Source organism: Ochlerotatus camptorhynchus, unplaced genomic scaffold, assembly GCF_037179485.1.
Source record: "Ochlerotatus camptorhynchus isolate MF236.1 unplaced genomic scaffold, CSIRO-AGI_Acam_v1.1 ptg000010l, whole genome shotgun sequence".
Classification (NCBI taxonomy): domain Eukaryota; kingdom Metazoa; phylum Arthropoda; class Insecta; order Diptera; family Culicidae; genus Ochlerotatus; species Ochlerotatus camptorhynchus.
In genome coordinates, this window is record NW_027040502.1 from 866,822 (window position 1) to 938,910 (window position 72,089).

Below are 72,089 nucleotides of genomic sequence, written 5' to 3' on the forward strand. Positions count from 1 at the left end.
TGGAAACTCAAATAGCTGCTAATCGCCAGGTGCAAAGAAATCTATTAACCTGCATGTGTAGCTAAACAGCAGAATGTTGTTCCGCGGAAATTCCCGAAATTCAAACCCACCTTAGCCGCAGTCCTGAGCCGCCCGTTTTCGCCAAACACACATTCCAAATTTCCGCTTGGCGTCGAGATAAATGTTCTGATAGCATGAAACTTTGCCACCACATTCGACCTACACACGTGTGCTACCTAGTTCTCCCAACCGACAAACAGGGCAGTTCACATATATCCATTACCATGCACACGCTACCTTGTACCCGAACGAAGCACCACGTACACCGGCAATACCACCACCACCACCGCCGATGAGGTCAAAAGGTGACGAACGCGCAATCTGCATGTTTCGGCAGTTAAAACAGGACTCAGCCGCCCACCCCTCACCGATTCCCAGTTTGCGTTCGTTTGATCGCGTTCGTGACCCAGAACACCTCCAAACGTGCTGAGAAAGCGAAAATTGTTGTTACACAATTAGGACGAGCATGTAGGATGTACGTTTCGTTTTCTTGTGGGGAAGGATTGTTTCTGCTGACTGATGGCTGATGGCTGACAGTGCCCAATGCTTGACATGTGAGGAGCTGTCCGCCTTGAAATTGCTTCAACATACACGCATCCCTCGCATGTGCGTGAGCGGGGCCAGAATGGAATAATGACGAGGTGACGATAGCAGAAAATTACGTACGACGATACCCGGATTGAGTTCAATCAATTTGAGGGAAATTCATAGCGAAACAACACTCGAGCTGGAAGGAAAACATGTGTTCATAAATTCCCTTCAATTTCTGTATTAGTAAGAAAGCAACTCACTTCTCTGCCATTGGCAAGTGGTTCTTCCGCTGTAAAATTCTTGTTTTATGTCGAAAAACATATTTTCCGGTTAACCAAAAAAGCTTTTCACCATTCCAGTGCATAAAGCGCTCTGTATGAATATCCAAAGTGGCATACACCTTTTACGAGGGCGCCCATGATTCACATATTACGACTTTCCGCCACCGAGCTACTCTGATGGAGATGGAAGGAAGTGGAACAACGGAAAATGACAAAGTTTTCGCCACCATGCCACCATGTTCCGAAATTAAAGTACATGGCAATAAAATTATTATTTTGATGCCGATCAATTTAATATATGTGCGTGTTGATTTCCACCGGCAGCCACTCGGCTTCCTCAGGTTTATTTTCTCCTTATGTCACGATACATATCCAACATACTCGCAACAGCAGCAGCAGTCGCATATAGTTACGTACGCACGCACGAACTCACGAACGACCGTAAATTTTCTCCTTCCCTTCAGGGACGTCAGACCTTCACTTGTGCCCTGAATTTATACGACGACGCCGACGACGACGCCGACGACCAAAACGACAAGAAGAAGTTGCGCGATAGAGGGCGACACGTGGATGTGGATATATGTATGTTTAATACGAGGACTCGCGTACCCAGAACAAATGAATAACAATCGACGTTGGTCGGTCGGTCGGTTGGATGAAGTGGGAGGTTCAGCCGGGGGATAGCCCCGAAAGGAGAGCGACCTTTTTATGTTGATTTTTGGTATTATGATTTTGTTTTATTTCATTTTTTTCATACATCAGAACGTTTTATCCGAGTAATTAAGCCACCGACGCGACGGTGAGTGGTTGGGATGGTGAACTGAATGATCGTTTGGTGGGGGGTTTGGATAAGAGAAGGGAAGTGGAATAGGGGAAACTGGAAAAGATAGGTGCTTTACACGGGAAACAGAGGGATTGATAGTGCTTTGAAGAGGCAATTGAAAGAAGGGTGGTATGCACCATGTTAGAAAGGAATTTGAGCTTGTCAAACACTTCTAATTTGATTTGATTTTTAGTGGAAGATTCTAATTGTCCAAGGCTATCCTGCAATCTCTGCCTTTTTCTCGAAATGTAATGTAGGGGAAATGGCTTTACTGTTGGCCTATGGATCTAAGATTGGGCCCATCTCTAAAAATCTGCTATTTATGAATTGTATCTAGATGAACGCGTTATTGAGATGGTACTAATGGATATTTTTGGTTGCTATTGAAAATTTAGTCAATTTCTGAATTTATGTATGGGCCTAAATTAGGGACACTTAGGCGGAAATTACATACATACATTTCCCCTATTATTTTTATAAAATCAAACATCTTCTTTTTTTCGTAGTGCTATCCCTAATAAACCAAAAACATAATCGAACGGTAGCCTGGATGGTAGAAATATCATACAAATGGTTAGGATGATACCCTGAACAATCCGTTAAGCCACCCAGAGTTATTTATTGAGGGATTTATATGCCAACCAATGCTTTAACTTGTATAATGTGTGGCAAGCTTAATAATACTCCATGCCAACGATTCTCACCGTTAGCCCAGCGTGAGATCAAGCATGCTTTACAACTTAGCTACTTATTTGTAATCATGTACTTTTCGTTTCCTTTTTAAGTTAATGTGAATCGATTACGATTTCTTTCAATTTTTCGTGTCTTTATTCCGGGAATCAAAAAAGTTTTTATGCAACACCAAAACTAAGTCCGACAGCAGTGGGATCTCTTCTCTGTTTGTCTTGATCAAGCTTAATAACCTCTGATTGTCCTCCACATGTCGCTGTATGAAGGGCCAAAAACGGATTGGGTAGATCGATAGGCAAAGTCGCCTATACGCATCTACGGAACAAGAGAATCTCCTTCCAGCAACTTGATCAGCCAATTGGTCAAAAAGACAAGCCCCCAAACAGGAAGATGCCCCAATGAGTGGGGAGAAGAGCCCGCTCTTTATCCACGAAATGTTATCAACAGGGAGTTGGCATTCCCACTCTCCCCGTCCAAATCGCTTCAATCGGGTGCCCTGTTGGACCGTCCCTTCCCTTTAATTTATGTATTTCAATGTAGATACGAGTTGATTGTAATGATTATTGTCAATAATACTTACATTTCGATGAAAATCGTGATACTTATCATTACAGAAACCAATTTTGAATCGTAGATCATGTCGTTCAACAATCTTCTCGTTCCGAGACGAGGCTCTGTGATAAAGCCATTTTCTTCATCATGTTTGCTCGTCACCCGGAATGCATGCAAATAAAAAAGAGATACAACCAAAATTAGTTTTTTTTTTTTGCAATAATCCTTGTTACACATTTGCTGTCTTATCCTTTTTTCTTCGAGTGTTTATAATTTCCTTTGCCTCGATCTTCTTCCTATGTCGATACACTATCTGAAATTTCGCTATCCTCATTATTATAAATTTCTTCCATTTTCTTTTTTAATTTTTCTTTGTCCTTAGATAGTTCTTCCCATTCTTCTATATCAAGTTCTTCATATCTATCAAAGTCCTGATTTAATGATTTTCTCCAAGTAAGGCTTGGTCAACCCTCTTTTTTCTTGTTGAATTTGAATCTATACGCTAATTGCAGTGGATGATTCATCTCTCTTCTTCTGATATGTCCAAAATAACTTATTCTGCCTACCCTTACTCGTCTATTTATTGTTTTTTCTGCTAAAATTTTTCTTGCATTAAATTAAAATATTACTTGGTTTTTTACAGTTTTAAAAGCAGTTCCATTAAGCATTAATTCGTTTGGCTGTACTGCTTTGTCATTTGGGTATCTGACTAAAATTTGACTTTTCTCCCTATTGATTTTAAGACCTACTTTGGATAGCTCCTCTTCTAGTACTTTAAGAATATTCTCTAACTCATTTATACTTCTGGCTATTATTAATATGTCATCGGCAAATGCTAAAATTATCGGCAGTTTTAAGCAATCTACATATATCAATTCTAATTCAGGAATATCTCTTGCAACGTTGTTAAGAACATCTTGTATTGAATAATTAAAAAGTTGAGGTGACAGGGGACATCCTTGTTTAATTCCCTTACCTCTTTGAACTCTTTAGAAAATTGGTTTTGCCATAAAACTCTAGTGAGTTCATTCTTAACACATAATAACACCCTGTCAACTAATCTAGATGAAACATTTAAATTAAGTAAAACTTCTCTTAAACTCTTCACATTTACTGTATCAAATGCCTTACTGATCTCCAACGCTAAAATAATTAGATTGTTTCCTGCATTCCAATATTCTTCCATGACTCGCCTAGCAATGAATATATGATCATCTGTTGATCAACTTCTTGTAAATGCTGCTTGATGGAACCCTGGATCTCCTGTGAATTTTTGAAGCTGGTTACCTATCCATTTAGCATATACTTTATAAGCCACATTACAAAGAGATATTCTACGAAAATGATCGCCTTCTGAAGTTCCTGCCTTTTTTGGAATGGGAATTTGCGTCGATTTGTTCCAGTCTTTGGGCATTATGTTTTCTACATATACCAACTTCATAATTTCGGGAATCAAAAAAGTTTTTATCGTGACAAAACTGACGTAGAAGAAATGGATGTAAATGTCGGCCTAAACCCCATAATTTGAGTCCGTACATAAATTCTTAAATCGACTAAATTTTCAATAGTGATCAAAAATATCCGTTAGTACCGTTCCAATCACGCGTTCATCTAGATAAAATTGGTAAATGGCAGATTTTTAGCGGTGGGCCCAATCTTAGATCCATAGGCCAACATCAGAGCCATTTCCCCATACGACGTACGAGCTAAATAATAATGAGTGAACAGTAATGGGAAGCAACAAAGACAACATTGTTTAAAAATTTTGTATGTAATAAACGTGATTGATAACATAGCTTGATCGAAACGGTGCAATGACATAATAAAATTTCCCTCATTTCCCCGTGTGTTGCAAACAAACTTACAATATCTTTTATTACTTTTCCTTTCACTGTTCCGATCAAGCCATGTTACCGAGAGAGTTTATTTTATTTTATTTGTCGTCAATCAGTGTTGACCGTTTTACAAGTTTTGTCTTAAGTACTTTTTCAAACAATTTTGTCTTTGTTATATTTTTTACAATATGTCTTGAGAACAAGTTTGAAAAATACTTCTAGCTGACGTTATGCAATTAATTGAAATATTGCTTTAATTTGGTTTTGGTAAAGTCAATGTTATCGCAGTGCTTATTATATGTGTCCATCATTTGGTTCAAGGTTCCAAATTAGGCATTATTCGTACGATGACGATTTGTAGTAAATATATGTCTATTTCGTAAATGCCTAGATGGTGTATATAAATTTCGAACTTTGGCCTTAATTATGGCCCAAAATCTTTCCACCAAACGAATCTCTGGTGAATTTGGGGGGTTAGCGGTTTTCGGCGTATCTGTACCAATCCAACGTCGATCGCGCGTAATGGCATGATGCCAGGTCCGGCCAAAATAATTTCTCGCCTCCGTGGGACCGCAGGAAGGGCAACAGACGCTTCTGGAGGCACTCGGTGCGGTAAATTTCGCTGTTGATGGTACCCATTATGATGTACGGTTTACTCAGTTTACCGCATAGGCATATGGCCTGCCAGAGCAAGTATTTTTTTGGCGAATTTGTCCACTTTCTTCTTCCTTATGTCTTCCGAAACATTAAACCGTGATTTGGCAACGTAAAACTCCAGCCCCGGTATCTGCTTTGCGTCTGCTTTGATGTAGGTTTCGTCATCCATAACCAAACACATCGGTTTCGTTAACCACTCTCGATACAGCTTCCTTGCGTGGGATTTGGCCGCGGTGTTTTGTTGATCACGCCGGTTCGGTGCCTTCCGGACCTTGAATGCACGAAACCCAGCTCGTTTCATGGTTTGCTGAACGAACCAGGCGACACTTTGCCTTCAGAGTCGCGTTGTGAATTGAAAGGTTCGTTTTACGCTTGAAATAATCCAACACCTTGCGGGCTTTCATAGGGTCAGCTGTCTTCAAATTTTCTTCGACTTACAGCCCGCCGCTCGGTTGTCTAGGACTTCTTAAACGATTTTACCACCCGAGACACAGTTGTATGGGTGATTCCCAGTTGTCTTCCGATCCATCTCATGGTCGCAGTCGGATTTTCCATGATGGCGCGCAAAATTCTTCGGCGATTTCTTCTTGTTTCGATGACATCTCAATAACCACTGAAATTTTGCACATGTAAACAATTCACTCCAAACTAGTTATACCTAGATATTCATCAATTTTTACCCACGGATAAAAAAGTTACACACGGATAAAAATTGTGCTTTTTTTTTCGAGTACAAGCCTTACATGTTCGAATTCTTTAAATTTAGTAGCCATAATGATTTCTGAATTCAATTGGGTCGAAATCGCTATTAATACTCCCCTCCCTATTTTTTCCAGACCATTGAAAATTGCGGTCGTCTCTATAGACGAGTGCACGGATGGATTTGAGTTCACTCGCTCGACAAAAAGTGACACAAGAGCGGGGCCCTGTTTACTAAGAATGAACACATGAATAATACTCGCGTAACATTTGAAACGGGCCTATCAACTTTTGTACACAAAACTTGTTAAGCCCTTTTCGCGCGAACCGTATACGCCCACGCAAACTAACAACACCATCGGTTAGGAGAAATTCTCCCCTTCCCGATAGTGCTCTTGGTTTACGTAAGCATACTTCGGAAAAAGACCTTGCAAGTTGTTTAGAAAAATTGATAATCCATTTTCAAATGTTATGCGAGCTTTATTCATGTGTTCATTTTTAGTAAACAGGGCCCCGCTGATGTGTCACTTTTTGTCGAGTGAGTGAACTCAAATCCATCCGTGCACTCGTCTATAAACGTTATAATTGTTATCAAAAAACTTCTTCACTTCTCACATTATCATCCCAACTTGTTTCATTAGCCATTAGGGGAAACGCTCCTATAGTTGCGGTACGTTAGAATCGTTAGGTTCCTATAGTTGTGCATGGAAACTCAATACACAACTATAGGAACCTAACGCTTCTAACGTACCGCAACTATAGGAGCGTTTACCCTATGACAGAGTAAGTAGAACTTGATATATTTTTGTTAATTTCATTCATTTTGCCAGCGCTTCTCATGTGATTTATATTTTGGCAATATACCAAAATTTCTGTGAAGAAATGCAGCCATCCCGTTATGCAAGTGCGCTGAAACGGTACGTGGGTATGCATCGCACGTCGGGTAGAGTTTTAAGATTTTCTCTCGTTGGAATTGCATTTTGGGTCGATAGCTAGGGGAAGTACAACTTGATCTGCAGTAATATTTGGTGTAAAAATTGCTCAAATTGGTAATTATTATAATTTTTAGTACAAATAATAATGATATTAACTGTCAAGCGGACAGCTTCCAAGTAAAAAAAAACAGTGTAACTTTAACGCATACACATACATACCGTTGTTGTTTATGTTTACTGCAGCTTTCATTTTTGCCTAGATTTTCGTTTTCGATAACTCTGATCGATTTCGACTTCGACTTTTCATGATAAAAACGGTACTGGACGTTCCCCCAGCAGCAAATTTTGCCAGTTGCAGGCTCATGGCAAATCGAGTGTAGTACGACCACGGAACCATCACTCTGGGACTCCGTTTACAGGGGAGGCGTAGTCAGTCGAATGACTTGCATCTGGTGTGAAATCCATTTTTTACTAAACGAATGTCAAATGTACACTTCAAACCAAAAATAGTCAAAAACAAAAAAAAACAACTGTTAGACTAAGTATAAGATTCGCAAATATCACACATATTAAAATATTTAATATTTGCACCATTGATATTGATGCTGTTACTTGGACCTGTCCTTCCCCTAGGTCGATAGTTAGCCTGCGGCGGCCTGGAAAACCGATCTTTCGCTGCCGCAAGAAGCTCTCGATCAGGTGGCAGTAGGTTGTTTCTATTCGGTTGTTGTTGTTGTTGTTGTTGTTGTTGTTGTTGTTGTTGTTGTTGTTGTTGTTGTTGTTGTTGTTGTTGTTGTTGTTGTTGTTGTTGTTGTTGTTGTTGTTGTTGTTGTTGTTGTTGTTGTTGTTGTTGTTGTTGTTGTTGTTGTTGTTGTTGTTGTTGTTGTTGTTGTTGTTGTTGTTGTTGTTGTTGTTGTTGTTGTTGTTGTTGTTGTTGTTGTTGTTGTTGTTGTTGTTGTTGTTGTTGTTGTTGTTGTTGTTGTTGTTGTTGTTGTTGTTGTTGTTGTTGTTGTTGTTGTTGTTGTTGTTGTTGTTGTTGTTGTTGTTGTTGTTGTTGTTGTTGTTGTTGTTGTTGTTGTTGTTGTTGTTGTTGTTGTTGTTGTTGTTGTTGTTGTTGTTGTTGTTGTTGTTGTTGTTGTTGTTGTTGTTGTTGTTGTTGTTGTTGTTGTTGTTGTTGTTGTTGTTGTTGTTGTTGTTGTTGTTGTTGTTGTTGTTGTTGTTGTTGTTGTTGTTGTTGTTGTTGTTGTTGTTGTTGTTGTTGTTGTTGTTGTTGTTGTTGTTGTTGTTGTTGTTGTTGTTGTTGTTGTTGTTGTTGTTGTTGTTGTTGTTGTTGTTGTTGTTGTTGTTGTTGTTGTTGTTGTTGTTGTTGTTGTTGTTGTTGTTGTTGTTGTTGTTGTTGTTGTTGTTGTTGTTGTTGTTGTTGTTGTTGTTGTTGTTGTTGTTGTTGTTGTTGTTGTTGTTGTTGTTGTTGTTGTTGTTGTTGTTGTTGTTGTTGTTGTTGTTGTTGTTGTTGTTGTTGTTGTTGTTGTTGTTGTTGTTGTTGTTGTTGTTGTTGTTGTTGTTGTTGTTGTTGTTGTTGTTGTTGTTGTTGTTGTTGTTGTTGTTGTTGTTGTTGTTGTTGTTGTTGTTGTTGTTGTTGTTGTTGTTGTTGTTGTTGTTGTTGTTGTTGTTGTTGTTGTTGTTGTTGTTGTTGTTGTTGTTGTTGTTGTTGTTGTTGTTGTTGTTGTTGTTGTTGTTGTTGTTGTTGTTGTTGTTGTTGTTGTTGTTGTTGTTGTTGTTGTTGTTGTTGTTGTTGTTGAGCAAGTGTTATTTCCTTCGCCTTCTAGCCTTTCCAGCTATTTTTGTTGTATCAAACGGCGTGATTTTCGGGCATCGTACTCGGTCCAGTCTACCTTCCACACCTTCCTGGTACCAAGTAGACGCCACCCTGAGTCATCGTTGTTGTTATTTAATTCCACCTCCAAGCTGGAGTGTCGGATAGCGAAGGCGAAGGTGCAGCGCTCCGTGTTGAGGCTATATTTGCTGACAGTGATTTCAGCTCGTCAAGAATATCGAGTTCCAGCACAGAGTTAGAGCTCATGGTACAACTTGCCGCAATGTCGAGCGACAGTAACTATAAAACAACATTCATTAAACCCTGGTTAAAGCTATTTTGTCATTAATGCATCCACCAAAACCTCATTAAAACTAGAATATGTCTAGTTGGCCCACCCTGGAGAAGACTCTTAAGGGTGTATTCTCGAAGCTCTTCAAGATTGATTTACTGCAAAAGGTTGTTTGACAAACGCATTGAGAACCATTTGAAAGCTATTAAGCAACGATAAAAACCCTTTCTGAGCCATTTCCCCTAGCCGCTTGCTTAATCCACTAGCAAAGCATCAATCAAGATAGAAAAGGATTTATGAATTCGATCTTATCAAAATAATTAAAATAGAAACTGATGGTATCTAATGGAATATCAAATTTATTACAAAAGTTCTTATTAAGAAGCCTAGTTTTAAGTGCCTTATTAAATGTTATGTGAAATTTACGTGAGCACTAGAAAAAATAAGTCCGCCTTCGTAAAATGTCGATTTTACTAATTATTTTACATTGAAAAAAAAAATTATTCTTCAGATCGAGCTAGGCCTTTTTTTTTAATGATTTTCGCATTTAAATGTTTGCTCATTGCTAAATTTACCAAAGGACATGTAGATTGAAAATCGAAGATTGTAAAACACAAGCAAACTAATTGTAACATGGCGGTGGCATAAAAGTTGATATTCATTGGTCATTTGTGAAAAAGTTGTTTTGCTTTCAAGAAATCCTTAACAAATTCATAAGGTTTTAAAATGGCTTTTAATAAACAATTGCTAATGACGTTTATGCTTGAATTACAGTTTACAATAACAGTTTTAAGGAGGGATTGAGAACTGTTTTAAATTTATTTTTAAAACAAGACGTTTTTGACTTTCTTGCCAGACTATAAAAGGTTTCTAAAACAGCAAAAAGCTGAATAACTAAGCAGGAATGTTTTACACCTTGAAATGTATTTAAACTAAATTTATTGTTCATTGCCGTTATAAAACCATCATTTATTTATTTATTTATTGCACACCGTCTTCGACTACGTCGTGCATACTTATTACTTAAAACTAAAACTTTTTTAATCTTAACCTCTTATTCTATTACTAAACACATTTTTCGACATAGTAAAATCAAACTCATTACAAACACCATTAAAGGAACGCAAACATGAATTAAAACAGAGATTGAATTAAAGTTAGTTCTGTATAATGGAATTGGCAATAATGGGGAGTTACGAAATCTACGAGGAGGAATGTTCCATGGAATCCAATCCAGGAGTTCGGGACAGTCTACATTGCCGGTGACTAGGTCGAAGATGAACAGTCGTTGCAATTTGATACGCCTTGCTGAGAGAGATTCCAAATCAATCAGCATGCATTGGTCTGGATAGCTAGGAAAAATTATTGGGAGCTGATGTTCAATCGTAAGAGTATGCGCAGTGTAAAATGGATACAACACTGGGGAAGCATATTCTAAGATACTACGAACCTTAGAGATGAACCAGCCCAAGGCTGAAAATCTCTCTAATAAAGCAAAAAAAAAAAAAAAAATACTACGAACCAGCGAGCAAAATAGTGTCTTGAGGCAATAAACGTCGGTGAAACCAGGAGCATGACGACGAATGAAACCAAGCACAGTGTATGCTTTGGCAGTTACGATGCTTATGCGTTCGCAAAACGATCGTAACGCCTAGATCGCAGATTGAGATTACACGTTCTAGGGAACCCGGTCCCATGCAGTATGGATGAAGAGTAACGCTATTGCTGCGGGTGAAGGATATCACTTTGCATTTTTTGCTGGTGATTTATATCTTCTTGTACTGCAACACAGTCATTAGGAGAAACAATTACACGAAATTTTTTTAGGTCATCAGCATAAGACAGTTTGGACGATGAGAGCAGCTCACACAAGTCATTCACATATTTAGATGATAAAAATAAGAGCACCGAGAACACTGCCTTGTGGTACGCCAGATGGAGTGTCGAAGGTCCTGGAGCGTACGGAATTTACCACCACGAAAGCATTGCGGTCAGACAGGTACGAGTTGAGCCATTCCGTGATCCAGGTGGGGAATCCAATATGAATCATTTTGCTAATGATGAGGTTGTGCGGAACTGTATCGAAAGCTTTCGCAAAATTGACGTAAACCGAATCCACTTGCTGTTTTGATGCTATATCACGTGATATTGCTAACACGTAACACGTTAGGTTTGATGTCGTTCAGCGGTGATTCATAAAACCGTGCTGGCTGTTGGAGATGATCGGGGCAGTAACTCTGCAGAGAGCTTTGTGGATCAGTTTTTCCAACATCTTACTGAGAGTGCAAAGTATGGGTATACCACGATAATTGGTGACAAATTTTTTTCCATACTTGTGGATCGGTACTCTGGATGCCGTTTTCCATGCATTTGGGAACGTTCTGTCTTGATGATGATGAAGGTCCCACCTCTTACCTCGACAAAGATTTGAGCTGGACGATTTATCTTTAAGATAATTAAATGTAAACATTTTAACCAGGTTAGCAAACAAAAACGAACTGGTTTCAGTTACAAATATATATTCCCTCTACTAGTTTACAGTTGCTTCACAGCGATATAAATGTGGAAAAGCTCAGGCGTCCACCTCTTAGTTCGCCTTTTTGTCCACCTTAAATATTCATAAGTATTGCAAGCAATCAAGAGCTAATAAACAATCAACAAAGCATCCTATTACACTAGCAACCCCGCAATCTGATGCTATCATAATTTTTAGCAATGTCAGGAATGCTCACGAATCCCCAACATTTGCCAGAAAACTTACTACTAACTCAAGGTATCTTCCAAAAAATTGCATTTTTTTTATCGAATGTAAAATTCAGTCCTCAATATCCGTAGTACGCGCGCAAGGCTCAAACCTTTGTAGAGTCTTGGAGCGATCGGTTGAAAATAGCAGCGATGGGCGACGGAAGCGTAGTGGCACAGTTTTTCAACAACACAGGAAGCATGCAGGCTGTCCGTTCCGGGTCCTTTCGTTGAATCGAGATTTTCGAGGGCTTTCTGAACTTCGTCTGGACAAAACTGGATGCATTGTAGCTTTATGTTATGTGACGGAATCTGCTTGAAGCTTGCTTGACGTTGAACGGGTCATGCTTTACTAAATACGATCTCAAAGAAATTAGCAAAGAAATTAGCTGTCTCCGAGCTTGAGCGAGAAGTAGTTCCTTCGAAGTTGACCGATCCAGGGATGCCATAGTCAGCTTTGCGTTTCTTAATGAAATCCCAAAAGCTCGAAGGATTTTCCTTGACGGTTGTCTGTTTCCTACACAAATAGTTTTCGTGTGTTGTAGAAAGGGTGGCTTTGTACTCCAACTCAAGCTCAACGAGTTTAGCTTTATCGGACTCATTTTTCGTTTGGAAAAACCTGTTGCGCAGCTTACGAAGCTTGTTACGAAGCGTACGTAACTGTGCAGTCCACCACGGTTTGTTGAAAGCAGAAATCGGTGCTTGTTTCTTTCGAGGTATATAGTGATTTATAACTTCAGAGAGAGATTCGTAGAAAGCTGATAACATCTGGTCTACTGAAGCATAACTTGAAAATTGTTCCCACTCAATATTCATAAAAATAGAATTCAACAAGTCAAAGTCGCATGCCAAATAGTCAAATTTGAAACATTTGTCCTGATCGTCAAGTACGGATGGTACAACACTGAAGATTATCAACAGTTAACAGCGATGCATAAATCAGAGTGGATGCCAAATGGTTACTGAATTGTTACTTGGGTAGCGTCCTTCGTAACAAACCGCTGAACTATGTATAATGTTATATGTCGCTTGATATGGTTACAATAGAAATCGAATTTGATGACATGAAACCATAAACTGGAACATCCGGAACCAGTTCTACGGTGGCCATATAGCTCTATGGTTGTGGTTTTGAGTGGCATTGGTCATATTTTGTCGAGTAGATGTGATTTGATGTATGGTAATGATACACACACTATTTGTCTATGTGGATCCATAATCCGGAACATCCGGAACCGATTGCATGGTCTAATAAAGAGTGATACGGTCAAAATTTGGTCAATATCAACTTGACGTATTTCTTTCAATTTTGCATTTAAAAAACCTGAACACCCCTCATTTTGAAGGTGTGTGTGTGTAGAATGTTGCTCCTATTTTGATTTTGGAATGCACTCTTCAGTTGTCAAAATGCCGTCCAAGCAAGAAGAGCAGCGTATCAAAATTTTGCTCGCGCATCGCGAAAATCCGAGCTACTCGCGCGCAAAGTTGGCAAAATCGCTAAAAGTTGCCAAATCAACCGTTACAAATGTAATTAAAGTGTTTGGGGAACGTTTTTCGACAGCCAGGAAGTCTGGATCGGGGGGAAATCGAAAACCGGAAGCCGCTGAGACGACAAAGAGAGTTGCCGGTAGTTTCAAGCGAAACCCTAACCTCTCTCTCCGAGATGCCGCAAATAAGCTGGGTGTATCGTCTACAACCGTGCATCGAGCCAAAAAACGAGCCGGACTATCGACTTACAAGAAGGTAGTGACTCCAAATCGCGATGATAAACAAAATACGACGGCCAAAGCGCGATCCCGGAGGCTGTACACGACGATGCTGACGAAGTTTGACTGCGTGGTAATGGACGACGAAACCTACGTCAAAGCCGACTACAAGCAGCATCCGGGACAGGAGTTTTATACGGCAAAAGGAAGGGGAAAGGTAGCAGATGTTTTCAAGCACATGGCATGGTTTGGCAAGCCATCTGTACCTGTGGCTTGAAAAGCAGCATTTTCATAGCTTCCGGGACTGTCAACCAAGAAATTTACGTGAAAGAGTGTTTGAATAAACGTCTGCTGCCTTTCCTGAAGAAACACGGTTGTTCCGTACTGTTTTGGCCGGATTTGGCATCTTGCCATTACGGTAAAAAGGCCATGGAGTGGTACGCCGCCAACAACGTGCAGGTGGTTCCCAAGGACAAGAACTCTCCCAACACGCCAGAGCTCCGCCCAATTGAGAAATACTGGGCTATTGTCAAGCGGAACCTAAAGAAGACCAAAAAAACTGCTAAGGGCGAGCAACAGTTCAAGGCAAACTGGCTTTCTGCGGCGAAGAAGGTGGACAAGGTGGCTGTACAAAATCTGATGGCAGGGGTCAAGCGTAAGGCCCGGCAATTCGGATTTGGAAAAGCGGAAGCCTAACTGAATATTTTTCCTGAATTTTATACTAATTGAACTTGAAAAAGAAATTTAATTTGATTTTTTAAATAAACGATTTCACCGATTTACACGCGTTTTCCCTTGACCAAATTTTGACCGTATCACCCTTTAGATACTTCTTATTTGTCAAAACATAAAAAAGGTTAATAGAGCAGTTATTGATAACACCAGACAATTGTACACATAAAAAAAATCTAAATTCATTCTAAACGATGGAATTTCCTGAGACATGCTGTTTAAATTAATCAAATAATTAGCGTAGGTTCATCGCTTTAAAAAGTTAGTTGAGCGTCAAGTTACCCAGAGTTGGTGAGCCTAGATCTGAATATAACATTTGATTTAGTTTCATAATCATCGAATGTGTGCGAAATTCAGCAAGGATTGCTCAACAAGAAACATCGTAGTATTTTCAATGGTATAGACTTCCCCACAGAATACCGTCCTTATCCGATATACGCTTACCGCATCCTTCCTCCCGTCGAAGGGATCCGATACACTCATGGCAACAGGCGCTGGTGAAGGTATATACATTGGCATGAATAAAAGCATAATTAAAGGAAAAATCCAAATCTCGTCCACGAAACCACAAACAAAAAATTTACGGTCTTGCTGATGCTAGTCCTCTTCCACGACCCAAACGATGGTACTGAGAAGGTGAGTGGGTGGATGTACCAACCTCCTTCGCATTCCGTGTGCAGAGTAATAACAACAACAATAATGTATGCCACTTTGCATGCCACCAGAATTGGATATACTAATTCAAGGAAAACTTAAGATATGGCTAAATACCTGTGTACGCTGCACAAAGACTACTAGTTGGAAATAGTTCCGAAAATAACTGGATGTCGTATTTAGTTGCTCGGTTTCTTGAAGGCAGTCCTGCTGTAAATGGGTTATTGTTTCAATATTTTCCCTTCCAGTAGATGTGTAATGTACGGAGCAATGTAGTTCTAATGAAGTATGTCATAAATATCCACCTCTCCTAGAAACGTGAGCAGTACTTTTGTCGGTCGTCGTCGTCGGTTGACGCATATGAATAAATCAATTTAATTACGCGACTCCCGGCTCTTTATGTGTGAGCGAGTGCAATCGATGAAACCCACAATGGCCCGTCTCGATTCGGATCGATAATCCAAGCCAGGGGAAAAACAAAGCGCAATAGAATCGCGTATGCAAAGCACACATCGTGTCTGGGACTAATCTACTTTCATGTGGCACCACCAACCGCAGCCAACACAGCAGCGCGGTATCGTATTGATAAGAAACAGGAGCTCAATTCAAATGATATAAATTGTATGCTCCCTCTCCTCAGCCATATATTTTTCCTTCGAAATTTGCATACGATTACGATTTTTTTGTTCTGTTTTGTTCTTACATCGTATGTGAATGACAGGGGGAATGAATGGTTCTTGGTTCAGTGTGTTAAAACCAGGGATGTACGATTGATTCTTCCAATGCTTTTATCGCTGTGTTATAACCAAATGACAGTTTGAAGATTCAACCCTGCTTCCCACAAATCTACATCTAACTCACATTTTCGTCTTAATTTACCCTCATACTTGCGTCACCCCATGGAATTCTTCTGGTGGCAAAAACAAAAAAAAACCTCCCTCTCCCACATTTGTTACCCCAACCCTGGTGCTCAACCTAAACTCCTCTAAGCCCACGTGTCCTTCGTTTTCCATTACACACAACAGAACACACGCTCTCACATCCCGCAATACCACCAGTCTCTAACGCGCTAACGAGCCACGATAAGCGCACACAGCCAGCCGCGCGAAATCGACACTCCACCGCCGTCGTCGTCGTCGTCGTCGTCGTTGGCGTCGTGTGAGTATGAAGACATAAAAAACATACACGCAACATTTCCTCATCAATTTTCGCGCGCGGAAAAGTTCAATCCGCGAGATCTGTGGAACTGCGGATCTGCGGTAGACAGAGGCAGAAATTATGGGTGGCAAAGTGGAAATTGAAGAACCGAGGAGACGTGTTCTCGTATAGGAAATATGCACACGTCTCCGCCGGAGGAGTTATTAACGAGTGTTTGGCTTTCTGAAATTTGTGGGAGATTTTTTTATTTTTAGTTTGTTCGATTCGACGCCTCTTTGCGACGACGGCTTTCATCGTCAATTTGAGAGCATGCATCTTATCAGGAATGTTGAGTGCGAAGCGATGGTAGACTCAACCGAAAAAAATGGAAGATTTTCGTGGATATGTACTACATATGTGTTAGAATTTTGCAATGTAGTTGGAAAAATGCTGCAAATTTGTTTTCATGAAATTAAGAATACAGGCACTTCATACAAAAATTGATCATTAATTTAAGTCAGGATTAATTTCAACAGAACAAGAGGACATGATTTTCATGGATATGGGCAAAACGGAAGCAGGAATTCAGTGGAGATTCAAGGTTTACTAAGGCATATCAATTATTGATTGAGAAGATTGGACAAGCTGATCCAGCAAATTCAACTGTCGTTCTCCAGGCAATGGGAGTGAAGAGCATTTAGTTCTTTTAATTGATCAATTAGCTATTATCTCAACTCTTTCCGTTTTTGAATTGTAGGCGTACCAAATTTGTAGTAATCTTTTTCAAAGTGAAAGTTGATTAAGAGAATCAATCAAAATCACTTGCACCCCTGCTTCCAAATTTGGTTACAAGATTACAACTCTGGAGAGCATTTTGTATGGTCGTTGGGGGCTTGTGGTTCTGAATATGGACAAACACGCACAGATAAATTCTATTCCAACTCTTTACTGATGTAAGCTTGATGGCCCTGAAAAGGGCCGTTTTATTGAAGAGGACATCCATGGCCACTTACGCTTGGCGTGTTTAATGTAGGTGACAGCATCACGGACATCATTTTCCAGGAACACCTTCAGCACACCTCGTAGATCAGACCGGAGATACATTTGACACCACCAACTTCTGCTTTAGAGAATGACCACCTTGGTGGGATTGGTTTGTTTTAATATTTGAAAAAGGAGACTTCTTATAACTACTATTTACAACTACAACTAACCTACAACTACTATATACACCTAATCTACTATATACAAATTGCTTATCAAAGCATGTTCTGATAAATTACATTTTTGTGTAAATTTAGTCTTAATTTCGTTAATTCTGGAATCTATTTTGGCAATGCCTGTCTCTTCGTGTAAATTTGTTATTCTAGTGTCAAAAGGACGATCAAGTACCATTCTCAGCACTCTATTCTGAGCGACCTGGATTTTGTTCCTGTGAGTCTGTGCACATGATTCCCACACCGGAGCTGCGTAGAGGATCGCAGGTGCTATGATTTGTTTGTAGATAGCCAGTTTGTTCACCCTTGAGAGGCATGCTCTGCGGCAAATCAGCGGATACAGATACCTAACCAAGACAGAACACTTGACTACTGTTTTCTCTACATGCGAGGAGTTTTTCATCCAACAACATCCAAGAGATAGGTTACTTCGGCAGACCACTCAACCCTTGTGGCATGCATGATTACAGTACAAGATGGAGCCGGTTTTAGTTTGGGCGATTGCCGATGGAGGAACATGATCGCTTGTGTTTTGGAGGGATTGATTTTAATTTTCCACGTGGTGGCATAATCAGCAAAGGCGTTAAGGCATCGTTGAAGTTTGTTCGTTATTTCGCGAGGCATCCTTCCTTTGACGGCTATTGCGGTATCATCTGCGAACAGGAAGAACACGCAACCGTCTCCGAGGGGAGGAATGTCGGAAGTATAAATGCTGCAAAGCAAGGGGCCCAGCAGACTGCCTTGCGGGACTCCTGCTGGGATGGAAAACGTGTCGGAAAGACAACCATTCAACGATACCTTAAACGACCTTTGCTGAAGGTAGTTACAGGTGATTTTAACCAGATGTAATGGGAAGTTGAAGTTACAAAGCTTGTACACAAGTCCGTCATGCCAAACATTGTCAAACGCCTTTTCAACGTCTAACAAGGCCATGGCTGTGGACTTGGATACAGCTTTGTTACTTCAGATGTTATTCATCACCCGTACTAGCTGATGATTGGTGGAGTGCCCCTTTCTGAACCCAAACTGTTCCGGAAGGAGAATGTTATTTTCCTCGACAAACTTGAGCAAACGATTGAGAATGAGTTTCTCGAACAATATGCTCAGCGCTGAAAGGAGGCTGATTGGTCTGTAGCTTGAAGACAATGTTGGATCCTTACCGGATTTGCGGATTGGTATGATTTTTGCTATTTTCCAGATGCCTGGAAAGTAGTGCAGTTCCAAACATCTGTTGAAGATAGCGGTTAGAAGAGACTGCACTTTCATTCTGAGTCTCTTCAAGATCAAGTTGAATATACCGTCAAACCCGGGAGCCTTCATGTTCCTGGTGCATTTCAGCGCTGAGCAAATTTGTTGTACTGTAATCATATCCGCCGGAGGCACGACACAAGAGGAGACATCTAGGTTATGAACGCATTGCGCAACCTGATCATCGAGCGGACTTTGGATAGTCGAGCCAAGCAAATGCGATGAAGCGACATGCTCGCCGATCGCATTTGCTTTCTCCTGTGGGGTTATTAAAAGCCGATCGTCATCATTTTCGACTTTGAGAGGTGGAACGGGTTTGGGATGAGTTTTCAGGACCTTGGCTACCTTCCAGAATGGTCTGGAGCGGTCGTCCAGATTCTGGACAACACGCCCGAAACTTTCATTTCGGAGTGAGTCAGAACTGGAAGCAATCTGCCTGTTCAGAACGGCCACTTCACGTTTTTTGCCCAGATCTCCAGTCCTCTGAAACTGGCGTCTACGAACATTTCTCAACCGAATAAGTAAATGGGTGTGGGAATCAATAGCAACAAACTTACCCCTCACAGGAACTTGTCGAACACACGCCTCGTCAGCCACGGATATGACCTGTTGGAGTCCTTCCAACGCCCGGTCGATGTCAGCTACAGTGTCGAGCAGTGGATTATCATCGATATTGCTGTCCACCATTCGTCCGTACTGCACCCAGTTGACATGGTGGTGGTCTTTACGCAGGCAGCTTCTAGCAGGAACCACGTTGACACCGACTTCAGTCACCACCGGTTGGTGGTCGGAGCTGAGATCGTTGTGCGCCTCCGGCTTGGATAGTCCGATGTTTGACAGGAAAAAGTCCAGCGTGGAGAGATTTCCCGCCGGAGAGATGAAAGTTGGTTCGTCTGGAAATTGCACAGTGTACAGTCCATGTTGTGCGTGGTCGAACAATAGACATCCGTTCCGGTTCCTCTGGTAGTTCCGCCAAGCTTCATGGCGGGCATTCAGGTCACCCCCAACGATGAATCGGGAGCTAGTACGGGTGATGGCGGTCAGGTCGTTCTTGAATTGAGTTCCTAGTCCATTGTTGGCGGTGCACTGGCGTGGGTAGTAAACAGCGATAAACCGGACGTTTCCAGTTGGTGATTCCACCTCCACACTAACGGCCTCGATGATAGAAGTGCGGACGTGGGGCAGAGTGCAGAACTTGATTCCCTTTCTGACGATGACCGCTACACCACCCCCCCTGGAGCTGGTGCGATCAAGCCGGATAATGTTGTGGTCAGGCAACCAGAAGCTGTCGCCGGACTTTAGATGGGTCTCGGTTAGAAGGCCCACGTCGATGCTGTGCTTGCGGAGGAAGTCGGCAAGCTCAATCTGTTTTGCTTTTACAGAGCAAGCGTTCCAGGTAGCGATGGTTAGCGGTTTAGACACCATACTGGATGATGAACTTACCGAGCACTTGGATCTGTTCGGGCTTATTGCGGCACTTACGTAAAGCACCGGTCATGTTGATGAACATTTCCATCAGTTCATCCGCTGAAAATAGATCGGGGTTGTTGTTTTGCGCTGGTGGTTGTCTCCAGAATCCAGGGGGAATGGAGAGCTTTGGCCAGCAGAATCACCAGAAGTTACTTGGGCGGAATGCACCCGCGAATTCGCTTGCCTTTGCTGAGGAGCACGAAGAGGCGGGAAATCCTCCGTCCGAAATGCCGGGGCTTTGTCCTTCTTGCGTCCTGGTTGGTTGTTAGTTACCGCCTGTTTTCGGATGCGTTTGAAGTCCTCGCGTTTGGAGCACTGTCTGTCGGAACCTTGGTGAGCACCACCACAGTTGGCGCATTTTAGCACCACAGCTCCATCCGCAGGGCAGTTGGAAGTGGCGTGGTCTTGAGGGCAATTGCCGCAGCGTGGCTTAATGTTGCAGTTGCGGGTGCCGTGTCCAAAGTTCAGACACCGTTGGCACTGAGTCACATCACGATGGCCGCCACGGTATGGCTCCCAGCGGACGATGATGGAATTGATGGAGCGGATGGCCTTGAGCGTCACCGTTCCCTTCTGGAAGTGAACCAGGAAAAGGCTATCCGGATACGCCTTCACATTTTCGTCCTTCCTTGTCATCCGATAGACGGCACTTGGGGCCAGCTTGTACCGGTATCTGATTTCAGCTTCGATAAACTTCGGGTCGAAGTTTGGTAGGCCCCTAATGACGACCTTGAATGGCTTCTCATCGGGAATGTCGTGGGTGAAGAATTCCACCTTGGAAGTCCTCAGGTGGGCGACGACCAAGTCATACTCCGCTTTGGTACGGAGCACCACCTTGGTGCCGACTCTGCCCAACTTGTATTCGGCTTTAACGCCCAGCGTCGCTAGATCCGCAATGAGCACATTAAGGTGGGCATTTTTCACTACCAATGGAGGTAGCTTCACTTTTGCCGCACTCGGGCCGGCAGAATTTTCGTTGCCGATGGCGTCGCCGAAATCACCGATGTCACTGGCGTTCGTTGCAGTGACATAGGACTGGCCTTGATTCTTCTTTCTCTTCTTGCTGCGTTTTTCCAACACAGCTGGCTGGATATTCCCATCCATGGGGAGAACAGCAAACCTGTTCGAGGTAGGCACACCGGAGTTTCCTTCACCGGGGTTCTGGACCTTCGCCGGGCTTCGCGACCGATGCTTCCCCATTTCGGGGCACACACACACGCACGACAAACCGCGAAAGAGAGCGCGAACACTATCGCCACGAACTTTTCAAACAACTCGAGAGAGCGAGCTAACACCGAACTGAACTGCTTGACGATCAAGCAGAGCATGTGGCCTGCAATGTCGAGCTAATGCCATACAGCAGCGCTCTTTTATAACTATTCAGGTTAAAGCAGAATGATGTGCAACCAAGTGGTATAAAAGCTACAAATACTCCTCCCATTATGAGTAGTTTGCTATCAAGTAGCGACACTGGCTCTTTTCCTTTTGCGTACACGGCGAATGAGAACGACCCAAATTTGAGTTAAGTTCACTCATAATCGCCAAAAGTGCAGGAACTCAGCGATGAGTAAATTTGTCTCATGGTTTCCTGTGAAAAACCTAAAAAATCTGCCAGAAAATGAGGAAATTGACGAAAATTTTATTCAGTCTCGGAGTAGTACCAACAGACTGAGTGAATCCAATCTTCAATTTTCTCAAATTCAGGAATTTTTCCCTGGAAAATCCTGGAAAATCCTGGAAAAACCTGGGAAAACATGAGGCAAATTTACTCATCGCTGAGTTCCTGCACATTATTTCTTATTTCTGAGATAACTAAATTCAAATTTGGGTCGTCCTCATTCGCCGTGATATCACCTTGAAAGATATCGGCGCAGGTCGTTAGCGTGATTACCTCGCACCCCAGCAGGCCTGGGTCCAATCTCAGTCGGCGCCACCGGCATGTTCTAAGGCATAACATCTCTGATCACGCCTTCCTTCGGGAAGTAAAGCCGTTGGTCTCCGGTTGAGTTGATGGGTCGATTGGTAAGGTCCAGGTGTGGGAGCTGCCTCACTGGCGTCGGCAGCATTGGAGCTCAGTACGGAAAACAAATATCGCGTCACTTTTCAATAGGTCCTATCTACATTGATCAATTCTCTTCATCGACACTCTCGTTCGTAAATAACTCGGCTTCACAAATGTTTCCTGCCGTCTTCGTCGAATTAGATGCTGGATTGTTGCTTCTTCCATCGAAAATATCCGGCCGTGGCGATTCAAAGTTGATCAAGGTTGATCAAAATAATTTGTACCCCTGCTTCCAGTTTGATTACATGAGCATTTCGTGTGATCGTTGGTTCTGAATATGGACAAACAGGCAGATGAATTCTATTCCTACTCTTTACTGTAATAAGCTTGATGGCCCTGAAAAGAGTCGTTTTGTTGCCAAAGTTGGTGATGATTTAACCTCCGAAACCAAACAGAGTGCGTCTCTGTCAGCCCAGTGGCAGGAGCGTAGTCAACATGTTAAACCGTGACACCGGGCCCAGAACAGCAAAATAAACGATTTGAGCCCGGGACATGCTACCTACTGTCAAACACTGCTTGTCACTGACCTAGTGACATCCATGGCCGCTTACGCTTGGCGTGTTTAGTGTAGGTGACAGCACCACGGATCTCATTTTTCAGGAACACCTTCAGTACACCTGGTAAATCAGACCGGAGATACGTCAGACACCGCCACGGCGAGCCAGACGACGGATGGTGGTTACCTCGAAAAATTTGCGTTGGGTTCTAAATATGGCGATGAGTGTGCAAAATATTACGCAATTCCATCCTCCATATTCACACGTGCCCGAGGATCGGAGGCGAATGCCACTTCGACGTGTTTCATCTACTTACTACTCTCTGACGACTGTGCTGGGGAAGCAGCATATGCATGTAGGTAATTGGTGGATTTGTTAGTTAATTCGACGCTTTTGGACAATGCTGGACATTTACCAGTTTTTCAATGGTTTCTTGTTGAAAATCAACATTTCAAAGCATTCTTATTGATGCGTAGCCATATTTCTGATCAATTGGTAATAAAATTATTGAAATTGGACCAGGGGCAGCTGAGTTATTAACGTTCAAAATCTTTCTTAATTTGTTACATGTTCCATTTTCGGTTTTCACAAAGTGTACCCCCATATAGAAATCAAAGACGTAGTCCTACGTCAAAAAAAAATCTATGTGCTTCTTTGAAGGTATCTAGCCGTCCTTGAATATTTCTGAACATTACGAGATTTTCATGAACATAATCTGATCGTCGTTGTAGTTCCTGAAATTTTTGGCATTTCTTTACACTGCAATGCAAACCATGGAACTCACATTTTCCTGATGCTCATGTAACATCCCTTATGTTTTTGAAAGTTAAATAAAGGTCTTGGAGGTTTGATTAAGTTTCAGAAATTCCATAAGCTTCTCGGAACTGCTTAAACATTGCTTCAATTTGCTTGAATTTATTTGAACTGCCCTTATTTCTCTGATCTGTCCTTCTGCTATCGAAGCATTCCTGAAGTTCTCTTAATGATATTGAAGTTTTTGGTACTATCTTGAACTTAATATAACTGTCCTAAAACATTTAAGGTTCATTGAATTTTCCGAAATAATTACTTTATGTGGTGGATTTCTCAGTCTTTTCGTTTGGTTTCAGCCTTTCTCAAGGGTTGTAATGTTGTAACCCTTCAAAAAACTCGAAACCAAATGGTAAAAATGTCGAGAATGAAAAATTAAATCGTTTCCACTAAAAGACTGAGAAGCCACCCCATAAAGTAATTCCAATCAACCAGTCGAAACCAACATTAGCACTTTCCGAAATATTTCAGAACTTCCTTAAAATTTTCGGACCTTCTTTTAAAAAAATTCGAAGTTTTTCTAAAGTTTATGAAATTTACCTGTATCAAACGGAACTTACGCTTACAAATCTTCGAACTTCTCTAAATTATCTTGAATTTCTCAAAATTATAAAGTTCTTGTCTTGTATATCTCTGAAATTCCCTAAAACTCTCTAGTCTAACTTCTTTGAAATGTCCATTTTCCTCATGTTATCTCTACATCTCTGAAATTCTTTTGACTTCCCTAAGGCTCTGGATATCCCTGAATTTCTCAGACTTTCGTCATAGCTTCTGCAGTTTCCTGAAGCTATTGGAACCACTTTTTAAATTGCTGAAGCTTGCCTGAAGTTCACAACAATTTCCAGAAGTTTTCTGAACTTCACTTGTGTTCCCGCAGTTTGCTTATGAATCTTCCCTGAAATGCTTAGCTTCTTCTTCTTTTTCGCTTTTCAAGCTTATTGCTTATCGCATATTAGCTTATTGCGTGCTCTCAACTTAGTGTTCTAGATGCACTTCCACAGTTATTAATTGAGAGCTTTCGACGCCTGCTACCGTTTCTGCATTAGTATAATTGTGTGGCAAGTACTTCTATGCCCAGGGAAGTCGAAAAAATTTCCAACCCGAAAAATTCCTAGACTGGACCGGGAATTGAACCTAGCCACCTCCAGCATGGTCTTGTTTTGTAGCTGTGCCTTTACCGACTGAGCTAAGGGAGGCCCCAATGAAATTCTTAGCATTACTTTTCATTCCTCAGACTCTGCTGAAGATCTCTTATATTTCCTGACGCTTACGGAACTTTCATAATGTTCTCGCTATTATCAAGTAACATTACAGTTTAATAGTGGTTTTAAAGCATTCTACAAGTCTAAATCATGGTCTACAGAACCCTAATAAATCCAAAATTGTTACTTGGGTTCTCCTGATGATGTTCCTGGAGTTCTTCAGAAATTAATGAAACTGAGATATTTAAAGTTGGAACATCTGTGTAGCTTTCGTAATTGTTTGACGTTCATTCCCTGAACATGTTGGCACTATCATCAAATTTTCGGAACTTATTGACAGTTCCTTCTAAGGTACTGAAATAAATAGAACTTCCATACATTTTTCGAAACTACCCTGAAGTTCTAGGAACATCTCTGAAGTTCTCGCAGTTTTCCTGATATTCATGGAACTGCCCTAACATTTCAGAACTTACCCGAAGCTCACGTAAGCTACCCATAGATCTCTATGCATAACTGAAGTTTAGGCCCCTGCAGTAAATGTATTGCAATTTTCCTGAACTTAATGGAACTGCCCTGAAGCTCTTGATCTTCACTGAAGTAAGTTCTCCTTAAATCTATTAGATTGCCCTGAAGCTGTCAAAACTTACTCTTAAAGATTTTTCAACTTCCCCACATTTCTAGTAATCAGAACTTCATAAAGGTTCCAAATTTTTTTTTCTGATGTTAATAGATCTACCGTATTAAATTCGACCAACCGAGATTGATACATTTACAAGCTAAAATATCCGGAGAGCTTTGAGATTTGGGCGTAATTGCTTTTGTAAATAAACATGTCAATCGCTGATTTCTCGCGCATAAAAGAACAATCTCGTTAACAAACTATACCAAATGATAGAGACTTCCTCTACCTGTTTGTGTTGTTAGTCTTTGAGATTGAGCTTTAATTCGCGAGAAAACGTCAAAATAAAGTGTTTGTTTACAAAAGCAATTACGCCCAAATCGCGAAGTTCTCCGGATATGTCATCTAGTAATCCAGATGTGGCATTTTCGGGAGAATCAAAGGAAAATATGAAGTCAGTCATGTTTCACGCACAGTTTGACGTTTGCTAAAGGGTGTCTCACATCAAATTGCATCACGGAAAAAAAACGCTGTAGAAAATTACCCATTGGGTATTTTCTCTTGAAAATTTGGGTAGAAGTAGTTTGGAGTGTATTTTTTACACTGTTTTTCTGTCGCTGTCAGTTTTTCAAAAGTTGGAAAAAATGGCGTCACCCGAAAAGCAACGTCGCAAATTGATTTTGCGCAAGCACCTGGAAAATCCTCAACTCTCTCATCGGGACATCGGAAAACAACTCGGAATCGTGCAGTCAACGGTGAGTCGTGTGATTAAACATTACTGTGAAACTATGAGCATCGAACGGAAGGAGAAATGCGGTCAGAATAGATGTTCTATTAGTGATCAGGATCACAAACGTGTCGTGAAAGCGTTTAAGCGGAATCCCAATGCTTCGGTCAGGTTCGGTGGCCAAAAAGGTGAATCTGTTCAAGTCTTTCGTTCAGAAAGCCAAGGACCGGAAGGGACTGCATACGTACAAAGTGCAGAAGGCTTCAAATCATGACGAACGGCAAAATACGGTGGGCAAGTCACGGGCCCGAAAACTGTACACCCAGATGCTGACGAAGCCTCATTGTCTCATCATGGATGATGAGACTTACGTCAAAGCGGACTTCCGGCAGCTTCCGGGCTACTGTTCTTCACCGTCCAGCACAAGTTTGATGCTCCGGAGGAAGTAAGGAAGCAGAAGCTTTCAAAGTATGCCAATAAATACATGATTAGGCAAGCGATCTGCTCATGTGGCGAACGGAGTGCGCCGTTCGGGACTACCGGGACTGTAAACGGCGTTATCTACCTCAAGGGGTGTCTAAAGAAGCGTCTGCTTCCTCTGTTGAAGCAACACGAGGGTCCTACGATCTTCTGGCCGGATCTAGCTTCGTGCCACTATTCAAATGTTGTACTGGAGTGGTACGAAGCCAACGGGGTCACTTTCGTACCCAAGGACACCCCCCCTCCTCCTCCCACGCACTTGAACTAAGGCCCATAGAAAAGTACTGGGCTATTATGAAGCAGACACTACGGAAGCATCCCAAGGGTCAAATCTAAGGAAGACATGAAGAAAAAGAGGGGTTTTTGTAATTTATCATCCCGAAGCACATTTGTGCCTAGAATTCTTCGAAAACACTACCAATATGTGCGATTTTTTGGGGAAAAGTCTTGCTCTAAAAGACCTTCCATACAAGTGCCAAAATAATTAGTTATATGTTGCCCAGGCGTCGAAAATCTGAAGTTTTGATCCACCTTACTCTAGAATAGGCCATTTTGGAAAATTAGGTAGAGTCAAAATGGCTGAAATCCAGCACAAACTTGGGTCATTGCCCCTAGCAAGCATACTCTTATATAGAAAGCTTATTCGTTAATCAAGCCCTTGCCACTTCAGCGCACCAGCGCCTACAAGTCTGGAATTTGATAAATAACTTAAGGCAAAACCATGTAAATTTGAAAATTTAGAAAATTCAGGCATAGAGTTAAAGTTAAGAAAAGTTTATTTATTGGGAAAGTAATTCTAAATCAAAGATTTTCTAAATTTTAAATGTTTTAATGCCAAACTAGGTTCAGTTCATCACAAATTTCAGTAGTAGTTGTAATATTTTGGACCGCACATTTATTTCGTTTTTGGAATAAGCTGCTTTCTAGAATGCATTTAAAATTCAATCCTTACAGAGCTGATTTTGATTTACATATCAAAACTACTCACAAAACATACACCTACTAGTAGGGTACATGTACCAGTTATGGAAAAACGTTCCTGTTATGGTGTGTTTCAATTAAGGCCTATGGGAATTTCATAGGCCATAATGTGAACAAACCATAATAGAAACGTATGGTCATAACTGGTAAACCGTCCCTACCTAAGGTGTTTCTATAATTTGTTAGACTCCTTTTCTTACCAAAAAATAATAAACCGCCGGTCAGACGCCATTCGTGTTCACACTCACATCTTTGCTTGTTCTATGCAAATGTAATGAGCTTGCATACGCCTTCCATTCAACCGGCAACACCCGGCGGGCGCAGGTGGGTGGAGTTGACCAAAACAAAAATGAATGTGAACTACCTTTTTCAGGTCACGATGACGACATGTGTAGGACGCCGCCGGTCCCGTCCAAAAAGGTCAAGTCACACGGGTGGCCATACTATGACGTCTTGACGAGAGAGGATATCGATTTTCCACCTTAAATAAGGTGATTCCGTCTGACTGCTGCGCTCTGATTCAAAGGCAGATGCTCGCACAATTCTGGGACGTGAATATTGTTTTCACATTGCCGGGCAGCAGTTTGCGGCACGCAAAGACAAATAACTGTAACGTGAAGTGTTTTAATTTTCCACCTTGGTCTTGTGCTTCACGATTCCCCCTCGTCGTTCCAGACCCGATCGTGGGCTGGTGGCAGGTGAGTTTCTGATTTCATTTCACGGTTCGATGGGTCGGCGGCCGCCGTCTGCTGAATCCGTATCGAGCAAGTGGATCCCGTGGGTTTCCGATATGGTTCCGAACAAGTCACACGGCCGGCGGGCGGAGGCTAATGGGGCTATATGGTCTTGCACTTTGAAAATTACCGCTGGCTCATCCACGCCCGGCAGCGGCATAGAAGAAAGCGCAGAACTAAGCAAAACTAAGGCATTCCAGCAAGATTGTGTCTTTGTCATGCCACGGTTGATTAGGTTATTTGTTCAGTCGGATCATACGTCGTAGGCTTGCGGAGTTTTGTTGAGCGTTAGCTGGGAACTTTGCTGTGACTCGTATGGTGGGGCGGGGGAAATTAGAGGAAGATTGCACTGCACTCTTTGTGTGCCCGTTGATCCGGTTCCAGATGAAGGCGTTGAACCTGCGCAACACAAGTGCTACAACAATGTTAATTCGTTTATGTGTATCAAACCCATGCATAATTTTCGTGCCTGCCACGAGCCGTCCAAACCCATATTGATTCTATTTATGGAGGAATTTACTGCTAATGGCTTGTTACATATACTGACGGGTCTAATAGCTTTGGCACATACATCCTTTGTGGAACAACAACTATTATTGATCACCAAACCGATGCGATGGATGGTTCACCGTTCATAAACCTAGGTCCCCACACAAGCAGCCCGGGCTAACGATTCGATACCGATCCTTTTCCGAAAAAGAAACAAGGCATTAACCACCTCGTCGTATAGGGCTTGAATTGTGGGTGGGAGAGGGGGTGGACGGGTTAGTAAAAACAAATTTTATTAGTAGAGTATACACTCTCGAACCTAACATTTTTTCCTTCTCTGTGTTTCAGGTCGCGAGCTCAGGAAATGACTCCAATCGCCGTTCACTGGTTGGGGGTAAGTAGAATTAGTGTTGTTTCGATCCGGGCCGCTCCACGGCAGCCGTACCAATCAAACCACCAAAAAATAAACGGGAAGTAGAGTTTGGGGGGTTGATTCTGTTTCTTGTTTTCGAGTCAGGAAAAAAAAACGGAACTCGAGACAACATTATGGTAATCGAACCGACGACTGATAGCTATGGTCGATTGAACAGCGGAGAAGCACAAACACAAGCCCACACCACACGGTGACGAGCGATAATAATCCTAAATATTGCTCGAAACAACGACATGATGGGCGCGCGCGGGAAACATATCGGTAAACATATCGCGGATGACAGTGAAATGAAGCGAAAATGCAATAGAATCGGCAATGATGATGAACGCGACCTGGGTGTAGCAGCTCCCAGGACGATGTTTTTCGTTAATGATATTTAGAAGGTTTTTATTTTATTGGACTCGAATGAGGAAGGTATGCATCTCGTCAATAAAATTTTAAATTCATTTTTAAACTTTTATACAAGTGTAAAAGAAAATCAACAATGTAGATATTGTTGGGCAGAACATTGATTGCAAAAAAATACAGACTACGAATTGAATTAACCTAAAACGTAACACATTTGGTTCATATCAGCCTTAATGTAATGAATCATTCTACCGAAATAGAATCACAGAATTTTATTTATTGGGCTATGAGGCTTCTAAAATAAAAGAACATCATAACCGACTAAAATGTTGTCGTAATTAAAACCGTCGTCTAAAATTTCCGACAGCCAGTGCTAACATTATCGAACGGTTCGACTATACCAAACTGCTGTTTCCAGACGACTCAGCAATTTGTTGTGTTTTGAAGTCGTCCTCGTTCTTCCGTATCCAACAGTTTCCGTTTTGTTAATTAGAATTCAAAACATATTCGAGTGAAGCATTAGAATGTACAGAATCTAGGCAACTGGCCAAAACGATTTAAATTTATGTTATCATGAATAAAATAATTTAACCAAAAATGAATACATACAATCGAAAAGCGTAACTTCAAACATTTGACACGATGTTTCGAAACAATCGTTGTGTTTCTTTAAGCGTATAAATAAGTACCATCTACTATGTTCACGTGTCAAAAGTTTAAGTACAGTTCATCCCATTGCATTCTGTAAAATGCCCTCAACACATCGCGAATTGAATTTGAGACTGTAAAAAAATCTGCACCGTTGATACCCTAACACGGAGGAAAGTTGAAAGTTGACTTATTACCAATAAATCTGAAAAGTTTTCCAACAATATGTTCGGCATTCAAACAAATACCTCTCAAACCTGTACAAGCAAATGCCTCTCAAATGTACGAATTTAGCTTGGAAATTGCATGTTTTGATAATTTTGACGTAGAACTACGTCTGTGATTTCTATATGGGGGTACACTTTGTGGAAACCGAAAATGGAACATGAAACAGAATTGTGAAAGATTTTGAACGTTAATAACTCAGCTGCCCCTGGCCCAATTTCAAAAATTTTATTAACTATCGATCAGCAATATTTCTACGCAATGCTTCCGAAACTATTGAAAAATGGTAAATGTCCAGCATTGTCCAAGAGCGTTGAATTAACTAATATATCGACCAATTACGTACATGCTTATGCTGCCTTCCCAACACAGTCATCAGAAAATCATTCCTAGACTAAACATGTCGATGTAGCATTACGACGAGGCTCGGTAGCTCAGTGGTTACCGTTTCTGCTTACTGAGCAGAAAGTCGGGATTCAATCCCAGGCCCGTCCCCATCATTGCAATTTTTCACTTTGCCCTATCTTATCCCCACTAGATTTAAATAAAAACAAATACTGCTTTAACCGATCGCATCACTTACATGGATCCTGATCTAAAAATAACCTACCTCACTAACACAACTATCCTTCCCGAGACGGCCGTGGGGATGTTGAGGAATTCTCGGTCTCTAGTAACAACCGCACTGTGCAAGTTGATTAGTTCTGATCATTCACGGAGGAGCAACTAAGAAGGTCGGATAACGTTAACTCTCGACGGCCAACATTCATTGATACTATTGTTGTTGTGGAAGAGAATAGCAGAAATAGTGCAAAATATGTTAGTGAAGCCATGGTGATCACAAAACAGGAAATCTATAGAGAATTGGTTTTCATTCTTCTGCTTCTAAGCCCCTTACAGTCGTCGTCACAGCAATGAAAACTAGCATCGCACCACTTTTGGTTCTAGGGAACTTGCTGGTTGCAATTTTAAGATCAGGATTCACTGTGATGTGATCAGTGAAAGCAGCAGAAATTAACTTCCCAACTCTCTTGTGGAATCTATTATGGCTCTGAAACGGGCCAGTTTTGTTAGATTTTGACGGAGAAATTAAGAGCGTTCACCATGAATATGAAGAGCCAGCTAAATGTCTTTTGGCATAATTGTGACTCGCTTGACGTGGATGGCGCACAGTTTGGTATCTTCGAACAGACCGACCAGATGGCCTTGGTGGATTTCTGCAATGGCCGAGCTCTGGAAGCGTAGATCGGTCTTGAAAGTCCTGGGCGATTTCAGGATGAGCCTTTCCTCCGGTGGACTTACGAGCGGTCTGCTTGGTACGAGCCATTGTGCTTAGTTACGGTGCAGATACGATGAATCGAACACGTTGAATAAAAATTTCAACCGCTTTCTCCTCTATTTAATAACATACTTTTGTTATGTTCAACCAATCATAAACGATGAGCATGAGCATGATTGACCGCCCACCAGCTGTAATTACACAGAGAACCAATAGACGATGCTTGGGACTAGCAATCATCCTCAATGTGTAAAAACTGGTGATCTCAAACTAGGCAATACCAGCGCCGGTCAAGAAGGGAAGGGGTAGGAATGTGTTGACGTGACCCTCGCTTTGATAGAAGCCGAGAACACCTCTGCACTTCCACGAGGAATCACTGGGATATTGGGTAATAGGGTTAGGTTCGTTTTGGTAAACGATAAGCTGAATTGATGTCCTAACGATCGTATAACGCGAAGGAGCTTGGGATTGAATCCACGGTCTTCTGCTCAGTAAGCAAAAACGTTTGCTACTAGGCAAACGAGCTCCTTTTTAATCATCGAGTTGCTGTTATTACCATGTAGTCATATTAACAAATAAAACGATTGACGAATCTTGATGTGGATGCGCTTGAGATTAGACTCAGGATGTTCTGCTCAGTAAGCAAAACCGGTTGTTCTAAGGCCACCGAGCCCCTTATATCACATCATACCGTTACTCAAGTTGTTATAACTATTCAAACCCGGCACAGACGACAACGAAAGGTTTAGCGAAATACACGATAAACAAGCGATCTTACCATACATTTTTAATATGAAAGGACCTGGGACCGCGTTTTTCTGCTCAGTAAGCAAGCCACCACAACCGACAACCGACAATCTTTTAAATCCGGAAACAAAAGGCTACGAAAAAGTATTTAGGCTTTGATTAAATTCCACTATCACGCGACGTTCATGTTTCGATTTGCTCTTTACGCATTGTTCAGGCAATCATAACAAGCTATGACCGACGTGACGATTGTTTAAAGTAATATGAGTAATATGAGTATTATTGTACAAATTACAGTACATTGTAGAACTTACCTCATTATTCTGCAGCGCCATCGGTTTTTATTTCTGGATCTTGAGTTGTTTTGGTGATATACTTACTTGCGGCATACTATTTTGGGCGCCCATATAGGCGTGTACTATGTAGGGTAGCTCATCTCTCGTCCTGCCAATGAATACTCCTTAGATGACAACCAGCTTCCTCTCCTCTTTTTCGCTATAATTTCTAGGTATAAGCGTGTCCGCTCTCGTTTCTTCTATAGCAATTGTAATGTATTTTCCATCACGCTTTTTCCACTTTTTCATCCACCTTCCGGCAGTAAGCCGCCATATTGTCTCCTAATACCGTCATTCGCACATCTATTTTCCACCGTAATTCCAATACTTTCTCCGGCATATCCTCAAGCCTATTTTATACTCCAGCTTTTCCAGATATCTTTCACAATTTTTCGCAATTTTACATGGATTTTATCATATTTATTTTTTTAAATAAATGAGGGCCGATGTTTCACTTGTTCCTACTTGCAACAGGGTCACTTGTAGATCTGTTCAACCAATCATAAACGATGAAAGAACAAAAATGTAACAACTTACAAGAAGAATTTAGCCTTCGAGTAGGTATAAAAGAGGTATTTATAGTAAAAATAAGCATCATTCTTTGTTAGACCGTTAAGCAGGTCAGTATGTATTGAGCTCGCTCTCTAGAGTTAAATGGAAAGTTTTTCGCATCCATTTCCTGACAACCGTACCCGAAGGCACCTTAAACAGCATAAACATTGCCTGAACGTGGCAAGGGAGGCAAAGGCCTCGGCGAAGGAGGAGCCAAGCGTCATCGTAAGGTGTTGCATGATAACTTACAGGGTATTTCCAAGACTGTCATCAGGCTCGTCGTGATAATGCGTATCTCCGGTCTGATCTACGAGGAAACCCGAGGTGTGCTGAAGGTGTTGCTGGAAAACGTCATTCGTGACGCTGTTACCCTACTCTGAAGACGCCAAATGTACGCTCTGAAGCGTCAGGGACGCACCCTGTATGGTTTCGGAAGTTAAGCTGCGTTCATTTTCCCTATCTGAAACGTCCCTTTTCAGGGCCAAAAACTAAATTTCAAAAGAGATGGTTTAGGAGTTCTACTAAACTTGGCATGAATGACATTCCTGGAACCAGCAACATGGTAACAACCAAGCTTCTAATCCTGAAGCAACTGTGAGTGCCCATTTCTCGTAGCGAAGCTCGCTGCCTTTCCAACCACCGGGTCAGCCCGTGTCCAGCAGTAGCCATAAAAGAAGTATTTATGGTGATCATATAATATCGGGATAATATCGGGAATTTTAAATAACGTTCGTTCAAAATAGTTAACATATCAGGCATAACATTTGATAACGGCACAAAAGCATTTGTAAACAAACTTTCTAAGGCCCTTTACACGCGAACCAAAGTACGCCCACGCAAACCAACAACATTATCGGATAGGGGCAATTATCACCTTTCCGAAAGAGGTATTGGTTTGCGAGGGTGTACTTTGGTTCGCATGTAAAGGGCCTTAGAAAGTTTGTTTACAAATGCTTTTGTACCGTTATCAAATGTTATGGCTGGTATGTGACCGTTGTCCTACGTCAACTGTTCGTACAATCCCATTGGGCTGTCCATTGTAGTTTTTTAATTTAAAAATAGATTAAAAATGTAAATTATCAATTGTGGAGTCAAGTTAATCCTGCAGGATTTTATACAATCCAATGTTGTGGTTGTCGATAAAACTGCATTTCTTGTTGAAAAATAGTTTAAAATATGCCTGCCTATATGTAGGCAATCAACAGCAGTTTTTCACATACAATAATTTTTATGATACAACATCGTTCACTTTAACAAAATCTGAATTCAAATTCGTATTTAGTGACCCAACATTAAGTACCTTAAGTAAGCCATTTCACTGAACACAGTATCAGAATAAATGCTGATCTTGAAAGGATGGTCCTTCGCTCATTTTCAACTTCTATTCAATGTTCATACTGCCTCACTCTAACGGAACAATCTACATACCCTCTTCTAAGACCATTCTCTAGCTAATTTTTACACTAACTTAAGCTTCATGTTAGATAGCATTTCCAACCAACTCTTAAAATCGCAAACTTCGCGTATGAAGTAACATAAAAACACTTTGAATGTAACAACTCAGGACGGGAGTAGCCGTCAACAATGCTGATGATGGTAAAGCACGCAACAAACACCCTACTGCTTTCACTCTGAGATGATCAAGTTGGTCATGACAAGAGGAGCAACACAATAGTTGGGTAAAGAAGATTTGCATTATAACACACCATCGACTGGAAATGCTTTCGGCAACGTGGGGCTTTAGGTAGTGATTAAACATCGCTAGAACTTTTCCACAGCACCAAACAGTATTTGAGCAAAGTCAAGCACAAACTTTTTGCCTGTAGATTTGAAGACATAGGGTAGAGCGCTACTTCGTCGTAATTGTCTAGTTTCTTTCTATCGATCAGAAAAGATCAATAATATCAATTATTTCGCCGTGCACAGATCAATAATAGGTTTGTTCCGATGCGTTAGTTCATTAGCTACAACATAAATCCTATTAGAGCGCATTTTATGAATGTTAACGCTCATGGTACTCAAAACAAAAGAAGCGCTCCTATCGAATCCCCTTTTTCTACGTTTATCCGTAGAACGAAGAAAATCTTATGGCGTTTCAATGCATTTGGACGGAATTGAAACTCGTAGGACGAATTTAGAATCAAGAAGCAGTATTAGATTTTAAACAATATTTAAATAATTTGTGACTCTTTATCAAATTCAACGGTACGTATGGAAAGGTGAATAGATTTAGAAGTCATTTTTGACAGATATATTCAATTTGTGGTTCAACCCCGCGGGTTGTGCTTAGTAGGACAGAAATTAGATCAAAAACCCTACTACAAATCTCCGTGTATATCGTACGGGTTAGGCAAAGAGTGTGCGTATGACTCGCATGTTCGCAATAATGGCCCTTCGCTCATTTTCAACTTCTATTCAATTTTTATACTGACGGAACTATTTACCTACCCTCTTCTAAGACCATTCTCTAGCTAATAAATTATGTATGTATGTATGTATGTATGTAAGTAGCCACCATCCTAGCTTGGGTCTTGCCCTGCATGCGGCTCCACTCAACAGCAAGATCAAATTCCGTCATCATTCTGAATTCAACATACTGCTGTATGAAGGGCCAAAAAGGGTTGGACGGGCCCGTAAGCAGAGGCACTTACGCGAAACCCGCGGGAATAAGAGAATCTCCTTCCAACAATATGATCCAACAAAATGAATAACGAAATTCGCAATGCATGTTAAGCTTTCCACGGGATGATTTGTTTAAGAAGAGAGCGACAAATTCATTGCAACTGTTGGAGTGAAATGTAACTATCTAAAATGACAGTACACATTCCCTCCTAGACTCCGGTTGGCACTCCACTCCATTGTCCAGTTACAACTTCAATGATGCCCTGATGCTCCCTCCCGTCCCAGTATTTATTGTAATTTACATTATGAATTTATATATAATCATGTAATATATAATGTATATAAAATATGTAATAAAATAAAAAATAAAGATGTTTTACAAAATACAAATAACCTAGATTATTGGGTCCTATACACACACTTTTTGTTTTATGTGCCATGAAATGACATAATGCATCATTGTATGTTTTGAAAATATAATACTAAAGTATTGAATCAATAGACCGAAAATCGAGGTTATTTGGACATGAGACATTATATTTAAAAGGATACTACCAAACCGACCATCAAACGCACTGCCCACAAAAGCAGACACGTCCCCTCGAAAATGCAATCGAGAAATGTACAAGAACAATCCTCAACTGGAACGTACTCACCAAATCAATATATCCGGGAGCGCATTCCCGATGTCGTCGAACGGCAAAAAAAAGGGAACTCGGTGAGCAAATTTGTGATACGGAATTTTCACTGAAAACAACCACGAATTTCACCACATCCAACTGCGAAACACGTTCAGAAGCACTTTTGGTACACTTTCGATATCAATTTCTTTTGATTTATTTTTTTATTTTTTGCTAAAATAGTTGCAAGTGTACCAACATCAACACCAATCGTGCCAAGCTTTACACGCACCTTGCAGCGCGTACATAAACTGGAATTAAAATTTTCACTCGCGATGCCACAAATTTCTGGTCCGGGAGAAACAATCAAACCACGCAGCGCCAAATCTTCTGATGCTTGCAATTTTGCAAACATGATGAATCATGTTTCTTTCTCGATTCTAAAACTTCTCGGAATGCGAGAAAACTACCACTCACACACGTATAACCGTCCGGGAGGCAGAGTGCCAGCGCTAATCCGGCAAATGCAGCCGAAAACTATGAAGGCGAACGCACGCACAAAACAGAGAACAAACACAACCTTATCCAAAGGGGTTCCGTGCGCGACTGCTGTGTTCTACTACTACTTAATACTACTATTTACAGCTTAAAACCTACTCTACTATATACACTTAACCTACTATGTACAAATTGCTTATTAAAGCATGTTCAGAAAGATTGCATTTTTGAATAAATTTAGTTGTCATATCATCAATTTTGGAATCTACTTTGGGAATTTCTGCCTCTTGATGGAGGTCTGCTATTCTTGTGTCGAATGGACGATCTAGGATCATCCTCAACACTCTATTCTGTGCAACCTGGATTTTGTTCCTGTGGGTCTGAGCGCACGATTCCCACACCGGGGCGGCATAGAAGATCGCGGGGGCTATGATCTGTTTGTAAACAGCCAGTTTGTTTTGCCTTGAGAGGCGGGATCTGCGGCAAATGAGCGGATACAAACACCTAACCAAGGCGGAGCACTTAACTAGGGTTTTCTCTATGTGCGAGCGGAACAGGAGCTTCTCATCGAACAACATCCCGAGATAAGTAACATCAGTGGACCACTCGACCCTTGTACCATCCATTATTACGGTACAGGAGGGAGACGGTTTAAGTTTTAATGATTGTCTGTGAAGGAACATGATCGCTTGGGTTTTCGAGGCGTTGATTTTGATTTTCCACGTGGTGGCATAATCAGTAAAGGTGTCAAGGCATCGTTGGAGCTTGTTCGTAATTTCACGAGGCATCCTACCTTTGACGGCTATCGCGGTGTCATCTGCAAACAGAAAGAACACGCAACCGTCTCCTAGAGGAGGGATGTCCGACGTGTAGATGCTGTAAAGCAGTGGTCCCAGCAGACTCCCTTGCGGAACACCTGCTGGGATCGGAAATTGTCCCGAAAGGGAACTATTCAACGACACCCTGAACGACCTTTGCTGGAGATAGTTACGGGTGATTTTCACAAGGTATGGTGGAAAGTTGGAGTTACAAAGCTTGTATATAAGTCCGTCGTGCCAGACATTGTCAAACGCCTTTTCGACGTCTAACAAGGCCATGGCTGTGGACTTGGATACAGCTTTGTTACTCCGGATGTTATTCATCACCCGCACTAGCTGATGATTGGTGGAATGCCCCTTACGGAACCCGAACTGTTCCGGAAGAAGAATGTCATGTTCCTCCACAAACTTGTTTAGTCGGCTGAGGATCAATTTTTCGAACAGCTTGCTCAGCGCTGAGAGCAGGCTAATCGGTCTGTAGCTTGACGGTAGTGAAGGGTCTTTCCCAGGTTTGCGGATCGGGATGATTTTTGCCACCTTCCAGATGCTTGGAAAGTAGTGACTGCTGTGTTCTATAAAATATAATCAATATATACAAAATGACTACGCTTCCGAACATGGACACCACTGGAGTAAGCCTGGATATCACATGACGATTACCTGACTGCCTTCGACAACGACCACCGCTATTCACACCATTCTCTAGCTTATAAATTATCACACTAAAACTTCATGTTAGATAGCATTTCCAACCAACTTTGAAATGTTGTTTAGGAAAAGCAAAAATCATTTTACCTCATTTCCATAAAAATGTACATTTAGAGTGGTAGAATGCAATGGTTTTAAGAGAAAGTACTGTTTTAAACTACTTCACGAAATACTATTCAAATCATCTTATAAAAATATCATGTAATTATACTGTTGAGAAACTTCACCTCAATGATAAACTACGTTTTACGGTACATAGAAGTAGTATAACCTTAAACTAAATTACAGAAAGCATCACAAATAATTACAACCTTTTGCTAAACTCATAAGGGTGAGTATTAAAGGGTTCAGGAACAACTGGTGAGATGGAAAAACTCGGCCAAATTATTTTAATCCAGATAGTTACTCACATAGGGTTTTGAATCTAATTTCCGTCCAACTAAGCATAACCCACACTTAAACTCTCTTTTTCGAACGGATATGAATTCAAAAATGGAGTGATTCTACTATATGTAACATTCATTTTTTTTTACTTTTCTATACGTAACGTTGGATTTGATAAAGAGTCACACATTGTTAAGATATTGTAAGAAATCTAACACTGCTTCTTGATTGCAAATTTGTTCTACGAGTTTCAATTCCGTCCTAACGCATTGAAACGCCATTGTTTTTTTTTTTTTTTAGGTTTTGCTTCGTTCTACGAATGAAGACAGAAACAGTAAGAGGTTGTATCCTTGACCGTAGATTTGAGGTAGGATTACGTGCTCGGTATCAACATTTGGTGACTATGTTAGGGAAACCACTTTTTGCAGGCAATCGGTGACAATTTTGATCACCATTGCAACAGTTGGACTTTTGTGTAATGTTCAATCCTGACTTTTTGAAAATAGGTAAAATATTCATTTAATCAGCTTCGTAGAAAAATTTCCAATCGTTTGGTTTGTTTAGAATTAAAATCCATCCGCTATTGACAGAGTTATATGTGGTCAAAACCTGAACTCTCTTCGTAATGCAGTCGATTTTAGTTTTTTTAAATTGCTCCCCCAATATGTTGCCGACCTCAAAACGAATTGCACCAATACATTCAGGCCTACAATTCCACATATTTTATAGAACAGGTTGAGCTTTGATAGCTAGCTGCTTGCGTGAACTGACATCCGATTGCTGACCTTGACAAATGTCCAAATAATACGCGCTTTTTGCAGGCAATCGGTGATAATTTTGATCATCATTGCAACAGTTGGACATTTGTGTAATTTTCAATAGTGACCTATTTAAAAATAATAAAGTGTTCATTTTAGCAGATTGGTAGATAAATTTCTTATCGTTTGGATTGTTTAGAATTAAAATCCATCTGCTATTGACAGAGTTATATGTGGTCAAAAACTGACATCTTTTCGTGATGCGGTCGATTTTGGTTTTTTGAAATTGCTCCCCCAATATGTTGCCGAAAGACGTAATCCTACGTCAAACAATGGATTTACTAGGAGCGCTTCTTTTGTTTTGAGAACAATGAGTTTAAATATTCATACAAAGCACTCGTATGGACTTTGTATTGTAGCTTATGAGCTAATGCATCGAAACAAACGTATTATTGATTTGAGTACGGTGAAATCATGGATATTATTGATGATTTCTGCTCGATACAACGGATATGGGCGATTACGACGAAGTAGTGCTCTACCCTATTCCTAATGCTTATATTTAACTTCATGCGTGAAGCTTACGATTTTCAGAGTTGGTTGGAAATGCTATCTAACATGATCATTGTAGACAGATTTAGTCCGGGAGTTAAAATGTGATAACTCTACTGCAGATCCAGCAACCCATTTCAGAATGTGTGGAGAGTCACGCCCATTCCGACGTTACTTTCAATTACAATAAGCCCCGCATGTATTCATCACCGTTATCAAATGGTACGAATGTAATTATATTGTTGAGAAACATCACCTAATACACATGCACACTTCCAGGTTCGAAAGTATTCTTTTCAAATCTAGCGCGTATTTAGTTTAATTTTGATGTTTAAATTATAAATTTTTTTTTTTTTTTTTTAACTCTTTATTTGTTCCAAATTCAAAGTAAATTACATTTCATTTTAACCTAGGTGCTCCAGTTACTGCAGTAACGTACCAGCCTTAATTGTTATGATATATATCTAAGTGTTTTTACATTGTTCATGTCTTGGCAATTCAGTATTTTAAACAGGTTTTTTAACCTGCATGTCAGTATAACAATTGATATCTTAAAACTAAAAACTAAAACTAAATCTTATCTAAGTATAAAGGGAATTAATCGTTGCAATTGAGGATTGCAACGATTTTTGCCTGAAATTATTCATTATTTTGTTGGACATTTGTGCTAAAGTCTCAACATTCGAAATTCTATGTACTTCGGTTGTACTGTACCAGGGAGGCAACTTCAAAATCATTTTCAGAATTTTGTTCTGAATCCTTTGAAGTGCTTTTTTCCTGGTAGTGCAGCAACTAGACCATATTGGCACAGCGTAAAGCATGGCCGGTCTAAAAACTTGTTTAAATATTAGAAGTTTATTCGTCAGGCAAAGTTTGGATTTCCTGTTTATAAGAGGATACAAACATTTAATATATTTGTTACATTTGGCTTGAATGCCCTCAATGTGATCTTTAAAAGTTAATTTTTGGTCAAGTATTAATCCAAGATATTTCACTTGGTTTGACCAGGAAATTGGAACTCCGTTCATAGTGACTATGTGACTACTACTAGGTTTCAAAAACGAAGCTCTAGGCTTATGTGGAAATATTATAAGTTGAGTTTTGGAAGCGTTGGGAGAAATCTTCCATTTTTGTAAATAAGAAGAGAAAATATCTAAACTTTTCTGAAGTCTGCTGCAAATAACACGAAGACTTCTTCCTTTAGCGGAAATGCCTGTGTCATCAGCGAACAAAGATTTGTGGCAACCCTGAGGCAAATCAGGGAGGTCCGAAGTGAAAATGTTATACAATATAGGCCCAAGAATGCTACCCTGAGGAACTCCTGCCCTAACAGGTAGTCGATTAGATTTGGAATTTTGATAATTTACTTGAAGAGTTCTGTCAGTTAAATAATTTTGAACTAATTTCATAATGTAAAGTGGAAAATTAAACTTTTTCAATTTAGCAATCAAACCTTCATGCCAAACACTGTCGAATGCTTTTTCTATGTCTAGAAGAGCAACTCCAGTTGAGTGGCCTTCAGATTTGTTTGAACGAATTAAATTGTTAACTCTTAAGAGTTGATGAGTAGTTGAATGCCCATGGCGAAATCCAAACTGCTCATCTGCAAAAATTGAGTTCGTATTGATGTGAAGCATCATTCTATTCAAAATTATCTTTTCAAAAAGTTTACTTATTGAAGAAAGCAAACTTATTGGACGATAGCTAGAAGCTTCAGCTGGATTTTTATCCGGCTTCAAAATTGGAACAACTTTTGCATTTTTCCATTTATCAGGAAAGTATGCCAAATGGAAACATATGTTAAATAATTTTACCAAGAAAGACAAGGTACTCTCTGGGAGTTTTTTGATGAGGATATAGAAAATCCAATCATCACCTGAAGCTTTCATATTTTGAAACTTTTTAGTCATAGACCTTACTTCGTCCAAATCAGTCCCCCAGGAATCATCAAAAATATTTTCCCGAGAGAAAATATTCAGATAATCCCAAGCAACCTGATTCTCAATGGGACTAGTAAGACCCAAACTGAAATTATGGGAACTCTCGAATTGCTTAGCAAGTTTCTGAGCTTTTTTCAAATTTGTGATCAAAATTTTACCACCTTCTTTAAGCGCTGGAATTGGCTTTTGAGGTTTTTTCAAAATTTTTGTGAGTTTCCAAAAGGGTTTGGAACTTGGGTCTAATTTAGAAACATTATTTTCAAAAGTTTTGTTCCTCAGGGCAGAGAATCGTTTTTTAATTTGTTTTTGCAAATCCCGCCAGATAACTTTCATGGCAGGATCGCGTGTTCTTTGAAATTGTCTCCTACGGACATTTTTAAGACGGATCAAGAGCTGAAGAGCATCGTCTATTATAATTGAATCGAATTTAACCTCGCATTTTGGTACTGAGGCAGCTCTTGCTTCAACTATAGAAGTAGTCAGAGATTCAAGAGCATAATTAATTTCATCTTTGGTTTGCAAAGGAATGTTTGGATCGTAGTTATATTCCATAAATGTTCGATATTGCTCCCAACCAGCCCTATGGTAATTGAAAGTAGAGCTGTTGGGATTAGAAATTATTTCTTGGGATATTTCAAAAGTTACTGGAAGGTGATCAGAACCGAAGTCAGCATGGGTAACCAATTGGCTACAAAGTTGACATGAATCAGTTAAGACCAAATCAATAGTGGAGGGATTTCTTGCAGAAGAAAAGCATGTTGGGCTGTTTGGATATTGAATAGTGTAATAACCTGCAGAACAATCATCAAACAGAATATTACCATTGGAATTGCTTTGAGCATTATTCCATGAGCGGTGTTTTGCATTAAAATCACCAATAATGAAGAATTTAGACCTATGACGGGTAAGTTTCTGGAGGTCACCCTTGAGAAAACTCTTTTGCTGGCCTACGCATTGGAATGGCAAATAGGCAGCTATAAACGTAAGTTGTCCAAATTTTGTTTCAACAGAAACCCCCAAAGTTTCAAAAACTTTGGTTTCAAATGAAGAAAGAATTTTATGTTTGATTCGTCTATGAATAATGATGGCAACGCCACCACAGGGTCCATCAAGACGATCATTTCTATAAATCAAGTAATTTGCGTCCTTCTTAACCTTATGGGCAGGTTTAAGGAACGTTTCAGTTATAACGGCAATATGCACGTTATGAACTCTTAAAAAGTTAAATAGCTCGTCTTCATTATCTTTAAGAGATCGAGCATTCCAATTTACAATATTTAATGCTTTAAAATCCATTACTGAATTTTAAAGTCATGACAATATTATTTGCAAATTTTACTCCAGTTTGAATAGCATCAAACATGGAGTTAGATTTAAGCATATCAGAAATCATGTCAATTAATGAATTCTGTAAAAATTCCATTTTGGGGGCAGTAATGCTTCCTAAGTCAAAATTGTCAAAATTTCCATTAGAACGTTGGTTAGTATTTTGATTTCTACCCGCTGCAATAGCAGCATAGGTAGCTCCATTAACTCGCTGAACATTGTTAGCAGCGAGGGGAGTAGGTACAGATGAAACATTTGAAGCAGGGGAGATATTTGTACCTACGGGTACGAATGTAGAATTTGTTCCTCGCTGACCGTTGTTAACAGCAGAGGAATTTGTACCTGGTCGGAAACGTGGAGCGTTTCCTACCTGACGGTTAGAACGAGATTGTAGGATCGCTTTGCGAGTCTTACATTCCCAAAAATTGGATTTGTGGTTTTCACCACAATTTGAACATTTAAATTTCTTAGGATCTTCCTTCACAGGACAGTCATCCTTTGCGTGAGAGGAATCACCACAATTCATGCATTTAGCTGGCATGTAGCAATTTTTAGTTCCGTGACCCCATCCCTGGCACTTACGGCACTGGGTGAGGTTTTGGAAATTTCCTCCAGTCTTCCTGAAGTGTTCCCACTTCACTCGGACATGGAGCATAAGGCTAGCTTTTTCTAAGGCCTTAAGGTTGTTTAGTTCACTAGACTTGAAGTGAACTAAATAAAAATCATTAGAAATCCCGTTGCGTGAATCGCCAGGACGGGATTTCATTTTCATTTTGATTACTTGGAGTGGCACAACTCCAAGTAATTTTGCCAGTTCATCTTTGATCTGATCCAGGGATTCACCACTGGGCAGTCCTTTCATGACAACCTTGAACACACGTTCAGTTTTGGTGTCGTAAGTAAAAAATTTGTGCTTCTTCTCAGTAAGATACTTGAGAAGACATTTAAATCCGTCCAAGGTTTCAGCCAATACACGGCATTCACCCCGACGTCCAATTTGTAGTGAAAACTTAACTTTCACGAAATTCAAAAGTTCCATGCGAAGAGCATGGAAATCGGTAGTGGTTATCACAATAGGGGGAATCTTTTCCTTCTTGGCATTAAGCCGGGAAAGTTTACTAGAATTTTTCTTGGATGATGGATCATTCTCATCATCCGTGAGCAAATCAAATTGATTACTCAAATTAATTTCATCAGAAGGGGGGTCAAGAGTTTGCCCCTTTCTTTTGCGTTTAGGCGCCATGGCGGCAGTAAATTTTTATCCAAATCGACTTCCAAGCAGATTACTATAAGAATCTGAAGGATCGAAGAGGAATTTTCCAAATCGATATCCAAGAAGGATTACCTCGGGTAGGGTCCAAACAAGGATCGAAGAGGAATAAGAGTTGAACAAGGTAGAAAATTTTTTACAGGTTGAGCACTGAAAAGTGCTGTTTAAATTTGTTGTAGCTTTAGGTAGTAGTAACACTTCCTTCAGCAAAAAGCAAATAGATCCGCACGGCAAGAGAGCACGATGCGGACTGATTTAAATTATAAATAATAATTGGTTCGGTCTCACCATGTTCCGCTGGTCTCCCACCGTTGATTTATTTTTTTGGAATCCTTTGGACTTTTTCTATAACGCTTCGTATTTCATTCCGTGCTTCACCGGCAATTTCCTTCCATAGATCGTCCTTGATCGGTTCTGGATGATTCCGCCTTTTCCGGGTTTTTCTTGTTTTCCGAGGGCGATAAATTCGCACTAATTTCCGTTCCTGGTTCGAAGTTGGCTCCTTCCTCGCTGGTTGGTGTGGTCGATCTCATGTCCACCATCTGCCACTGTATTGCCCAAGGTTGCAAAGACTCATTTCATCTAAAATAATGTTTTTCGGAATAATAAAACCAAAAGATGGTATGATGGCATGTTTTACTTGTAACTTACAAGAAGAGGTTACAAAGTATGCGTTGGAAACATAAAACCTGTAAATTTTGCTTTCTATGAGTCACAATCAGCGATTTGCTGATCGCTGAGTGAGTGAGTGAGTGAGTGAGTGAGTTTGTGAAAAATCGCTGATTGTAACTCTCATGAAGTGAAATAAACACATTCTTTGCAACCTCTTCTTGTATCCTACCAATTCAAAATTTGATCATGGCATCTAATTATTTCATAATTTAGAAAAACATTGTTTTAGCTGAAATGAGTCTTTGCAACCTTGGTATTGCCATGGTCATCTGGGACGAGGCTCACGTTCAAAGTCGCTGGTCTACCGAACACTCAAAATAAGCGCTCCATACATCATTGTGCGAAAAGACGTTTAGAGATACGAAATTTCTGTTTTCAGCAAAGTTGCTTGTTTTAATGTGATCTACATTTTTTTTTGTGAAGACACTAACTCATTTTTTGAATATTTAAACTAAGTTAATTTTGAATTAACCTGAATTCCATTCATTTTGACTAAAAAAATGTTTTATGAAATTATGGATTAATAAGATATTATTATGATATTTTTTATGTGTAAGTAATAAGAAAATATTGTAAAGTTTGAGTTCGACACATCAAACCTGCCAATTTATCTGTGATAGAGAAACAATGAGCGTTTTTCTCATCGCCTATTCGCGAAGAATGAATAGCGAAGAGTGGGTGAGATAAATTACAAAATCGCTGATTGCGACTTTCATGTAGCAAAATTGGCAGGTATTATGTGTCAAACACAAACTTAACAATCTTTTCATGTTGTTTACACAATCAAAATATTTTCATAATATCTTATTATTCCATAATTTCTTACAACATTTTTTAAGTCAAAATGAATGAAAGGCACCCTGAATACCTGGATACGTCATCATCCTTATGGAACGAAAAGATAGACTATTATGGTCCAATAAACTTCTTCGAAGACATTGCCCTTGTTAAAGCACAAATTTATACGCAAATAACAAAAAACGCATGATTTCAACAGGTTCGTTCCACTGTGCGCTGGTCTCGTACAAATTAATCAACGGAGGTGATTTCAGGCGATGTGGCTTGCTGACCGCAGGACCAACTTTTAGATAGAGGATGTGATCGAGTTTCACCCAGTAGTTTGTACTAGTTCCTCTAGCATTATTTCTAAGTAGCCAAAAGATCCGCATTCAACGATTAAAATCACTTCCAAGTTCCATAAAGTTCAAATAAAGTTCCGACCGAACTTTCAAGCTCCATAATGTTCGAATAAAGTTTTGTCAGAACTTTCAAGTTACATAAAGTTCAAATAAAGTTCCAACAGAACTTTCAAGCCACATGAAGCAATCCGCACAAGTCTTTATTAATAACAAAATTTAATGTACGTAAATATGAAATGATCAGTGGCCCGAATAAGTCATAATTCTTATATTTATGCAGTGCATCAACATTCTATCCAAACATAAAAAATAAAGAGTAATTTCCTGGATTCGAACCCGTGTATTCAGGTATGCGATCTACGAACGGCACTGCGGCACTAGTAAGTTGGAATACCATGCGGGCAAACACCAATTTTAAAATTCATCAAGGTGTTGTGTTTCATATTCAAGTCAGTCAGCTGGCACTGAAAACTCCAACAGCTCACTTTAATATATCTCAGATAACGTAGTGGTTCGTGCTGGGGCTCTCACGCAGAAGGACTGGGTTTAATTCTCCAAACAGCTCCAATACTACTACTAATGCTGATAAATCAATACACATTAATACCTGCCTTTAGAAATAACTTTCGTAAAAGTGCACCTTTTTAATTTATATTCTAAAAATTCCGTTCAAGTTCCGCCAGAAGCTGCTTAGAATGCTCTTCAACTATGGTACCGGAACTTTCAAGTTCTTATAACGACTTAGAAATGAGGCTGCTTAGAATTCTATAGGCCAGCTTCAACCAAGCTGCTTAAGCCACAAATAGCCTTTTATCCAAACTTTTGGTTACTTGAGTGCTGCCAGCCGTTAAGGAAGCTTTGCGTTCGGATGTAAAGCAAAAATCATGAAACTTAATCTCACTACAGTTTGTTGAGACTTGCAGCTTGTGAGTTTTGTTAGCTTGATATTCCGAGCTGTGATAACAAAGCTTGCAATATCAACCGCAGATGTTTACTTGTTGATTTTTGTCTACGATATTTTGATATTTTCCCAACACTGGTGGCCACGACGATAACTGGTCTAATAAGCGTTTTGTAGATAATCAACTTCGTGGTGCGACATACTTCATTCCACCGGAGCCGTCCTTCGGAGTCTGCTGATGTCATTATCGGCGGTCACCAGTGAGCCTAGATCACCCAACTACCTCGATTTCATCTGCGTCAATCCATCGTGGGGGATAACATTATCTTCTCTTGAGCCTCTGCCTCTAATGTACTATATTGTGTCTTCAATGCATTAAATACGAGTCCAATCCGATTGACTTCAGCCTTTATGGGCTGTTTACACTCATGCTAGTTCACTAGCTCAGCCAGCTCAACAAACTAGCATGAATTCAGTTGTTCCTGAAATCTCATGCTGGTAGATGCTAACGCCAGCAAATAAGCGCAGTTGAAAACACTACAGTAGTCTGATGTACGTTTCCGATATCGTCATAAAGCTTCGTGTGAAGCCAAGAAGCTCGATGGACTTTCTGAAAAATATACCACTCTTTGGATCACACCTTCCAATGCGATATTAAACAGCAGACACGAAAGCTCATTACCATCGATATTTCAAGGTACCAGACAAAATATTATTCAAAGTGTAGTTTTCTAGTGCAGGTTTGTTTACAATGGCTCGCACCTATTGGCACAAAAACGAAAGCGACATTAGAATCATCCGCTCTGATGTCCTTGAACGAAAACACGTGATTTTCTTTCCCATAACCTTGAACGTCGAAAATGGCAAAATATTCAGAAAATCGATCATCGTAGCTACTTGTTTTACTAAGACGGATGGTTTTCATTTTCTAGGATAGTTTTTTTTTTGCAACCTAAATTGCGAATTGTTTCTCACGCCCATTCACGCAAACTGCAGACTTGTTCTACTAAACAGTAGCTAGATCAACAGATAGGAAAACTCGAAAAAATAAACACCCACCAAATCCCCTTCAAGCCGTTAAAAAATTAGCTGTTTATGCTAAATCCATATGCTGCTGCCGTTTGTGCTGTGAAGCAACCGAAATCCGTGGGCAGCCTCCGAAGGCCATCGCCATTCATCTTGCTGGTCATTCATGAAAGCAAGCCAGGAGCCACCTTCGAAAAATTTGATTTATTGAGATGGTCACCGAGAGACAATCGAAAATCATTAACAAATGAGTATCTTATCTCCGAAGGAGGAAACGCTCCGAACAGAAACATTGGATGGAGAATACGAAAAGTTAGTTTTTTGGACATGCAGTCAGCAACAACCCATCCATAAATCCGGACGACCACGGCGGCGACGATGACCCGCGCTACGGTGGCGCGGTAAAATGATGGATAGTAGTAACACATCATTGTGCCTTCTGAAGCTGGCTCGACTGTCGTGCGGCATAATTCGAAAGATGTTCCGATCTTGATGCAAAAGGCTCGTCATGTCTCAAAAGTACCGATTCTTGTCAAAGTGTTACGATTCTTACGGCTTTCAAAAGGTGTGGTATCAATTTGGAAAACGTGACTTCCAGCAATTAGGCAGCTCAGACCATCATCCCTTCGGGTGGATCGATCCGAGTACTCCTCATTTTTCTGAATCAAATGTTATACCCCTTATCCACCCGTTCCATTCCTCTTCGAATTATCAATGGAAACGAGTCGGAGTCGGAGGTGGTTGAGGCAAAAAAAAAGGTAACATTAAACCGGATTATCCGTTTTTGCCGCGCTTTCCGCGTCTGAGCGAGCATGTATGCTAAATCAGACGGCAGCATTTTCCCCCCGACACACGGAGGATTTTGAGTGATGAGAGGAACCACCAAGATGTGCTCCCTTGCTCACCATCGGCAGCTGTCCAAGATGATCTATGTGATCATCGAGACGACAGGCGGGGAGAACGTCGTGCAACGCCGGACCGCTCTCCAGCGAGACGAAGAGGCGCGCAGCTAAAATGATAAACATGGCCAGATAAGATCGGAAACAGAATTGATTGCAACACACCAGCAGCACTCTGCGCACGGCGAACACTGGAAGCTGGCTGCCTTTCATGATGGCTTAAAAGATGTTAATTTATTATCTCCCAGTCGCTCTCGGTCGGTTTCGATGATTTGGGACAGACCGCGTGGAGATCGAGAACTGATCTTGAAGAGGTTGCCCTCACGGTTGATCTTCGTGGGTTTGCTAGGTTGATGGTGGAAGCGATCGTTTGAATCCGGGGTGCAGTCATGCAGGTTAATTCTGAGTCATCATTTTAATTGCTAATAGAAATCCAAAATTAACTCATCCGTGGTATTGTATAATTCTTATTGAACAACAGAATGCAAATCCACATGCATCATATCAAAAAAAAAAACAATGTTGGTTTCATCATGGTTTGAAGAGGTTGATAAGGCTTAGAATCAACTTGAAGACATTAATAATAAAACCGGAAATGTTGCTTAGGATTTTACACCTATACGAAATTAGCTCTAAAAAATCATTGCTTAAAGATAATCATATATTTTCTTCAGCAATATTGTTCAACGATACTTAAAACAATCATATCTATAAATATAGATCTACAAAAATGTCGGCCTAAATGCCCCATACATAAATTCAGCAATTGACTAAATTTTCAATTTCAACCAAAAATATCCCTTAGTACAGTCCCAATAACGCGTTCACATCTAGATAAAATTGATAAATAGCAGCTTTTTAGCGATGGGCCCTATCTTCGATCCATAGGCCTTTATTAGTGCAATTTCCCTTATCTGATAAGTAAGTCCTTAAGTATCGATCGGAGTTGTGTGTTGTTGTTTTCTACGTCAAGTCATTTCCAGATATTTGTCACGTACTTAATCAGGGACTCTACAATGATCTGAACGAATACATATCTGGCCAGGGCTGGCGAATGTCATTTTCAATGAAAGATCTCACGCGATATTTACAGAGATACTTCTGTCACTATCATTGGATGAGAAAACGATGATAGAGATTTTCTTCCAAATCTCATCGAATTTTTTGTCATGACAGAACGTGACAGTGTTGTGATCATCGTAATTACTAGCTCATTTAATGCTATTAAAGTTACTTGTAACGAGGAAATCTTAATAATGTATTCACTCTATCGATTAGATACGGTTGTTTGCTTAAATAAGTCTTGTTGACAGTGGCTTAACTTGGTGAGTTTGTTCCATTTTGTAAATTTTTATGTTTTCAAACCAGTAACATTTCGAGATCACATTTTTTTGATGCGTTACTTATATAAGATCTACCACCAAACCCTAGTCGTGCCAACTTCAATCTAGGGAGTCATGATTTTCCAGTTATCAAAGGATCACATTTTAGTCCTTGTTACTTTTTTTAAAATTGATAATAGTAACAAGACTCGGGTGGTGACCACCGCCGTTATGCATTTCTATATTGTATATTTCAAATCGAAAATATTGTTTATGTTCATCGATTTCACACAATCCTTTTCCCTTCGGTCCTTCTCCTTTTCCTTTCCCTCTTCTCTTTTCAGAAAGCGAGTAATGGCGATATAGCCATATGTCATAAAAGGCTAGGACAAGAGTTAGTGTTCATGCCCCAACCGTCAGAAGAACATGGAGCATCACTTAACCTTTCTAGCTTTGATGCATCCAACGACCAATCAATCATATAATTACCAAAATCGGAACGTACGGTACGAGATGTCCACGTTTCATCCATTTATTGGATTCTGAAGCTTCGTGTTTAAATCTTCGATTTAAACAGGTCCGATGTTTTCTGAATCATCTTGCCCCTTAAATGCTGCACAGTAGGCCTGGCCGTTTTGATACGTGTGACGCATCTTCGATGTGAAACGTATATCAAATATACAAGAAAAAATGATGTAGGTATATATATCATTTTTCCAGGATGCTTACATGAACTGGCTGTGTTGGTGCTAGATTAGATTCGACTAGATTATATTAGATAGACATTTGCTGACATTGCACGCTGTCCCAATCAGGCACAACTCGTCTTATAAAGCCTAATGCCATTTTCGGATTGCTTTGCCAGACTTTTTTTTTTTTTTTTTTCCTTGGATTTGTTTTCCGTCGATCTTGTTTTCCGTGCTGAGCACCAATGCTACCGACGCCAGGAAGGCAGCTCCCACACCTGGACCCTACCTATCGACCCATCAACTCATGAACCGGGGACCAACGGCTTTACTTCCCTTCCGAAGGAAGGCGTGATTACAGATGTTATGCCTCAGAACATCCCGGCGGCGCCGACTGGGATTGAACCCAGGCCTGCTGGGGTGAGAGGTAATCACGCTTACTACTACACCACCGGCGCCGCTCTTTGCCAGACTTCAAAGGGTTCTAATATCCCGTTTCCAAATATTGACATTCTTTGATTGAACAGTGCTCCACAGCAGCAGAGTATATGTTCAGCAGTTTTGTTTTCAAATAGACAAAACCGACATTCGCTAGACGGATTTTTTCTTATTTTATAAAAGTGATATCTGCTAGGGCAGTGCTCAGTCATCAGACCAGTTGTTACCCGAAGATCTCTTTTACTAAGATTAAGCAAAATCCGAGCTTTTGCTGCACTTGGTCTTATAAATCTTTTCGCCTGTCTGGATTCATATGTGGCGATCCAGTTGGATTCTACAATGGACGTTTCCCATCTTTTTAGTTCCATCCTTATAGTACACTCAGGGACTCCACAGAAGCTCGTCTTGCTAGACTGTTGGCATTTCATTTCCTTTAAAGCCACAATGGCTGGGCACCCAGTATAATATGACTTCGTTCGTTTCGGTCAATTGTTTTAAGGAAAGAATACATTCCCACACTAGCTTCGATCGACATGTGAACGCCTTAAGCGCATTAAGAGCAGCTTGGCTATCCGAGAATATACAGATCTTGGCAAACCTGTATTTTCTTGTTAGACAGGTGTTTGCACATTCTATGATTGCTTAAATATCTGCTTGAAATACTGTGGGACTATGTCCCATCGGTATAATTTAACTGACTCTAGGGCCAAGACCCCAGCTCCAGTATCTTCACCCATCTTCGAGCCGTCGGTGTAAAATACAATAGATCCTGGACGTATGTTTGGCCCACCAGACTCCCATGAATGGCGGCATGGTTTAACCACTTTGAAGGGAACATCGTAGTTTGTCTTTGTTACCATCCAATCTTCTATTGTTTTTACAGCTGAATTTAACTTGAAATCCTTAAGGATCTTTAGATGTCCTACCAAGTCACCATCTAAAAGTTTATTTTGACGGCCTGTAGTTTAACAAATTGGTGTAAGGGCAAAATATTGAGAACGCCATCCAAAGCATCTTATGATGTGCTTCTCATTGCTCCTGTCATTGATATACAAGCAAGTCTTTGTATTTTTCTTAACTTCTCTTGAACGGTTATTTCATTTGTTTTGGGCCACCATATCAGTGAAGCATGGGTAATTTTTGGTCGAACTATGGCCGAATATATCCAGTGTACCATATTTGGCCGTAGTCCCCACGTTTTCCCCACAGCTTTACTATAGACCCAAAGCGCATTTGAAGCCTTAGTGATAACCCAAGTAACCAAAAATTCCCCATTCAATGATTAAAATCACTTCCAAGCTCCCAGTCCGCATCGTGCTCTCTTGCCGTGCGGATCTATTTGCTTTTTGCTTAAGGAAGTGTTACTATTTACTACCTAAAGCTACAACAAATTTAAACAGCACTTTTCAGTGCTCAACCTGTAAAAATTTTCTACCTTGTTCAACTCTTATTCCTCTTCGATCCTTGTTTGGACCCTACCCGAGGTAATCCTTCTTGGATATCGATTTGGAAAATTCCTCTTCGATCCTTCAGATTCTTATAGTAATCTGCTTGGTAGTCGATTTGGATAAAAATTTATTGCCATCATGGCGCCTAAACGCAAAAGAAAGGGGCAAACTCTTGATACCCCTTCTGATGAAATTAATTTGAGTAATCAATTTGATTTGCTCACGGATGATGAGAATGATCCATCATCCAAGAAAAATTCTAGTAAACATTCCCGGCTTAATGCCAAGAAGGAAAAGATTCCCCCTATTGTGATAACCACTTCCGATTTCCATGCTCTTCGCATGGAACTTTTGAACTTCGTGAAAGTTAAGTTTTCATTACAAATTGGACGTCGGGGTGAATGCCGTGTATTGGCTGAAACCTTGGACGGATTTAAATGTCTTCTCAAGTATCTTACTGAGAAGAAGCACAAATTTTTTACTTACGACACCAAAACTGAACGTGTGTTCAAGGTTGTCATGAAAGGACTGCCCAGTGGTGAATCCCTGGATCAGATCAAAGATGAACTGGCAAAATTACTTGGAGTTGTGCCACTCCAAGTAATCAAAATGAAAATGAAATCCCGTCCTGGCGATTCGCGCAACGGGATTTCTAATGATTTTTATTTAGTTCACTTCAAGTCTAGTGAACTAAACAACCTTAAGGTCTTAGAAAAAGCTAGCCTTATGCTCCATGTCCGAGTGAAGTGGGAACACTTCAGGAAGACTGGAGGAAATTTCCAAAACCTCACCCAGTGCCGTAAGTGCCAGGGATGGGGTCACGGAACTAAAAATTGCTACATGCCAGCTAAATGCATGAATTGTGGTGATTCCTCTCACGCAAAGGACGACTGTCCTGTGAAGGAAGATCCTAAGAAATTTAAATGTTCAAATTGTGGTGAAAACCACATATCCAATTTTTGGGAATGTAAGACTCGCAAAGCGATCCTACAATCACGTTCTAAGCGACAGGTAGGAAACGCTCCACGTTTCCGACCAGGTACAAATTCCTCTGCTGTTAACAACGGTCAGCGAGGAACAAATTCTACATTCGTACCCGTAGGTGCAAATATCACCCCTGCTTCAAATTTTTCATCTGTACCTACTCCCCTCGCTGCTAAAAATGTTCAGCTAGTTTATGGAGCTACCTATGCTGCTATTGCAGCGGGTAGAAATCAAAATACTAACCAACGTAATTCTAACGGAAATTTTGACAATTTTGACTTAGGAAGCATTACTGCTCCTAAAATGGAATTTTTACAGAATTCATTAATTGACATGATTTCTGATATGCTTAAATCTAACTCCATGTTTGATGCTATTCAAACTGGAGTAAAATTTGCTAATAATATTGTCATGACTTTAAAATTCAGTAATGGATTTTAAAGCATTAAACATTTTAAATTGGAATGCTCGATCTCTTAAAGATAATGAAGACGAGCTATTTAACTTTTTGAGACGTTCCTTAAACCTGACCATAAGGTTAAGAAGGACTCAAATTATTTCATTTATAGAAATGATCGTCTTGATGGACCCTGTGGTGGCGTTGCCATCATTGTTCATAGACGAATCAAACATAAAATTCTTTCTTCATTTGAAACCAAAGTTTTTGAAACTTTGGGGGTTTCTGTTGAAACAAAATTTGGACAACTTACGTTTATAGCTGCCTATTTGCCATTCCAATGCGTAGGCCAGCAAAAGAGTTTTCTCAAGGGTGACCTCCAGAAACTTACCCGTCATAGGTCTAAATTCTTCATTATTGGTGATTTTAATGCAAAACACCGCTCATGAAATAATTCTCAAAGCAATTCCAATGGTAATATTATGTTTGATGATTGTTCTGCAGGTTATTACACTATTCAATATCCAAACAGCCCAACATGCTTTTCTTCTGCAAGAAATCCCTCCACTATTGATTTGGTCTTAACTGATTCATGTCAACTTTGTAGCCAATTGGTTACCCATGCTGACTTCGGTTCTGATCACCTTCCAGTAACTTTTGAAATATCCCAAGAAATAATTTGTAATCCCAACAGCTCTACTTTCAATTACCATAGGGCTGGTTGGGAGCAATATCGAACATTTATGGAATATAACTACGATCCAAACATTCCTTTGCAAACCAAAGATGAAATTAATTATGCTCTTGAATCTCTGACTACTTCTATAGTTGAAGCAAGAGCTGCCTCAGTACCAAAATGCGAGGTTAAATTCGATTCAATTATAATAGACGATGATCTTCAGCTCTTGATCCGTCTTAAAAATGTCCGTAGAAGACAATTTCAAAGAACACGCGATCCTGCCATGAAAGTTATCTGGCGGGATTTGCAAAAACAAATTAAAAAACGATTCTCTGCCCTGAGGAACAAAACTTTTGAAAATAATGTTTCTAAATTAGACCCAAGTTCCAAACCCTTTTGGAAACTCACAAAAATTTTGAAAAAACCTCAAAAGCCAATTCCAGCGCTTAAAGAAGGTGGTAAAATTTTGATCACAAATTTGGAAAAAGCTCAGAAACTTGCTAAGCAATTCGAGAGTTCCCATAATTTCAGTTTGGGTCTTACTAGTCCCATTGAGAATCAGGTTGCTTGGGATTATCTGAATATTTTCTCTCGGGAAAATATTTTTGATGATTCCTGGGGGACTGATTTGGACGAAGTAAGGTCTATGACTAAAAAGTTTCAAAATATGAAAGCTTCAGGTGATGATTGGATTTTCTATATCCTCATCAAAAAACTCCCAGAGAGTACCTTGTCTTTCTTGGTAAAATTATTTAACATATGTTTCCATTTGGCATACTTTCCTGATAAATGGAAAAATGCAAAAGTTGTTCCAATTTTGAAGCCGGATAAAAATCCAGCTGAAGCTTCTAGCTATCGTCCAATAAGTTTGCTTTCTTCAATAAGTAAACTTTTTGAAAAGATAATTTTGAATAGAATGATGCTTCACATCAATACGAACTCAATTTTTGCAGATGAGCAGTTTGGATTTCGCCATGGGCATTCAACTACTCATCAACTCTTAAGAGTTAACAATTTAATTCGTTCAAACAAATCTGAAGGCCACTCAACTGGAGTTGCTCTTCTAGACATAGAAAAAGCATTCGACAGTGTTTGGCATGAAGGTTTGATTGCTAAATTGAAAAAGTTTAATTTTCCACTTTACATTATGAAATTAGTTCAAAATTATTTAACTGACAGAACTCTTCAAGTAAATTATCAAAATTCCAAATCTAATCGACTACCTGTTAGGGCAGGAGTTCCTCAGGGTAGCATTCTTGGGCCTATATTGTATAACATTTTCACTTCGGACCTCCCTGATTTGCCTCAGGGTTGCCACAAATCTTTGTTCGCTGATGACACAGGCATTTCCGCTAAAGGAAGAAGTCTTCGTGTTATTTGCAGCAGACTTCAGAAAAGTTTAGATATTTTCTCTTCTTATTTACAAAAATGGAAGATTTCTCCCAACGCTTCCAAAACTCAACTTATAATATTTCCACATAAGCCTAGAGCTTCGTTTTTGAAACCTAGTAGTAGTCACATAGTCACTATGAACGGAGTTCCAATTTCCTGGTCAAACCAAGTGAAATATCTTGGATTAATACTTGACCAAAAATTAACTTTTAAAGATCACATTGAGGGCATTCAAGCCAAATGTAACAAATATATTAAATGTTTGTATCCTCTTATAAACAGGAAATCCAAACTTTGCCTGACGAATAAACTTCTAATATTTAAACAAGTTTTTAGACCGGCCATGCTTTACGCTGTGCCAATATGGTCTAGTTGCTGCACTACCAGGAAAAAAGCACTTCAAAGGATTCAGAACAAAATTCTGAAAATGATTTTGAAGTTGCCTCCCTGGTACAGTACAACCGAAGTACATAGAATTTCGAATGTTGAGACTTTAGCACAAATGTCCAACAAAATAATGAATAATTTCAGGCAAAAATCGTTGCAATCCTCAATTGCAACGATTAATTCCCTTTATACTTAGATAAGATTTAGTTTTAGTTTTTAGTTTTAAGATATCAATTGTTATACTGACATGCAGGTTAAAAAACCTGTTTAAAATACTGAATTGCCAAGACATGAACAATGTAAAAACACTTAGATATATATCATAACAATTAAGGCTGGTACGTTACTGCAGTAACTGGAGCACCTAGGTTAAAATGAAATGTAATTTACTTTGAATTTGGAACAAATAAAGAGTTAAAAAAAAAAAAAAAAAATTTATAATTTAAACATCAAAATTAAACTAAATACGCGCTAGATTTGAAAAGAATACTTTCGAACCTGGAAGTGTGCATGTGTATTAGGTGATGTTTCTCAACAATATAATTACATTCGTACCATTTGATAACGGTGATGAATACATGCGGGGCTTATTGTAATTGAAAGTAACGTCGGAATGGGCGTGACTCTCCACACATTCTGAAATGGGTTGCTGGATCTGCAGTAGAGTTATCACATTTTAACTCCCGGACTAAATCTGTCTACAATGATCATGTTAGATAGCATTTCCAACCAACTCTGAAAATCGTAAGCTTCACGCATGAAGTTAAATATAAGCATTAGGAATAGGGTAGAGCACTACTTCGTCGTAATCGCCCATATCCGTTGTATCGAGCAGAAATCATCAATAATATCCATGATTTCACCGTACTCAAATCAATAATACGTTTGTTTCGATGCATTAGCTCATAAGCTACAATACAAAGTCCATACGAGTGCTTTGTATGAATATTTAAACTCATTGTTCTCAAAACAAAAGAAGCGCTCCTAGTAAATCCATTGTTTGACGTAGGATTACGTCTTTCGGCAACATATTGGGGGAGCAATTTCAAAAAACCAAAATCGACCGCATCACGAAAAGATGTCAGTTTTTGACCACATATAACTCTGTCAATAGCAGATGGATTTTAATTCTAAACAATCCAAACGATAAGAAATTTATCTACCAATCTGCTAAAATGAACACTTTATTATTTTTAAATAGGTCACTATTGAAAATTACACAAATGTCCAACTGTTGCAATGATGATCAAAATTATCACCGATTGCCTGCAAAAAGCGCGTATTATTTGGACATTTGTCAAGGTCAGCAATCGGATGTCAGTTCACGCAAGCAGCTAGCTATCAAAGCTCAACCTGTTCTATAAAATATGTGGAATTGTAGGCCTGAATGTATTGGTGCAATTCGTTTTGAGGTCGGCAACATATTGGGGGAGCAATTTAAAAAAACTAAAATCGACTGCATTACGAAAAGAGTTCAGGTTTTGACCACATATAACTCTGTCAATAGCGGATGGATTTTAATTCTAAACAAACCAAACGATTGGAAATTTTTCTACGAAGCTGATTAAATGAATATTTTACCTATTTTCAAAAAGTCAGGATTGAACATTACACAAAAGTCCAACTGTTGCAATGGTGATCAAAATTGTCACCGATTGCCTGCAAAAAGTGGTTTCCCTAACATAGTCACCAAATGTTGATACCGAGCACGTAATCCTACCTCAAATCTACGGTCAAGGATACAACCTCTTACTGTTTCTGTCTTCATTCGTAGAACGAAGCAAAACCTAAAAAAAAAAAAAAAACAATGGCGTTTCAATGCGTTAGGACGGAATTGAAACTCGTAGAACAAATTTGCAATCAAGAAGCAGTGTTAGATTTCTTACAATATCTTAACAATGTGTGACTCTTTATCAAATCCAACGTTACGTATAGAAAAGTAAAAAAAAAATGAATGTTACATATAGTAGAATCACTCCATTTTTGAATTCATATCCGTTCGAAAAAGAGAGTTTAAGTGTGGGTTATGCTTAGTTGGACGGAAATTAGATTCAAAACCCTATGTGAGTAACTATCTGGATTAAAATAATTTGGCCGAGTTTTTCCATCTCACCAGTTGTTCCTGAACCCTTTAATACTCACCCTTATGAGTTTAGCAAAAGGTTGTAATTATTTGTGATGCTTTCTGTAATTTAGTTTAAGGTTATACTACTTCTATGTACCGTAAAACGTAGTTTATCATTGAGGTGAAGTTTCTCAACAGTATAATTACATGATATTTTTATAAGATGATTTGAATAGTATTTCGTGAAGTAGTTTAAAACAGTACTTTCTCTTAAAACCATTGCATTCTACCACTCTAAATGTACATTTTTATGGAAATGAGGTAAAATGATTTTTGCTTTTCCTAAACAACATTTCAAAGTTGGTTGGAAATGCTATCTAACATGAAGTTTTAGTGTGATAATTTATAAGCTAGAGAATGGTGTGAATAGCGGTGGTCGTTGTCGAAGGCAGTCAGGTAATCGTCATGTGATATCCAGGCTTACTCCAGTGGTGTCCATGTTCGGAAGCGTAGTCATTTTGTATATATTGATTATATTTTATATTGTTTGGCATGAAGGTTTGATTGCTAAATTGAAAAAGTTTAATTTTCCACTTTACATTATGAAATTAGTTCAAAATTATTTAACTGACAGAACTCTGCAGGTAAATTATCAAAATTCCAAATCTAATCGACTACCTGTTAGTGCAGGAGTTCCTCAGGGTAGCATTCTTGGGCCTATATTGTATAACATTTTCACTTCGGACCTCCCTGATTTGCCTCAGGGTTGCCACAAATCTTTGTTGGCTGATGACACAGGCATTTCCGCTAAAGGAAGAAGTCTTCGTGTTATTTGCAGCAGACTGCAGAAAAGTTTAGATATTTTCTCTTCTTATTTACAAAAATGGAAGATTTCTCCCAATGCTTCCAAAACTCAACTTATAATATTTCCACATAAGCCTAGAGCTTTCTTTTTGAAACCTAGTAGTCACATAGTCACTATGAACGGAGTTCCAATTTCCTGGTCAAACCAAGTGAAATATCTTGGATTAGTAAAACAAAACAGCAAAAAAAAGGTTATCTTCCATTTAATTCCACTTAATTAATGTTGGTATCCATGACAGATACGTATTTCGACTACAATGTGCAGTCTTCATCAGTGTCATTCCCACTAAAGAACTTATCAAAATCTAACCCCCTTAAGTACTCATCCCCTAGGTAAAAAAGTCAAGATCATAGGTATAAAAATGAAACTACAATGTGTTGAATCGGAACCTACCTAACTAATAAAAACCAAAGATTTAAGTAAGCTAAAGGAGAAAAATCAATACAACTCTCTAATAAGGAAATTTGGATTAGTACTTGACCAAAAATTAACTTTTAAAGACCACATGAGGGCATTCAAGCCAAATGTAACAAATATATAAAATGTTTGTATCCTGTTATAAACAGAAAATCCAAACTTTGTCTGACGAATAAACTTCTAATATTTATACAAGTTTTTAGACCGGCCATGCTTTACGCTGTGCCAATATGGTCTAGTTGTCGCACTAAAAAAAGCACTTCAAAGGATTCAGAACAAAGTTCTGAAAATGATTTTGAAGTTGCCTCCCTGGTACAGATTTAGTTTTAGTTTTTAGTTTTAAGATATCAATTGTTATACTGACATGCAGGTTTAAAACACCTGTTTAAAATACTGAATTGCCAAGACAGGAACAATGTAAAAACACTTAGCTATATATAAGTTACTTTAGTAACTGGAGCACCTAGGTTAAAATGAAATGTAATTTATATTGAATTTGGAACAAATAAAGAGTTAAAAAAAAAAAAAAAATAATTCGCTAATGACTATGCCATCACTGATAGCCACAAGATCTAGACCTGGAGGACCTTGGCCGATGATGACCTTTATTACAGCTCATGGTTACACTAGCCTCCCGGGCATGTTTCGGTGTCCCCGAAAATGTACTGGTGCCCCCAGGGAAGTGGCCAATTCTAAACCAGAATAAAAACCCGTCGTGCGACATATAAACTTTATGATTTTACAATACTTAGCTGGTAATGGCCTTATTGACAGTACACGGTCACGCTAGCCCTCCCGGGCATGTTCCTTGGAAATGTTCCAGTACCCCCGCGAAAGTGGCCTATTCTCAACAAGATCCAAAAACCGTCATACGACATATCAAACACATTGGCCATCCCGAAAATATTCTGGTGCTCTCAAGGAAGCGGACTATTCTCAACAAGAATTAAAAATCGTCACTATTTGGCTGGTAAGAAGAAGAGGCCTCGGAGAAGTGTCCAATTCACAGCTAGAATTAAAATCCGTTGAGCGACACATCAAGCATCATTATTTTGTAGAACTCGGCCAGTAATGGCCTTATTGAGAGTCCACTGTCATATTGGGTCCTCGGGCGTGTTTCAGTGCCCCCTGATATGTACCGATGTACCTGTTGAAATGACCAATTCTCGACAAGAACCGTTTCAATATCGTTGATGATCTCACACTCAGCACGTGCGTCACCATCCATGATAAAAATGGCAACTGAACACATTTGGCCACAGAACTGAAACGACGTCCATCTGCAAACAACTTGAATGAAGTAAAATTTCATATACACCGTACCAAAACATCATCCTCTGTTCGAATGAAACCTCAGACCATTCAAATCTAAACATCGAAATCTGCTTTTTAAAATTTCGGAGAACTGATATTCAGGACCATACTCTTGAATATGCTCAGAAAAATTTCCATCACATCGCGTAATTTCATTTAATTGTGCTTGATACAATCAAAAAGGAACGATAAAATCAAGACAAAACTTCCAATAAATCAACCGGTGCGAGCATCAACCGAGAACAATGACCGTCAGGCTAATAAAAACAATTTGCTCCAATGTGCGCAAAAACAATCAAATCAAGCCAAGTCAGTGGCGCGCTCAGAGCGAAAGCACATCAAAGGACCACATACAAGTTAGCTGCTGGTGGAAAATAAATATGTTTCAATCTGACAGTTGAATACGATTTCACATGTTCTCCTCCCGGAGTCAATGATTGCCTTCTTCTTCATCTTATTCGTGCTCTGCTGCTTCTATTTCATTTTCCTCGTCATCTACCTCTACCTCGGATTACAGCTGTTTTGCACCAGCATCATCCCCGGATCGTGTGGATTGTGCCAATTGATGAACTGAACTGGAGCACCGGCAAAAAACGAAACATCTCACGTGAGTATGTCGAACAAATGACACTGCAATAATTTCATTTGTGCACGGAGGTATTGCAAGACGAAGGTCTTCTCAGAACGGGCGCGCTCTTCTTTGTGCATTCGAGTGAGTCCATGGGAAACGATGCTGCATAGGGATACGGCCGAGAGCGCAGCGTTGATATTGGTTGCACGGATTTATCTCTTGATTGGGTCTGATTCGTTACGAATTGACAGTGCAGATTGTGTGTAATGACCACATCACTTATTGAATATCAAATCACTCATATTTTCATGAATGATAAAACACATTTCTCCTCATAGATCAGTGATGAGAGCCAGTCTGCAAATTTCACATCACAGCCTGAAATAACAAACGATATTTTTTCATGCATCAAGCACAACATCTTAATCCGTCTCCAAATAAACACATGTTCCCGCATTCAATTCATCCAACTCCCTTCTTGTTTTCGGAGACATCGTCTCGTTTCTCGTCCCGGCCTGCCAGGTAGGACATCAGACTGGATGGTGCAATTTCATGCACGTATGAGGGAAAAAGAAAGCCAAACACTCGTTTTAGGTAGGAACACACATTGCTGTATGTGCGTCTGCTGAGGGTATTATTTCCAAGGATTCCGGCAATGAAAACATCCTTGTGCGCCCCCAAAAAGAATCCCGGTGACGTGAGAGAAAAAGGTAAGGTTGTTTCGTTATGCAGTCGGGATGTGACAAAGCAGATCCCGGGGACGAGAGAAGGTGACGACGATTTGCAAAAGGTAAAGCGCGGGTATTAAATATTCACTTCTGTGCCAAATTGCTAAATATCCTTCCGTTTACTTTTTTCCACGTCACACTTCCTTTCCTCTGGGTATTTGGTTTCGCATCTTCCATGCATGCATGCATGAATTACCTGGTGCTGGTTTGCTGCTTACCTGTCGCTTGTCTTATGAAAGGCTTTTCAGATCGTTTTCGTTTTTTTTTTTTTTTTTGTATGAGCCCTTGTTGTTGCTTTCTAGGTTTTTGGGGGAACCTGCAGCCGCAGACAGAAGAAGCTAGCTTCCAGGTAATGTGTCTCATTCGCATACACACAGGCATAGGGTCTGCCATTGCCACTGTCAACGTATGTGACGACGGATAAATATTTGATGAATTTAAATACCGCTCTTTTCGGTCGAGACACGGCGCTTCCACTGATGGATTTTGATTGTTTGGGAAATTCAGGACGATCATGATAAAATCCGGGAATTTGGGCACCGACCATTCATTTCCCGAGCTCATTTCCTCCAGGCAAAAAGGATAACGAGAGTCTACCTACTACCCGCTGCACGTTGGAGTGAGTATGTGGCTCATTCTTGCTGAGCTGTTTTTATATTTCTAGATGACGGTATTTTTTCGGCAGTTCAAATGATTTTTTCACCTTCAGCTTCCTGTGTCTGCACACATATGTGTGTGTGTGTGTGTGTGTGTGTGTGTGGGTATGTATAAGAGTTAGGGTAGGTAGAGTCATTAAAATCCATGAAAAGAAAGTGAAATGAATGGCACAGATTTTCACCGGTGTGGGTAAGTGTGTTGAATCCGAATGATGTAATGACGAGTAGGATATGAACAGTTTAAAATTGGAGATGCATGAACTAAAATGATGTGGAAAGTATGAAATATTTAGCGCTTTAAATTAATATGATAAGGATACGGGATTCATTCTCGATGGAGCTACTTTTTGCCTATTGAATCTTTATAATTCTGACTGCTCGCTTTCTGCTATCTATACATAATTTTCACACTGCCGTACTCTAACGGAACTATCAACTCTATACTTTTGTCTCCTCCTCTATCGTATAAATGAACACTTTAAGTCTGATAGCTGACGTAAAGCATCTCCAACTATTTAAACATAGTTTAGGCATTTTATCGAGTAAATGTATCAACCTTCGTTGGTCAGTTTTTGTACGCTTTGTTTATGTGATACATATGGGTGAACTTAGACGCTAAAAGTTCTGAGAAGCTCAGGTAACTCCAGATAAAAATCGTGGTTGTTCAGAGCTCTATAGATCTATTTCAAAAACCTCAGTGACGTTCAGAGATCTTTCAAAAACTTCAGGAAAGTACTTAGAACTACAGGAAAAATTAATCGACAAAAAAAATCGTTTCTTTCAGTCAAAATTCCTGTCACAAAATGTTTCTTTATTTTCTTTTGGTAGTTCAATTCATATATTTAAAGAAAAAAAAAATGTTCGCTTATTCTTTTGGTTTGCCAAATCCGAACTGCCGTGCCTTCTGCTTAACCCCTTCCATTGAATTTTGCACAGTGGTCTAATCGACCTTATTCGCCACCGAACGCCAGTTAGATTTTAACTGCTGCTCGTTTTCCATGGATTTATAAGTTTTTATTTTTTTGAGATTCTGTTTGACCAAGGCCCTATACCGTTCGATAGGGCGGAGTTCTGGGCTGTTGGGAGGGTTGTGGTCTTTGGGTACCACAATCACGTTGTTCGCATCGTACTACTCGATTGCCTTTTTGCCATAGTGGCAGCTCGCCAAGTCCGGCCAGAACAGCACAGGTCTATTATGTTGCTTTAGGAATGGTAGCAGCCGCTTTTCCAGGCACTCCTGGACGTAGATCTCTTGATTGATGGTTCCCGTAGTAATGAAAATGTCGCTTTTTAGACCACACGTGCATATGGCCTGCCAGACGAGATATTTTTTTGGGAACTTCGATAGATTGATGGTTTTGAAATTTTCAGCCACCTTCCCTTTTTCTGATGCGGTATAAAACTCCTGTCCCGAAAGCTGCTTGATATCCGCCTTCACAAAAGTTTCGTCGTCCATGACGACACAGTCGAACTTTGTGAGCAGATTCGTTTACAGCTTTCGAGACCGCTGCTTTGCCGACGTGTTTTGTTTGTAATCTCGGTTTGCCACCTTCACCTTCTTAAACGTCAACAACCCGGCTCATTTATTGGCCCGCTGCACAGTAGTAGGGGAGACATTGAGCTTTCCAGTGACGTTCCGGATGGAGAAGTTAGGATTCCGCTTATATTTCACCGCCACCTTTCCTCGTCGTCGCTGCCACGTCTGGATTACGATTGCTGCCGCTTCCAGGCTTCTTGGCGGTCGACAGACGCTCCCCGATCACTTTTAAAACGTTTGCCAAGGTCGATTTGGCCACATCCAGCAATTTTTCCAACTTGGCGTGTGGAGAACGTCGGATTCTCTTGCTGCGCGAGCAAAATTTTGACACGATGCTCCTCTTGCTTGGACGTCATTTTGAAAAATGGAGAACAAACGGTGAAAACTCATCATAGCAACCATTTTATATACACTGAACTTCCAAGTGCAACATTTCAGGTTTTTGTTTATGCATTTTGAACAGAAATTCATCAATTTGAAGTTGACCAATTTTTGCGCGTTCCAGACTTTAGATGAACATCAGTGAACTTCACAACAGTTTCATTAACATCAAGACAATTTCAGGGGCTTCACAAGAACTACAACATATTTCAGAATACTGCACGAAAACTTCAGGAAAATATAGAGAATTGTAGGCCCGTTCGTCTAACTTCAGGAAAATTCTATGAACTTTACAGATGTTCCAAGAACACAGTCCAGAAAATTTAAACGATGTTTCGAGTTCCATGAGCATGAGCTTATATAAAGAATTTTGAAAACTTTATGTTCATTAACGTGCCATTAGCAGCTGACAAATTGTGGGAAATTTTAAGAAGATCTGATATAATTCATGAAAATTCCAAGAATTTAAATGAAGTTCCTAAAATTTCAGGGTAGTTCTAAGACCTTCAAGCACGTCCAGAACACCATGGAAGCTTAACAGATATTTGCTAAGTTCCGATAGCTTTAGGGTAGTTCAATAGATTTCAGGAAAACTGAAGAAAGTTGGAGATGCTTAATACACAAATATCAGACTTAAAGCTTTAAATTTATACGATTGATGAGGAGATAAAAGTATAGAGTTGATAGTTCCGTTAGAGTGGTGTAAAAATTGTATACAAAGAGTAGAAGGCAAGCAAAGGTCAATTTTGAGAAAGGCAAATACAACAGAAGATGCCAAAAATTCAGTTGAGTTTTAAGATCTTTAGGGGAGTTACGAAACTTCTGACAGTTCTGAGAACTCAGTGCAGGCTCATGATTAGAAAAATTGCAAAAACATCTGGTAAACGTTGAGTACTTTAGGGCAGTTCCATTAAATTCAGAAAAATAGTGCGAACCTTCAAGAAGTTCCAAACATTAAAAATAGTCTTGAGAACATGAAGAGATCTTACAGGAAATTTTAATCATTTCAGGGAATCTTTTCAAGGAACTGTCAAGAAAACTTCTGAGAAGTCCAGAGAGCATTCGGAAGATATGTAAAACTTAAATCTCTTTACCTTCTTCAAGAATTTCCAGGAGTTCCAGGGAAGTCCAGAGACCTACCGGAAATTTCAGAAAACTTTAAACTTACTTTGGGAGCTATACAGATGTTCAAAGTTTTTCAGGAAAGATCCAAGATTTTAAAGTTAAAAATTGTAATCGAAAACTTTCTTTTGTGTATACATTTTTATAGCATGGGTAAAAATTGATGAAATTTTGAGTAAAACTAGTTTATAGTGTAATGTTTACGTGTGCAAAATCTCATCACAATCTGTCAAGTGGTTATCGATATGGATTCCAGCCGGCGCCGGTGGTGTAGTGGTAAGCGTGACTGCTTTCTCACCCCAATGGGTGTGGGTTCAATCCCAGCCGAGGTCGGTGGGATTTTTCTGAGGCATAAAAATCTTTGGTCACGTCTTCCTTTGGAAGGGGAGTAAAGCCGTTGGTCCCGGCCCATGTGTGTTTGAATGGGTGCGATATCCTACTCAGGTGTGGAAGCTGCATTCCTGCACATTGCCGTCGATGTCCGTCGGTGATTGGCACTAGATTGCGGAACAGAGACCGACGTTAAATAAAGGAAAGAAGAAGAAGAAGAATAAGAAGAAGAAGAAGATATGGATTCCAAGCAAGAAGTGCTTCGGAGTAAAATTATGGGCCAGACCCACAAGTGGATCGCAAAATAGTTTGGACTCGACAATTCGACCATGTCCCGTGTGGTCAAATTGTTTAAGAAGACCGCCGACGACCGACCCCGTGAAGGCAAGGAAGGTGAGGGATTACTTTAAGCGTAATCCGAACCATTCGATTCGGGACGTGGCCAAGAAGGTCAGTTCTTTCGTCTGGTTCGTCGAGCAGACAATGAACCGGACCAGACTTCATGTATTCAATGTAAGGAAGGCGCCAAACTGAACCGATAAACCGAATACGGTGGCCAAATCCCGCGCCAGGAATCTGTACCGCGAGTGGTTGGTACAGCCGAAATGCATCGTAATGGACACGAGACGTACATTGAAGTGGACGCCAAGCAGATTCCCGGCCTGGAGTTTTTCGTCGACAAGTCACGCCTGGATGTTCCGGAGAAGTTCCGGAAGAAGAAGGTCGACAAATTTGCCAAGAAGTATTTACTTCTTACAGGTGATCTGTGGGTGCGGCAAATTCAGCAAACCGTACATAACGACCGGCACCACCAACAGCCAAATATATAAACCAGAATGCCTCCAAAAACGCCTGCTGTCCTTCCTCCGGTCCCACGAAGGTGACTCTCTGTTTTGGCAGGATCGGGCAACGTGCCATCACGTAAACACTTTATCTTCCGCTATCCAAAAAGCCTCCTCCATCAGAACTGGAGCCGCTTCCAGTGGTTTCATTGTATGGCAATGGACGCAAAACGTGGTCAACACTCACACACTCATCACGAAACGGTTGCTTTCCAAAGTCGACGACGCATCGACCGAAAGTACTGCTGATGAAGAACAATGAGGAGGACCACACAATAGTTGCTGCTGAGAAAACAGACGATCGCGTGGCACACATCGAGAGTGGCCTGCTTTTGTCGACAGCCGAGTGAACACTCGCGTTGGCCGGTCCATAACTTGACTGTCTATAGTCACTGTCACTGAAAAAGTGAATGAGAGGGAACAAAAGTCCCAAATTTATTCAAATTTTGCCCAAAATTACTATTAAGTTTGATTTATTGATTTACAGTCGGCGAAATTCATTTTATCGGATTCGTCTGATATAATCGTGCTTATATCTCTAAAAACAAATAATATCGAATGTTATCCGTCAAATCTCTTCTATAGGGTCACATCTCTATAAGTGTCATGACAGGTAACGATGACAGCCGTTTGTTTGTAAGAAAAGAAGGTCGTGATATCTCAACCAACAATTAATCGTATCGTCCGGTCATTTTTCACAGAGATGGCGCTGTTCCGCTGGTAGGAAGTGATAAAAATCCCCATATAGAATTTGAGAGAAGTGGGAATAATTCGCCTTCGGTGCATATTCAGGTCAAAAAAGTGAACGACAACCTAAAGAAATTAGTCTGGGACTTTGTCATTCAGTTTTTCCCCGGAAATTATTAAGAGCTTTGAGTGTGTTGATTTATTTCCTTTAAATTCCGTTATAATGGCTTATCTTTTGACAGATACGCGTATTTCGTCTACTACTTGCAAACTTCATCAGTGCCAAGTACTCAACACCACCAGTTGTAGTAGTAGACGAAATAATCCTCTTCATAAAAGGATTCCGTTAGCAGGTTCGACAAATTTAAAAGATCGGAAATTATTTTTAAACAATCTACAATTAAATTGAAATGATTTTTTACCATACAGTTTTACCTGCTTTATTACCAGCCCCCAGAGAGCCTAAAAATTCAAATTTGAGAGAGAAAATTTGCTCTCACGACCTCAATCTCTCAACATGCCATGTATTTTGATGACACTCGATTTGTGATTTCCCTTTCACAGATTACAAAATAGAGTACCTGACACTTCAAAACATGTCTATATATGCATTTACTATAACATTTGAAGTCCATCCTTTTTTTAAATATTCTGCGCAAAAGATACTATATGCCCCATCCCATTCATAAAAATTGTCGAGAAATTCTGTGAGGGGTGAGCTATTTTGTGTGTAGAATTTGTAAAAAGGAGGGACTTCGAATAATAATAATATAAATGCATGTATAGAGGTACCAGATATGTTTTGCACTGTAGTGTCCTCTGTGAACAATTAACGGAAAACAGATTTGTTTCCGATATATTTATAGTATGGTTCGTTGATAAATCTGTTCGAAAATCGTATTTTCAAAAATTATTCATGGTGATTCCCTGAAGAGTCCACAAATTTCCTGATGATGACTCATTTCAAGTGTTCTACAGCACGAATTTCGGACACAGTTGTGACATCACTCATGAAATTGGAACTCCCTTGTAACCGTTCGCGAAGAATGCTCGAGGTTCAAGTGAAACTCGGTGGCTTAAGCGCCACTCCCTTTACGAGAGACCACCGATCGTGTTTTCTTTGCCCAACTTAGAGACTGATCCTCAGAGAACCACCCAAAACTTTAACGGAAAACTAATCTTTATCGAAAGAACACCTTTATCCGATCCATTTACCATCAGGGAAACCCGCAATCTCAAAGAAGTCGACAAATTATAGTCCCAATTTTCATTAGACCTAACGAACCAAGCTAAACCGAATGTGTGATGGCGACGGACGAATCGGTGATGGCGACGGATGGAGCGGTAATGGCGGCCGGTGACCTTACCAAGGTCCTGGCGACTGTTGACCTTCTGACGACCTGTGATGATGGCGGCGGTCTCGGAATGGCACCGATCAAGCTGCGGAAATGGCGTGAAGCGACGAGAAGTGACCCGTGTGCGGTATGGCCGAAATTAGATGTGCGGAGGCAGTGGCGGCTGGACGGAAGGCTTCCGATTTGTTTTCTAGAGAGCTGAGCATCGACGGAGTCGAGCATTTCCCGGGAGATTCGCTCCGCGGAAGAGAGAGACCAACGTACCGTCGCACGGCTTCGCGTACTATGTTTCCGCTATGACCACCCTCTTTATTAATTACAAGGTTCAAATACTAACCATAGTTATTCTAAACTAAACTAAAAATTGAAATCAAATAAACGCACGACGTTACACCCTGTTTGCTGCATCAAATGTGAAGTTCCAGTTTTATTGTTATATGTTTTATGGCAGCTGTGCTTTTGAAAGGTGATAGTTTAGCGCATTACACACATTATATGCAGTGCGGAAACGCATGTCACGAATTGGAATTATCGGATATTTCCAAGGTCATCACTGATTTCCATCACAACCTCAACAGACTTCCCCAATCTAAGGCATCCGGTGAAGATCAGCATCGATGGAACCTATCGTTTGGTCTTGGGTTTGGTCACGTTTGGCCATCAATTCTGTTGCTAAATCTCCGGGCAAATATCGTTGCTTTCAGAGTTTGAACACGTAACAATCACAAAAGCAGGTGCTCAAGAAAGTGACAGTTCACACCACAAAGGACACTAAAAACAACATCAGTGCTGGTCAGAGCGGGGATAAATCAAATTTCATTAACTTCGATTTGTATTTCATTGTTTACAACCAAAAAACTTTTCAAAAAACGCAGAAGTTCGATGCCGCCAGTAAAAAGCCAATGTCAATTCCGACCGTGTCCGACGCGAGACGAAATCCGATGCGCATTGTTCGAAGGAAACAAGGTTTCCATTGTCACTTGTGTAGTGAGCGTGATAGTGATCATATGGTGCAGTGTGATGGTGATGGTTGCAAGCAGTGGTTCCACTACGAATGTGTGGAAGTTACGGATGACATTGCGAACGTTAGTTGGATCTGTCCCCTATGCAATACCACAAAGGATGCAACACCAACAGCGATTAATCCCCCCACCAGTACCACCACAAACCAGATGGTTTCCAACACGTCGAATGAGCAGCAGCAATGGCAAGTCGAGGCAAAAAATGATACTGGTGCAATTCGAACGAAGAGTAAGGCAAGTTCAGCTAGGAGTGAAGCAAGAAGGATAAGGGAGTTGGAGTTGCAAAAGCTCAATGAACAGTTCGAGCTGGAGAAAGTTTCTGGAGAAAAGGTTCGAGATCCTGAAGGATTACGGTAGCGAAACGAAACGTCAACGATCGCCAGCGACTTGGAAACGATGTCGAAGATCCAGGAATGGGTAGATGAAACCGAACGTCATGGTGTGAAGAACGATTCCGGTTTAGTAGAAGAGGAGATTAACGGTCATGCATCGAACATCTCGAGGCGGCCACAGGAAACCTAAATTCCGAATCTCGCTCAGCACAATTTCCAACCATCGATTCGTCCGGACCAATCAAGTCAGCCATGGCAGCGTACATATACACATCATCCCAATTCCAAAGTATTTCGGTCATCAAACATCCCTTCGATGAATCCAGGCACATTGGCAGACGGCAACGAGTTTTTTTCCTGGACAGCGTTCAACTCCAGTTCGTCGACCACTTCCTGCAGCGCCAGCTGCAGTGACCTTCAACGACGAGACGGTGTGTATCCTGAATCGAAGTCAACTCGCGGCACGCCAAGCAGTTTCCAAGGATTTGCCAGAGTTCACAGAGAAGATTGGCCACTTTTCTTTTCCATATTCAACTCCTCGACCCAAATGTGTGGGTTCTCAAAAGAAGAGAACATGCTTCGATTTCGAAAGTGCTTGTAGGGAAAGGCACTGGAGGCAGTGAGGTGTCGACTGCTCCATCCATCAAACGTAGCAGGAGTGAAGTCGACGCTGAAAATGCTCTATGGAAGACCGGAGGCCATTGTTCACGCAATAATCCGAAAGGTTCGTGCACTACCACTACTGAACATGGAGAAG